The sequence below is a fragment of the Apteryx mantelli genome, chromosome 5 (genome assembly GCF_036417845.1).
Source record: "Apteryx mantelli isolate bAptMan1 chromosome 5, bAptMan1.hap1, whole genome shotgun sequence".
Taxonomy (NCBI): domain Eukaryota; kingdom Metazoa; phylum Chordata; class Aves; order Apterygiformes; family Apterygidae; genus Apteryx; species Apteryx mantelli.
The window spans coordinates 74,080,811-74,136,013 of record NC_089982.1 but is presented as its reverse complement, the minus strand read 5'-3'; the positions used below and the strand labels follow the sequence as shown (position 1 = coordinate 74,136,013).

The following is a 55,203-nucleotide window of genomic DNA, read 5'->3' as shown; positions in this document are numbered from 1 at the left end:
GCCTGTGATGCAGAGAACTTCATGTGAAGCACCTGACAGAGCAAACTCTTGAGTTCCCTCAGCTACAAATGCTCCCGTAAATACGAATCAGTCAGTCAAGGTACAGATCACTACTTGGTTTGCTGAGCAGAGTCAGTCAATGGGCAAGATATTTAAACAAACGATTGCATTAAAGAATTATTTTAAATTACCATGGTGATTATATATATCTTCTTGTTTATCGCATGGCCACTAAAGACCTACAACAGTGGCCCTTCTAAATGAGGCAGGGCGTTTTTCTGGACAGCCGCAGATTGTTTTGAAAGTGATACCTAGGAAGAGGAGTGGACATCTGCTTCATGCTATTAGAACATGTATTTTTAATGCAGCAGCCTGATCCAAGACACCTCATCAGATCCCCAAGCAGATTATCTTTAAATACAGGGCCAAATACTTCAACTGGTAATAAACTGACAGTACTCCAGCGAGAAGGGTACTTAGCTCCGGGAATTCCAGAATTAAAAAACAAAACAAAAACCCCCACCATCACCGTCTTCTCTAGGCAATGGCTTCATCACGGTTTCTTCAACTGAAGGAACAACTACTAGGAAAAAAAAAATCACTGTAAAAAAACTAATAAAAAATTATTCATCCTTGAACTAGGGGGGTGCAGATTGGGGACAAAGGTGTTGGCATTATTCCATGCTCTACTACAAAACAAATGCTGCCCAAGCAGGGCACCAGTGAGCCCCTCCTGTCAATAATTTGTGTCAATACCTCAGCCTGGGCAGGTTACCTTTTTCATTTTAACTTGGCATGGCTTGAGTACCCCCAACAGCTCTGCTAGCTGCCCTGGGCCAAGCTCCTTTTTAATTTAATGGGAAGGTGCAGGAAGAAGCTGTGGTTTCACTCAAATATGAGAGATACTGGATTTGTGATCTGTTTGCAGTACAGGAGACAATGCTCACAGCAAATTTATGCGCATCTCGGATTGTCATGGAAGAGGTGGGGAGGACGGTGCCATTTCAATTATCATCCTCTAACATCTCTGCTAACACCTCTCTGAGATGAACAGCTGCAGTCTGCATTTCTCACAGCTATTGATCCAGGCTTCAGCAACCCCAGATAGATGTTGCTGCAGCAATTGCACTCTGTCAACATTTTAAAAATATTCTCTGCAACCTGAACAGCTAAAGACTTACTTTAGAAGAGAATGAAAGATGAGTCTTACTATTGTATACCACCAGCATCCATGCATTTTGTGAACAAGTAGGGCTCAGCTATGCTTCTTTTCAAAGTGTTTGTCTGTTTGGACCCATTACTGAGATTGTAGATATTGCTAATGAGCTTCCCATTTGCCTAAACTGGCCAGGAATCCAGTACTACCTTTAAATCTAATATCCCCTAATCACTTTGTGGAGCTGCAAGAAATCTCTCTCACTGCACAACTTATCCCCAAGGAAAGTCTGTCCCATCAAACCCATCCGAAAGCCACACAGTCTCCTGAGATCCAGCCTTCGTTATGAGAGAGCAGAAGAGGTGGCTCTGGCTTAAGGAGGACAACAGTAGCCTGGTTAAACTGGCAGAGTGAAAGATTTCCCTTCCTCCCCGTCTTCTCCCACGCCCCCAGTACGCTCCTTTGTGCTTCCTCCCTGCCTGCTCTCCTTTTCTCTCCACCTCATCCTATGACTTTCCCCATTTTCCTGCTAGTCTCTGTCCTGGGGCACATACAGTGACCAGAAGCCACTAAAAGCATGCTGAATCCCACCACGGGACTAAACGCGGCAACCTCTGCATGCTGCAGGAGCAGTTTTCCATAGGCGTAACAGCAAGTGCCCCATAATCTCCCAGTCTCCTGAGCTGTCACAGATGAAAGTCCCATTTGCCAGCGTAGTATATCTCAAGTGGAAGATTTACAGAATCTGAGAGATTGTATCTTAGCAACCACAGATGCATTAAGAAAGCAGTTTATCTGTTTAAATTTTCAATTAAAAAGACCTACCACAAAGAGGTAACTGTCATGAACAATACAAAAACCCACTACAGCAGTTCATAAAGACACGATTGCTTTATACACATCTGCTTGCCAAAGTGATACTGAGTGAATCTTTTCCCTTCCCGACGTAAGTCGGGTGTTGTTACAGCCCACGTCTACATAATTTACTCTCTTGCAGAGAGTGGGGTGGAGAAAAGGCTTTCTTTTTTGCAGAGAAACCCTGAGGTTTTGTATATTGGTCTCATTCCCCACAGGGCCCAAAGCAAGATTTTCAAGTTTCCAAAAGGAAATAAAGAACTCCCACAATGAAAACTCAGAATAAAATAGGTTTGTGGCCATGATCAACCTACAACAGATATGGGGCAGATTTTATTCCCCGATTTGTACAGCTTAGAGAACTGAAATACATTCTTTTACCTTGTAGGTTAAAACCTTAATTATCAGTCTTCAGAGATAGACATCTTTCCCTTAGTTCTCCTCTTCCATGTATTTGGGCCAGATTAGGAACCAGATGTAAACCTCTCTGGCTTTAAGTGAGCACCCTAACCAATAGCCATTGTGAGATTTTTATCTTACCATGCCCAAAACATACCTAAATTTCATCCTTGACCTGGCAAAGTTATAACAAAAACAATAGGCTTCTGCAAAGGTCAGTTTAGATAAATCACCATTTTCTACCTTGAAAATGTTTACTAAAAGAAGTTTTGCCAGCTCTTAGTGCACGTTATACTCCATTTTACATTCTTAGCCACCTGGTCCATGTTGTGTGGGGACACACTACAGCAGCAGGATGAACCCCAGCATCACTGCAGAAGGGAGCTACTAGGACATCCTTATTTTTTGAAAATAAAGGGCTGTCCCTAATCCCCCCAAAGGGAAATGCTCAAGAAAAGCCCTCACTCGGAGCTCTGGAGAGCTCACACCTGCAGACTGTGAATTCTTGCACAGAAGGGTAGGTCTTAGTCCATAACCATTGCTGCAGGCTCTGAGGCAATGAGCAGCACGTCTGGAATTGCAGAGGCAGGTGTTCGCGTAACCCACAGACTTCAACGGGCTGAGAAAGGTGGCAACAGTTCTCTTGCTTGCTCTGCCCTCATAGATGCACTATTTTGGAAAAACTTAATATAATAATTAAAGCAAAGTGAGGTGAGCGGAAGTTCTGCCAGGACAACTACTGGCCCCAACGGCCGGTTTTATATGAGAATCATGATAAAAGGCACATGCACATACCCAATGCATCTATCTGTCTTCAGAGAATATTTTACTGTCTACCTCTGCTACAAATCAAAGCAGCTGCCCTGGGCTAGAGAAACTTCAGGATATAGGACTGAAACATTCCCATGGAGACTCACTTTTTAAAACAACAATTACAGATCAATTGAACTGTTACTAGAAGCAGCATTAGGAGAGATTTATGAATCATCCACTTATAACTCTAGGAAAGAATCTTCTGTAAAGAGAAGACTGAAAAATCCATTTATTGCAAAATCATTTGCTGGGATCATCATCTGTCTCTCATGCTGGTGTAGAGGCACGTTGCACAAACAATCCCCTATCCATTAACTGAATCTGGTGATTGTGAGAAGTTAGTAAATTCCTTGAACACATTTATTGCCATTTTGGCGTTTTTCAACAAAACATAGCACCCAAATAAACTTGTTTGGTATTACATTCTCAAGGAACATGTTTGATGTTTAAAAATACATTTACTGGGAGGAAATTACAAAAGTTCAGAATTTGAAATAATTAAAAATAAACAAATAAATAAAGCAGGTTATACCCTAGAGAGAGGAAAATTTTTAGCTGGCTTTTCTGGAAAAAACATGTCATTCCAGTATTTCGCAAAGTCAGTCCAAGAGCTATAAACTGAGACTTTCACATTTTATTACAAGTTTTACTCAGTCCTGACCACTAAGTTTTCTATTGCCTATTAGCTTATCATTTAAGTCTATTACATGCAGAAAAACTGTAGCTTTCCTGCATTCATCACCTTCACAAATTCTGTTGCATTAAGGTACATTGAGTTACAGCCCCTGCACCTTGGCAGAATGCTTTTCCCTTCTGAAGGCAAGGTAAAACCCAGCTTTAATTACTCCGTTCAAGAAATTCTGACATGATCTGCCATGCCACTGTCCAAGATTCATCTTTCTGACCAAACTGACCATTTTTTAATCAGACAGGGAATAAGGAGACCTGCTCGCTCCAATGGTCTGAGCAGTTGGATGATGCAGAAAGCCTCTTCACAGCTCTTGGGAGGACTGGTGAAACACCTTACTGGACACACTCCCTCCTGCAGTGGATGCCTTGTAAAACAGGACAGTTCAAGCTGAAAAAAACAAATGCTCTGTCCTTCAACATCTATCTCCTGAGAGTATTCCAATGGCGATATTCATCCTGATATTTGAGTGGTAGTTTTAGGTTTGATTCTAGACAGATTCTTGAGCAGAATTCAGGCTGTAGACTACTTTTGAAGGATCTGAACCCTCTTAAAGTAACATTTGCATTACCTAAACAAGTAATTGTTTGACGCTATTTTGAGTGATTATTTACTGAAGTTATAGTTTGTCACCTGAGGCAATCGAATGGCTTGTTGTCGTGGAAACATCTCTGCTGTCACCAGCACTGAATAGAGAGGGAGGAACAGAAGAGGGAACTGAAGAAGAGATGCTTTGTTGAAATGCCTCTCTCTAAAGTGAAGAAATTATTTCAGATAAAGACAGGCCACACTGAGACACAGAACAGGCTTTCAGCATACACAAATTTCTAAGATATTAGGACGTTTGCAGGCTTGGTTCAAGCCCTTTCTAATTTAACATGACACTAGGCTCCTGCTGTCAAGCACTGCCATCTCCCACAGTTAACAGCAACATCTGCAAGGCCCTTTCTGATGCTGAACTTGCTATTGCAGAAAAATCCTGCCATCTTCAAAAATAGAACAAAGACTCTGTAACAACCTGCTGTAAGAAAGCACCTGCTATCACCTCTCTATTTGATTTGTAAAAGATTCAAATTCTGACTCTCAGGGCTTCTTGTCTGAGTCTTTACCTGGTGTGTGATCTTGACATGTAACCTCTCTGCTTTCCCCATGCCAATACTTTAATTCACACTGAATGGAGATTTAAGGTAAGAGTTGCAGCCAGAATTTCCCTTAAAAGAGCATGTCTTCTACCCAAGTTCTAATTAAACTGTCCCACAGATTTTCCTCTCTTTCTTATTGTTCAGGTAACAGAAAGTTCATAAAAACCTTTAAGCTGACTTTTTTGCATCTAACCCATAAAGACACAAGAGAGAATAGAGTTTCCACTGGAAGGGAAATCAGGACTGCACGTTGTCACCATGCAAATTACACAGAAGCAAACAATGCAGATTAACACAATGACACTGAGATTGGAAGGTATTGGAGATAGAAACCTTCTCAGAAAGCAGTTAAACTACAAAACAGCTGGAGAGCACATTTCACAAGATTGCCATGCCCTTTTCCCATAGAATTAGTTTATTATTACACAATATTTTATCACCAGAAAAATATTTTCTCCCATTTTGCTCTCCCATAACGCAGAAACACACTGCAATGACTTTGCTAGTCACTTGGGTAACACTGTTGGAACTGGGGTGGTGGCGGGGGGAGACTGGGTCTACAAAGAGTTATCTATTTTTCATAAAAGATTTTCAAATTGCATTTCCTCTCTGAAACAGAATAAAACTAGAACGCGATTCTTTTGTTCACTGGTAGTGTCCTCTGGAGACAGCATTAGAAAGAGAGAAAGTGCAATGTGAACCTGTAGTGCCATCTGATGGCACAAAATTAAAACCACACAGGTTGTGGGTTTACTAGAGAAAGGACAGGTGCCCAGTGCAAAACTGAAAAGCACCATTTTCCTGCCAGAAATACCGAGTAAGATAAAACACATGGGTGCACAGAGGCTCCAGACGCAGAGGCGCTCTCGCTGGAGGTTAACTGGCGTTAGCTGGGCTCCTCTGGACTATCTTCTCTCACTTTTTAAGAACACATGTTGAAGAAGTATAACTCATCAACAGTTGGGTGACGACTTTTACTCTGGTGCTTTTGGCATCCTACATCTACCTGCAGGTGACAACGAGCTTGCTGCCAATAATTAACAATGGAAACATGAATCGTTAATTACCTTCGTGACTCCACCGACTGACGCCTCGGTAAAGCTGATGCAGATTTCACCAACCCCAGCTAACCCAGCTCCATAGCTAATGAAATGGAAACCAAAACCAAGCTACAAGTTTAGCTGCAAAGTGAAGAGATTTTAAGGCACGCTTAACTTTTTTGGTTTTTAGCCCATAAAGAGCACTTGCTCCTTCTCTCTTAATGCTTAACTTGTTTATTTAAAAAGTACACTGACATGTAATTATGATTCAGGAATCAGGATTGAGAAAATATCACCTGTCGTTAGACAGGGAATAAAATTGTAAGAATTAGCAACACCACAGGTGCATAAGTGGAAATGCAAAAGTCGTGCACGAGCTATAAGTGGCCTCTCTGTGCTGAGGTACAGAGGGTTCGAGAGAAGTGTTTTATGGCAGAAAAGAGGGTGCAGCGCCAGGACTCTGGACTCTGCCATGCGAGAGCCCAAACTAGGATCTAAGCCTGCACTTGAGGCAATTTACACAGGGGTGGTAAAACTCTTTCTCCCAGGCTTAGGCGCTAGGAGCCTCATGCTGCCAGGGGCAGCGCTGCTGTGGAGGTAGAGTGTGCTTAATATTTATCCAAGGAACAGCAACAGATTTGCTGTCCAATGCTGAAATATATATGCTAAAAATTTGTGATTTATACCATTGCAAAAGTTAAAAATTCCACTTCCCAGTCACATTAAGATACTAAATTTTAAGGTGACAACATTCTGACCACCATATGCGCATACAACTAATTATGTGCAAATCTGCTTCAAGTTATTTTTAGTAGAGAGTAAACAAATTCCCTTCCTGGCCAAGTCTAGTGGACTTTGTCATCTGACTACACAAACAGAACATGGCTAAAAGTTGGCAATAAAACATGTGAAATTAGTGGATCAGTATCAAGCAGTAGCTTTCCCAAGAGCAACTTGCTGCAACACTATCTGCTTGTATACTATATTTCTCCTAGTCATGAAGGGTTTTTTTGTTTGTTTTTCAAACACATTCTTTATAGCTCTCGAATGTTTATGGTGCACTGACTCAAGCAGCTTTAGAGGTGAAGTGCTTCTATTTCACAAAGTGGCACGATGCAGCATTCATACCATTCAAGCAAGACAAGTAGTGACGCAGAAGGGCATCCTCATTGAACAATTTTAGGCACCCTACAGAAGCTCTCTGTACAGTCAGTAGAAAAAGGTTGTGTTGGGGAAATTCAAGACCTCTGAGAGTTTACTCTCTGAATGGCCCCTGAAAAAACCTGTTTCACATTATTTAGAGACAACTTGGAAGAGAAGATGCTAACACCTTAGAAAAATGGTGCAATTGATGCAAAAGTTGCCACAGAAAAATTTTGCAAGGAGTCAGTTTCCCACACCATGTGGCAGCATGAATGGCCCTTGCTAACACCCCCATTCCAAACATTGGAGCAGCAGGGTTGTGGGCCAGGATCAAAGACCTGCAAGTGGTGTGACGTGACCCAGAACCATCCCTGGGAGCTCAAAATTCACCCTGAACAATCCAGCACTGTTAAAGCACGTTCCAGCCCTGGGTAGCAGCAGCTGCACAGAGGCTCCACAAAGTGCCTCTTCAGCACTGAGACTTGGACTGTCAGAGCAGCAATCCCACCACAGTGCTAGCAATAAAAGATGTACCTTCTCCAAGCAGAGAACCCCCATCAGCTCTGGACCCAGGTATAACAAAGACACCAGCACTGGAGCAGGAGTTTCTGCATGTGACCTTGCCCAATTTCTATTAGTGGTGGCAGCTGGCAAAATTCAGAACTAATTGAACTCAGCCTCCCTTGTTAAATCCCCCACCACACACACACCTCAGTAGTCACAAACCTGTGGGTAAGGCTCCCTCTCCTCCCTTTTGAACAGGATTTGCAAAAGGGAGGAGATGCAGCAGATTGCAAGTGTGTTGGTGCAGACAATCCATATGGATCCACCCCAGTGGGAATACCTCTGCTGCAGATAGCCTGAAGCCACATGAACTGTCTTTGGCCAAATAGCACCATCAGCCTTCAGGACTATGCATATCAATCTAGACCAGGCTGCGAATGTCTAGGCTGCAAAGTCGTACTTGAATTATTAGTGTTCTCACTGCCCTGGGAACATGTCTTAAATTTTTGTGTGTTTGAAGATAGGAGCCTACTGCCTGCAGTCAACTGTGGGAAAGCCTGCCTGTTTGTCAGGAGCAACAGTGGGAGTGAACGGGAAGACATCAGAATTTCATTGTTTTATTTTTCTTGTTGCAGAGTGATGCAGTTAAGGTGGAATTCACATTCCCACCCACAGGTCATTTGGTAAACTGTTAGTGAGAAGGAGAAAAGAGCTAGGGCTAAAAGAGTCTGCCAGATGGCGGAGGTCCGGCAGGGACGGCCATCATTAGTCCTGAGGGCTTTCAGGTAAACTCTGGGTGCATGTTTACATGGGCGCAGGCAAACTAAAATGTCAGCTGGCTCTGGTGCAAAAGCTATGTGTGTACCCACTATATATGATATACATATATAAATGTGTGTGTGTGTGTATAACTGAGGTGCTGGGCACATGTACCTTGCTTCTTGGCTAAAAGGCTGATTATTAATAACTTTCTCCTGCTATTTTGTTTGCATCATGTTTTGGGAAATGCAACTGCATATATGTATGTTTTTCTGTCAATAAGATTGCAAAGAAACACCTGACTTCATCAACTTCAGATGCTCAATACCGCAAGTCACTCAGCACTCAAATCAAAATGTGTTGTAAGTAATGCTATTCACTGCATGAAGTTATGTGAAAATTTTGGAAGATGAAAATGCAGAAATGAGTGTTATGAAGTTGCAAGCTTATAAAAACTGCTTCTCATAGCTGTCATTAGGAACATATCTGTGCTGTATATTTCTTCACCACTGTAAATATTTTGTAAAGGAAGGCTCCAAGCAGTGTTTTCATGTTCCTGTCCTGCTTCAAAACTAGAAGCAAAGTTCAAGTTAGATAGAGATAATGAAAACAAGTTTTTTCAGTGCTGAATATCCTTCCTTAACAGGAGGATGAATCTCATCTTTTACACATGAGACTTTAACCTACAAGAGGAACTTGAGGATGCTAATTAGCTTTTCCATAATAAAAGATAATGAAAGCCTTTTAGTAATAAAAGGAAAACAAATGAGCTATCTTAAAATAATACAGAGAGACAATCTGAGTGTTTGGTTTCTAACCATTTCTATTCCTATTTAAGTAGCATTTGTACGTATATAGAAAGTTGTTAGAGCAGGTTTAATATCTATTTACAAGTTGGTGAGTTCCGCCTAATTTTTGCTGCACAGATTAGTAGTTTCTTAACTTAATGATTAAGTAGCAGTTATTCCTTAATAAGTACCTGCTGGCTGTTCAAACAGTTTTAACTGGAAAGATGTGATCTTCTTTTAACTGCCTTCATTTAGTACTGAACATGACCCTTACACTGAGTTATTGCAATGAATTAGGAAGGCATTAAGAACACACTTAAAATCCTGAAATTTACTTTGCCTTTTTCAGCAGAAACAGAAAAGCCAGAAGACAAGCCAGACACTGGTGCATTCTGGAAAGGGGCATATTGTTTTGTGTCAAAGGCTCAAGTTCTCCAAAAGTGTAGGAATATAAGGAAGCACAGTGCTACCCTTACAGTAGCATTATTACCATGTATTACCAAAAAAAAAAAAAAAAAGCAAACAAACTTACAATTAATAACTATTTTATGCACTTAAGAGAAGACCAATTTGTGCTAGGAAAGAAAAGTGCACGTAATTCCTACAGATCTACAGATTCCTTTTTTTCCTCTAGAAGAATCAGGCAAAACACAAGTTATAAACTCCTTGCATTCTTGCCTACCACAGGAGGCTGTTAGTCATTACAGAGTGGGCTCTTAAATTATTCAGAATTTCTATATGTGTTTTGCTGTTTTTTCTATGCTTACAGAATAATGTATCAGTTTGGAGAACAGGCAGTACTTTTTCATGTTACTTTGAGGAAGAAATTCAAATAATGAATATTTATTTTATTTGTGTATCTTCTAAATGCTAAATCTGAGCTGAGCAGTACAGCTGTACCTAATTTAGATGTGTCAATAGCCATATAATATCCTCCTCCTCAGTTAATTAATACTAATCCAAAGATTGAATTATCAGCCTTGAAAAAGGGCACCTATCTTTGGAACTGTTTAAAATTCAGCATGTCTTCAAAACTGAGTAAGAAAATAATAAATGTAGAATTAATTGAATAGTTAGCAGCAGCTGCCACATCCTGTGTGTCTCTCCTTTCCAATCTAGAAAATGGACTGTTTTGGAATATAGAACTGTAGAATACATCAGTAGGACAAAGTTATGCTGTGTCTGTTTGCCTGCAAGATTTGAGATAAGTTCAAACAGCCTTTGCAAAAACACCTTGCCTGGGACTGCAATTGCTTGTTAAGTATTAGTGATTTTGTGCTTGTCAGCTGCGATAGGAGTTAGAAAGAAAAAATTTATTTGCCAGGGTTTCAGCATGCTGAACACTAGGCAGACAAATAAATGGAGTACCTATCATCACACTGCTGCTAATGTGTCCTCTTTTTCCATAAAAAAGAAAAAAAAAAAAGCACCAAGAAGGAACACCTGAGAGCTGGACATTAAAAGGCTGCATTTAAACATTCTGAAGTCAAAGTCACCTCTTCTTTTCCTTTCAGATGCACACAAGAGCTGGAAATATCATAAACATGGATGGAAAATGAACTCCTATGTACTAGTATTAAGAACTTTCCATCTCCATTGAAGAGAAGCATCCATCAAATTAAACTGTCCCCATCAAGCAGAGCTGTGCCCCTCTCTCATTGTGTTCTCCCAACAACTCGTAGCAGTCGTGGAGGTTTTGGCCTATTTTTTTTAAAAGCAACGCAAGCTGGAATCCTAATTTACCCTCTAGTGATTGTCACTTTTCCATCCCGTGTCCCTTCTGATAGCACAGTCATGGCATTGGGGTCACAGGCAGTTATTTTACTCGCTCCACTGTGTCACCCCTTACAATAGCTATGTTTTTAGTAAATACCAGTTTTTTGCCTCCTTGTCATAGAAAACATTGCATCAATGAGAATCTAGTTCTCTGGAGCAGCATTCAGATACCTTAACACAGAACTGTTCTTTTTGTTTGTGCAAACCCTCCTCTGCTTTTTGCAACCCAAGGGGGGTATCCCTCCAGCCAGCGGTTTGCTTCATTACAAAACCTGAATTCTCTTTTAAGAAGCTCCTGGCCCAGTACTGAGTGAGGGAATGGCCCTTTGGAGGGGAAAAGTAAAGATTGCAAAATACTTCTGTATTGATCCGTGTCTCTTTCCTACCATATCAAAGTCTTGTGCCAGTCCTACGTTGGCTGAACTGAGCTGGCCTGGGCACGAATAGCACAAGGGAATCACTTCTCAGTACCCCGTTCTCCCTAGGATTCAAAGTCCAGCTCAGCAATTCAGCCTGGACTGGAGCATAAAGACCAAAGACAGACAAAGATTAGAGGAATTACGTGCAGACGAAAGCTTTGAACAGTTCAGCTAATAATCTAACCTATCGCTACTGAACACACAAAAGCCTTTTTTCCAGGATCTGGCTAATTCTTGGTGTGCTTTCCATATAAGCACATGAAGGGAAATTGTATAAATTAAAGTCTGACAGATATCAGTATCATTGATTCAGCCACCACTCCTCCCTGACAAAAAAGTAGGGACTAGAGAGCTTCTTAGCTAATCATTTGAAGTATTTTTACTACAATTATTAACTAATATCCCCCAATATTTTTTCTCAGAAATGGCTGAGCTAAAAATCCCAAAGTTGTCTGTACTAAACCTCACAACAATGTTGTGCTGTAGATGGGAAACTAAGATACCTGGATTAAGCCTTTTGTCTCATCCTACAGATCAACTATTTCCAAAGAAATAAATAGAATTGAGCCTCCCCCTTTTTGCAACACTTTCCACCTCTGACTTCATTCGGTTTTCCCTTTTTGGAGATGTGTAATGACTTCCTCAAAATGCCCCACAGTATGTCAGAAAATTGACGTCCTCATGCAAAGAGTAAAAGCTAAACAGAGAAGAATTTTTAACTTTAGTTCTGAATGCTAAGACTGCCTTCTTCTCCTGACAAACACATGAATAGAAGTTAAACACATAACCGTGTATAAGCAAAAATTCAAAAAAAACAACAACAACAACAACAACAACAACAAAAAACCTTTTGTGCTTAAATTTCAGAGCCAGGAAGGAGGTTTAGGTATTTAAAAGGAGCCCATGGATATTCTAAAAAAGGAGGATAAAAGGTTAAGTTTGGCTTATTGTTTCCAGCCAAAAGGAGATCAGGTAAGCTAACTTATTCAAAGGTACCCTGCTGCCTTATGCTATTTCTTTTCCTCAGACAGAAAGAAGAGATGGTTGAAAGTTTTCATCAAAACTAGAAGCATCCTGCAGACATTCTACTCCAAAGATTTTCTGAAGGGTGCAAGCAAGACTGTGTGTTTTTGGAAGGCAAAGGTTTCTGGTCTGCAACTCAGGAACAGCCAAACCGCCTGGGCTCTGGGAAGCGCACTTCTCAGTGCCTTCAGGTTCTTCCAAACTGCAGCCCCGGGTCAGGTTTGAGGGGGGTCCCAATAGTTGGAGTGCAGCCAGGTGCCTCATTTTTCCAAAAGTTTCCCCCTCTCCATCAAATACATTTTTCACTCATAACTTTTTAAATTAATGACTGATATGCAAAGGCAAAAAGGATATAATGCATTATCAATAGAAGAGTGTTCAGGGAAATAGTGCAGTGTATCTGTGAAATCCTCACCCCCTCAATCCACTGGTTAAAAAAAGGTGGCAAGTCACAATGAAAGCAGGAGTAAGGAGTATCTCCAGATCTCATAGGTACAAGACCTTGGCCTGACATACTCTAATTTTACTGCTAGCTTGAAATAACATGAAGTTCAGTTTCAGGTATCTCATATGAGGAAGTTTAAAACATGAAAAACGCAGTTTAGAAATGAAAGCACCATAAACAACTGCTCACAATATTAAAGCACAATGAAAAAATGCTGTATTCCATTTTAATTCAAATTTATATTTTGTATTTATTTGCACAATACAAATTATTAAACATATTCTATTTCAGTTTCCACTGCAGATTTTTTATGTACTATTTTCAGTTGCTTTGGCTTGTCTGTTACTGGCACCATCACAATACCAGCCTTACAATCTGGTGTTTGTCATTCACACACCAGCATGGATAATAGCTTAGCGTCATATATGTAGCTATCATAACCAATTAGAACAAATAGCGTATTTTGTAAAGAACATTTAAAGCAAAATAGCAACTAGAGAGCTCTTTTTACAACCTTGCTGGGGTGTGAAATGGTGTGCCCTTTCAAAAACTTTAAAATCACTATCTTGCTAAGTAGTGAAACAATGAATTCTGTACACAGATACCACTCATCACCAGGTACTGACTATATGACTATCACCTTTATCTAGAAAACACCAAATAAATACAAGGCATACAACAGCTTATGTTGCATATCAGATATCTATTCTAAATCATACATGTGAAAATACATATAGGCATGTGGGAATAAAGAGTAAAGTGCTTTTAACATCAAGCAAGTGAATGAATCTAGTGTCGTACCACAGGCAAATAACATGTCCATTTCAGACAAAAGTGTCCATGCAAGTAATCAGCAGCGATCCTCCGCATTCACTTATAATAATATTAAACTAGTATATGTCACTTCAGTCATAAGGTGTTTAAAGTCAGGATACCGTGTATACACTTACAAAACTCAACCAGTACTCTACGTCAGCATACATTTTGAGCATTGCTAGAGCAGGATTTTTTTTTCCTTTTTAGAAGCCAAACCTTTGGTAGTGTAAATACAGCGTACATTGAAGATTCTACCGAATCAACATAAGAGCTCATTGTGCAGCTGACAGGAATGGGAAGAAGAAAAAATCAAAAGCAAATTTAATGGCTTTATGCACTGTGCTCCTCCAGTCATGCTCTATTTTCACATGCCTCCCTGCAGGTAAGAGTTTAGACATGCAATTCAAGCAAGTGATTGCTTTCAGTTCAAAGACAGGCCATTTACTGCCAAGACGACCTTCCAGAATTGTGCTGAATTCAATTACACTTCCTTGCCTCAAGTTCAGCAACACTTTCTTAAATTCATTGCTTGCCTTCAGCACAATATCTTTGGTTATATCATCCTCCTCTACAGACTTAGTTCCATTTTTGCTGCTGAAAGGCATGCCCACAGTTATTTCAAATTTGTACCGATCAAACATTTTCATGTGGCAGTTATGCTTTGTCAAATACTTGAGACGACACAACTCTTCCTCCTCCATAGTAACATTTTTGGGGTCGCAAAGAGGGTAGGTTTCACCATACAAGCATCTCATCCAGTCGCCAATAAAGAGCGGAAGCATGTTTATTGCCGATTCTGCGCTATTGTCGATTTCTGTGACCCGCACGTATTTGAACCGCCCAGTCCATGTCACTCTGTGTCCTTCCAGGTGACTACATAAAATCTGAGTACGTGCCATGTTAGTCTCCTTCCATGATCGGGGTCCACAGAGGAAAGCATACTGATTCCATGTCAAGGTAGAGTTGTAAACTTTCATTCCCTCTGATCGATAGACATAGAACCAACAAAACAACACCACGGCTGTAATCCACACCAAAATGAGTTTCACAATTGAGCTTCGAGTGAGGGATTTAACCATTTCAACCACAGAGAAGTTAGCTTTTGTCCACCATCGGAAGAGCAAAGGAACAGTACACAAAGCCAGAGTCACTACAATTTTCATGAGTTCCAGAGACACGAACCACTTCATGAAATGGACAACACACATGAGCGCGATGCCTATGCCTAGCACTGGGAGCGCAAAGAGAAACAGAAAATAACCAATTGACGCACGAATGAGCCCGATGCCAGAAGACTCCCGCAAAATGACCACAGAGAGCTCGCACCACATAAAGCAGACTAGATATGGGACCAAGTAACAGTAGGTGCCTTTAAAATTCCGTAATTGTGCCATTCTGAAGAAAAGATAGAACAAGTACAAAAACAAAAGGCACGGGATGCTTACATTTATCACAAAGAAATGGCCTACAGGAACAGTAAAGAAGGTTTTACCTAAGAATTTCAAGTAGCCCAAATTCACAGGCAATACCTGCAATAGGGATAAGCAACCAGCTGCTATCTCAGTCATTAGTGCTCTTTGCGTGTAGGGTTCTGCGCATGTGCTTAAACTCATGTAACTTGTCACAGTGAAGAAAACAGAGATGGTAGCTAACTCTGAGCATGGCATACAGTCTTTGCTTGCTATAGGGAAGGAAAAAATGACAAAGAATACTGAGAGCAAAAAATAAATGTACGGCTCTAAGTGATTCCATCCAAAGTTCACCTCAGCTTGCTCAACATCTAGGTTTGGCTCAAAACGAAGCAGTAAGTCAGTCAGAGTACGGAAGTTTTCCCAGGCCTTACTATCCTGAAAAACCTTCAGTGTGCAAATCACCATAGAAATGAAGGACAGATAGAATATGACTAATGGAATAATGAAGGCAAAAAAATCAATTGTCAGATTACTGATAATGAAGAAAAAGATGAGAGCATTGATATGGTGTGTTGGAACAATAGTAGACAGCCAGTGCATTCCTGCCTTTGATGCAATATCTATAAGGTACTCCTTAATTTCCATAATGGCATGAAGTGGATATTTTACAACCTGGAAAAGAGAAAGAGACATTTTATTTATGAGTAGTTTTGTACCTGCTACATCACAGATTCTTAGCTGAAGCAGCCGCAGTAAGTTGTGTAACCTCAGTTGACATGAAAAGATTTTCATTTCAGAAGAATGTTGCCAATAAAATGAGATTACTTTGTCTGAGATTATTAGCTCTGTTTTGATTAATTCAGTCAGATGAAGCTCTGAGGCTATTTTGATTTCAGCAAAGAAGATATTTCACTACCTTTGACACATATAATTAAATGGCTTCCTAGTCAAATATTCTGCTCTGCTAGCTTTGTACCGAAGATAAACTGCATGGCTGCAGTCCTGTACTATCTGAAGTTATTACTTGAGCTGTGAGTACTGTAGCTTAAAGCACTTAACTCTGCCACAGTTCTGCAAAGATTATGTTATACATTCTGCATTATTATATGCACTTACAGCAAGTCTTTACAGCTGTGGTTTATTTTTTAAAAAATCCTTCCCAAGTACCTAGGGATGCAGCTGTCAAAAATCTCTACATTTTCTGAATAGCAGAAATACCTTTCCCTGAATATGTGGTAATTTAATTATAGCTATTCTTTTAACCTATAACTATAACCTTAAAATTCTGCCTACGTGGCATTTTCCTGTACAGAAACATGACAACAATGGAACTGTTGGATCAAATCCTCCCCACCACACTGGGGCCGGCCACACTCTTTGTGCAGGATAAAGATTATAATAAAAGACAAACTAGGGGATAGGATTTTTCAAACAGATAAATATTCAAATATTAGCATCTGTACATTAGATGCTGCAAACAACCCTTCTTCTCTCAGAAAAAAGACAGTTTTTACCTTTTCCCAGAACTTATGCTTTTATATATTAATTACTTCAAGGGAGGGGTCAAGACTGCTCCAGCAAAGATCTGTGCACAATAATGAACTGGGGCAACACAGGCAACTTGAGGATAAGGCTATTTATTAGTGGAGGTATCCCTGCTCATCTTCCTAAATGCATCTCTTCGAGAATATTAATTATTCAAAATGCCAGCCAAAGATAACTGTTTTTTTCCCCTTCATATGATAATGGAGTTTAATGGCAATAAAAACTCTGACAGCAGGAGGCAGAAATTCCCTACCTAGCTTGAAATTTATACCAGTATTGAATGTATGTATCTTAAATCTTCCCTTCTTTCACTGCCCAAAAAAATTGATAATTTTCCCCACTTATCCTTCTTACTTAAATAGGAATGGGCATGAAGTATATAATAACATCTGCAATAAAGATATGGCAGTTATGATAGAAACATTTAAAACCTCACTGAAACATAACCAAGTTAGACTGTCCCCTTCCAAGGAAAAACATTATACCTTTCTCCTAAATATGTTCCTCATATATATATAAAAACAGTAAACTGTAGCACAGAGCTCCCAACTTGCACCTAGGCAATCAACTGACTTACAGCCCTGCTGGCTGAAGCAGAGGGTCAGATGTGAAGCAGCAAGGGTTAAACAGTAAGGTTTGCCCAGCCATGTCTACGGGTGAGTCGGGCGGGAGCTGTTGGCAATAAAGAAGAATAAATGGGCTTGGATCCAGCAGTCAGTCTCAAATGCTTCTGAGTCAATTGGCCATTCTCCTGTGCCAGCTCAGGGATTGCAAAACCTATGGGCTGCACAGGATGCGGATGCATGATGGTGCAATTCCCCTTCCAGGCATGATAATACCGTCTCCTTCTGTGGACAACTCCCAGTACCTAGAAAGAGCTCGGGGGAGCTGCTCTTAGCTGTTGATCCTGCTCTGGGTGAGATTTTCAAGGTAATGGCTCTCTGGCACCTCCCTTTTGTTCCCAGGAGAAGCAGCCACCTACCACCCCTGCCTCCAGGCTCAGCCTAGGGTTAACAGCAATCTTTTATTCCCTGCTGGTACTGTACCAATGACAGTTTTTAAACTAAGAGGCCCTTTTGTTAACAAATGTACATCTGAAAAGACTCCATGAGAACTAATGCAAGTTTTTCATTTAAATAGGGGGTCTCTACATAGCTAAAGAGAAAGAGAAGTAGAAGAAAAGAAAGAAAGCAAGCAGGTCCAAACCCCACACCAGAGATGTTCACTCCACTCACCACAAAACTTAAGGACAGATATAATTCTCCTCACTTTATTCGAAGAAAGTGAAGCTCTCTCTCAAAAACACTCTCATACTCTTTCTTTCTCTTTTCCTAAAACTCTCAGACTTTTATCTTTAGTCAGTCATCTTTGCTCTAATTTCTTTAAGTTGTAATTGGATAATCTTTCAGATTCTGGGAGACCCCTTTGCCAGAGGAATTCCTGGGGATATAGTCCCTATTTGATTAAATTGAGAGCTGCTGACTTAACAAAGGACTGACTAAAGATATGATTCTTTGTTTGTAGTAGAAATCCTGTATTACCAGCAACTTGTATTTTTAAGGAACCCTGTAACAAAATATGTACGCTTGTACCTTCCTGTATTTTATTTCTGTGAAATCAGACTCTGAATTTACGAATGTTGAGATCTGTGTGTGTGTGTCACACTGGGAATTTGGACCTTAGCCTGCTCACTTGCTACCCTCGACCTTAGAGATCCCAAATGTGTAGGCACCATTTGAACTAATTTCCCCAAATCAGTTTCATTTTTGCACAGAGCATGCACGTTGTTCCTAGTCAGAGGCAAAAGCCCTATTGGTAAAAAAAAAATATATATAAATGAAGTAAAGTCCAAAAAGAAATTATAGCAACATTTCTTCTAGTGACCTACAGAGACTAAATATTAGCTTTGAGAGTCAAGTGCAAGTCACCTCTGTTTTATCCTAAATGCCTAAGTTAAGACCCTTTCAACATAACATGTTCATTATTGGCTTTTTACCTTCAGTCGCAAGGGTAGCTCTTCAGGAGTCTTCCCTGCCAATTCATCATCTTCCTCTTCCTGCATAATCAGGTTAGACGGGATGATTCCCTTTGCATACTTCTTGGTAATTTCAACAAAGTCATCCAAAGCAATGTATTTTTTAGCTAAAAGATAAAATGAAGACTCCAAGTAAATAGTCTGTATCAGTACTGCACTGTACGGATAATATGAGCTGAAATATTAATTCTTCTTTCTTGGTATTAAAGAAGTTTCACTCTGGGCTTCAAAAACTGAACTAGTGATAGCACAGGCCTACCTTGTGGCTTTTCCAGACACTGGTGCTGAAAACAACAAACTGCTTGTGCCAGCAATGTGGCTACTCTAAACCTTGTTAGACTAGTAGGAAATTGTATTACATTCATAAGTAGAAAAACAAAGCAAGGGAATGTAGTTTATCTGCGAATATTCCTGGGGAAAGAGACTACTGGATTAGGTTACACAGTTTTCAGTGACAAACTATTATACTTCATAATTTCTTTAGAGAAATCTTTAAGTAACAGACTTTGAAAAGAAAGAATTGTGCAGGAAAAGTAATGAATTATCTATACTGAAAAACTGACTTCTGACTTGACGTGCAGAACAGTCATTTTTCTAAGTTCATAAGTAACAAATGAGTTATAATTACATTAAATGCCCAATTATTCATACCTACAAGACTAAATATAATTACTGCTCATGTATTAATTTTATGTGCTATGTGGCTATACAATAAGCCTCCCCAGATGAACTACGATTTAAAATAAATAGTCAACAACAAAATACACTTTGCTCAGTTGTACACAGCAACAAAATTTATCATTCTGCCTATTTGAAAAGTCTCCAGATAGGAAACACACAACTCAGTTATTGGTATAAAGTACCTCTGCCACTGATATTTTGTCACCAACTTGACAATATTGGCCATAATTCAGTAGGTACATGTGGCTCCACAGAAAATAATGGAGAAGAAAAGTTTTGGCTAAGGGCCCTCAGACAAATGCCTCAGACCTCAGGAGTTTCAGAACAGAGTGGGTTAAAATCAAATAAGGGGCTGTCCCGGAAGCCTGAGAGGAATTTCAGATAGGAACCTGTATCAGAAACATCAGTTCAAAATGCTGTTTTTTAACATCATGCCTTTGCCACTCCCTGAACTCCAGCTACCGGGGAAGTCCAAGGAGCAGGGGCACTCCACCAGGCGATAATTGGGAACGCTAGGATAAGGACACTGATGGCCAGTGGCCCTTGGAGATCCTTACCCGCTTTTACTCAGAAGTCTCCTGCTGCAAGACAGGAGATGATTTATACACTGCTTCCAACTTTTTTCCACAGCCAGTTCCTTGCATTAGCACGGATAGCTAGTTTCTATGGTAGATAAGTTTGATGTCGTTTGTAAAGGAGGATAATTAACTGCAACTTTTTCCATACACTAAAGCAACTGACATTGCTGCAGATATGAAAGACTTTTGAATGACAAAAATCTGTAACACACCTCCTACACAGTAAGTTTTGCTAGTCAGCTGACACAAAGATATGAAAGCTGGCTTGTTTAATACTAGTTTAAGCTTTTAAAGAGACAGAAAAATTGAACTGTTTCATTAAGTTTAAAGTTACAGGATTACTGGGTTTGAGCCTATAATTTTTTTAAGCTTATAAAAACACTACATTTATATAAGTTATACATAAATACATTAGCATATTTGTTTTAATATTAAAAACTCCATAGATACAGAACAAAATAAAGTACTTGTGTCAAGATATCTACTACAGGAAAAGGTGTGTTAAAGGGGTTAAACTGAAAAAGCAGCTTACAAAATATCTTTTGCTTCAATCTTACAACTTGGATGTTGACTTCTGCTTGTATCTTTAAATTTAAATTTTTTTCTATTGCATTGCATGTACCCATATGTCATACAAAATATCATCTGGCATTCCTCCCAAGTGACAAGAAATGATTTAACCTTTTGGTAACTATTCTTATCATTCACAGGCTGTGAGGCCACATCGCAAGGCACACAGAAATCAGAGAATCCTTAGCTGTCTTTGGTGGGCTTCAGATCAGGCCTAAAACCAAATATACCATCTAAATCAACTGCCCTACTTGGACAAAAATACAGCAGCAAGATCGTTTTTTGCTGTGGAATCAGCAAGCAGACAGGATTAGAACATGACAACAATTCTTTCACAGGACCATAGGACGTTTTGAGAGGGAAAGAGTTAACAGCTTACTGCGTACAGCTGGCCTGTCAAATGTGATGACATCTATACTCTCAGGCAACTGTCCATCGAGAATGTCACCTATAATACTCTGTTTTTGCCTCCATCAAGTATACCCCAGATCAGACATCTGAAAACAAGCATCTGGCTTAAAAATTACCTTCCAAGTATTGGTGATGTATTAAAGCTGAAAGAAATTCTCCCACTGACAAGATAAACAGCAAAACTCATTGGAGCAAAGCAGTAAATGCCGGATAGTAACAGCTATTCTGTTCATCCATGAGCAGACAAAAGCTCTCTAGAGAAGAGGCAACAGCTTAACTCCTACTTTAAGTGTTTGATGAAAACTTTTCGTTTTTAAATGTTCTTAGTATTTTGTCACCCAAATGTCTCTTAAATTGATAAAAAAAGCGTATGTTGTAGATTCTACTTTATTATTCATAGATTTTTTTTCTTCAATTTGGTTATGACAAATTCCCCTGCCTCCCCCATCTGCCGTAGAAAAATATGCACATCAATTTCTGCCTACGCTTACATGTAGGTTCATTTACTCTCCTGTTATTTCATCTGTCATTTAAGCCTCCAAAAAAAAAGAAATTACCAGCTCCTTTACTGACACTCTATGAATTACTGAAGACTCCAGAACAAAATGACTTGCTTTGCGCTCTTGTTCCACCAGCATGGGCCAATTCAGCTATGGGATGGAAAGAACTTGTGTCATCTGTTAAGTATCAAAGCAACATAGTCCCAGTGAACTCGGATATATCTGCGTTAGGAGAAGATGACAGGACAAAGCAGCACAACAATCTTACCCTTCCTTGAAGTACTCCTTCTAGCTTTCCAGAAGTGGCAAATGAGTCACAAAAACAACTGACCTACTACCACAGAAATTCTGATAGGACCAGCAGCTGGTCTCCAAAATACACTTCTCTGTCACTACTCTCTTGTGCACATACAGGCATGCCTTTTCTACTTCTATGAAAGTTAATATAAAACCAAAATACTCTGTTCCTCTTAGGAATGTTATTTTCCATGAAAAGTTGCACAACTTCATTCAGAAGTTATCTGTGTAACAAATATGATCCTTGAAGCTAAAGGCTGAAGTGACCTGATGAAATGTAAACCTAACGTTTCTAGGAGTTTAGACCTGTCTACACCCAAATTTAGGTTAGTAATCCATGTATAACAATTTAGCTATATGTATTCTAAACTGCAGATGTATTAGTAAGTAATGTGCTGCAGGACATTTAAAAATGCTTTTCAGGAACTGAGCTAGACTCCATCTGAATTATTGCATTTTAAGAAAATGTGATTTTTCTGGTAAGTGATAAACTGAACCTTATGTTAGATAATGTTCTTGAAAAAGTACACATACTGCATTTGTTTGTAATTCACTCTCTTAATTTAAAGCCTTCTTTAATTTTTAACTTGTTTTCCGGTTTTCATTTTTTCATTTATAAAAGTAGTCAGCACATGCCAGTCTGAGCAGCTTTAGCATACTATTAGTACAGAAATGCAGAGTAAGCCAGAGCAATACTCCACACAGTCCGATATCCTGTTTGACATCAATGATACTTAGCACTCAGGAGGAAGATGTATAACAGCAGTCATTTGGCTTCTGGATGAAATCCTTAAAAAGAAAACCAAACTCCTTTATAAGTGTGTTTTGCTTTTCATTTCTAGTGATCATGATCTTTATTTTATTAGCCACTTGAAGCATTAATGATTCAGTCCTCAATATTCTGGTGACAAGCTTAATACTTTGGGCAAAATGTAGATAAGAGTGTCATTCCTATTTATTAAATCAGGTTTTGATTTGCAGCTTTTTCATATTCTTGAATGCCTGTTGTTGGACTGCAAGAAAAATTATGTACAGCTCTTCTTCTGTAGTTTGATGGGATTCTTTTGTTTGACCTTGTCTGCTAAACCAGCAATAATCCCAATTTTAAGAACCAGTTGTGGGCCCAGCCACTCCCCCCAATCTTTTAGACTATCATGACTGGGATGTACAGCTTCAAGCCTGTTCATTTTGTTTTCTGTGCTGCTATCATGAAGAAGAGAATTCTCATTTGCATTCTCATTCACAGACGATATCATTTACATCCACTGGTTCCTTCCCCTTTCCCCAAATGCAAATGAGGCTGCACAAAAGAGCCAATAATAATGATTTGACTTTTCTTCTGAAGGCCCAGCCACACGGCAGCCTCTTAGACACACAGTCTTGCTGGAGGTTTGAATAAAGTTCTCTGCAGCCCTGCATCTCACGAAACTCCTTACAGATTTGAGTCTAGGAATCTGACCCTGTGTATGTTGAGTAGTTTAGTCCTTCCCACTACAAGAACTGAGCTGTCCCTGCACCCTGTCCAAGTGATGAAAAGGATATCTTGGTGCATCTTTCCTGTATCAGTTCTTGAGCAAATATGAAAAGACAAACATTAATTATTAGGGTATTGCAAACAGAAGCAAGGCAAACAGAATGAGGGACCCGTTTACATTAAAAGGTTGCATAAGTGATTACCTTCTGTAATCAAAAAGCTTACTGCAATTTAGAACTAAAACTTATTGAAAGTGCAAAAAAAAGTTTTGGTTGAATAGCCTTGTCAGTTCTGGTAGAGGAAGAAAATAAGTATGACAAATGACATGCAAACTCCTCTTTGCATACCAATCACTGACAAGTTGATTGTGATGACTATGTACTCTATGGCTTAACATGTAGGTCAATTATTTACCTTGTACGTATAAATTGACACGATCAGTTTACAGCAATCTAAACTTGCTCTACATCTTTGCTCTGGCAGCACAAAGTTGCTTAGCAGAACAAAACAGAAAACTAAAACCACAGTCAGAGATTGAAAGAAGCAGCACACACTTACATTCACTGCTCACTAATCGCTCCAGCATTCTTCTCTGCTTCTGCACCGACTTTGGGACTGGGCCAGGCTGCTTCTCACCATCTGGTTCAATAACAGAAATTTATGAAAAGTCAAAGTAGTCAATTAAGTAATCAAACAATAACTGGAACACTATTCAAGCTGCAATATCTGGAGAATGGTATTTCCTCAAACTCAGGAAGAGACAAACATATGTATAAGTAGGTAACAAGTGGCTACATAGAGTTTTTCATATTCCTATTACTATACTAGAAAAGGAAATAGCATTTATATAGCTAACATATATTGCTGTAATGGCAGAATAAGCCAGATGTCTTGAAGACTGAGTTTATAAATTGAAATATCTAGTAGAGTCATCAGGATGATTGTTAAGGAAAAAGGTCAGAGACAACAAAGCCATAAAAGATCATTTTGCAAGGATATCAAGTGCTAAATGAAGATATTTTTAATATTTGGTCACTCATACGAGTGCGTAACTGAATAATAACCTACAGCAAGAACTGGAAGGCCTTATGAAGTACACTGTCTTTTAATAGTGTTCTCTAGACCAACAGAGTTAAAGTCATTAGGAGTTACTTTTTCTTGAGTATATCACACATTTACTTTCATCACATGCCTGCTTATTTATAAAGACCTTCAGGTTTCTAACTGTATTCTACCTTTAAGTTTATATATATAAATTTAAGTTTATATATATCCAATACCATCAGATCAGAACACAAACCTTCATTGTCAACTTGCCCAACATTTTCCAGTAGTTCAGAAACTGCTAATTGCTTCTTCTTCTTTGGGTTTAACTTCCAATACATGACTAAGGCAGCTTTTCTCACAGCTCTCTCCAAGTCAGTCTCAGATGATAATTTTTTCACTTCTTGCTCATTCTCAGAAGTGATGCCTCAAGAAAAGAAAATACATTAGGTACTATTATCCCACACCCAGGCAGAAATGACAGACTTGCCCACAACTACTTCTTCTCAGTTTAGTCTGAAACTTTAAGTTTCATTCACCCTTCTGTGTCCACAGCTTATCAAAATCAAGTTATGTCAATTAAACTGTAATTCAAACACTGTGCAAGACATGCATTATCCTTGTGTCTTGTTCAACCTTTGAAGCACAACAGTTCAGGCAAAAGGTGGTGCAAATATGTATAAGTGATAAGTAAAAGGTAGCAAGAATTTTGTGAAGTTTTTTTTGTTTTTTGTTTTTTGAGAAGAGTTCAGATACGTGGCAGACAAGAGGAGACCATTCCAAGCATGGGAAGCAGTGTGACGGAAGGTGTGAATCAAAGTGGGAGAAGACAGCACAAAAGACCAATTAGGAAAGAGGCTGGAGAGGGGCAAAAGAATGAAATAACAGCAGATATGTAGGTGGTGTGTGGTTATATATGACCTTAATGGTCAAAGTAAGGAAGTTTCAATGAAAGGTGGGGAGGGGAGGGATGAACATGAATTCCATGAAGGAACTGAAGCAAATGATTAGTACAAATGCTTTTCTGAGAAGTATCACTAGAATATTACTTTTTAAATTATCTATTTTAACATGTCAACAACTACTCATGTAATTTTGCTATGAACATTCCCACTGAATTTTAACCCCTTTTCAGTGTTAAAATGAATAGAGTGTTATTTCAAATAAAGTAGAAAGTACAAGCAAAAAAGTCTCAGAGAACCCATACCTCTTCTGTCTGCTAAGCATCTACGCAACAGTTTGACAGCTTCTCTTCGACCTTGCTTAGCAGCAAGGATGAGCCAATCAACTGCACTACAATTGTTAAGTTCTTCATCCTCCTCTTCTGCTAATCTTAAAAAGTGTTTTCCCACCTAGAATAAGTGGCAAACAGAATTCTTTCAATTACTGAAATAAACTCTAGTTGTCTTAGTCTCTCTCCTCCCCACCCCCTCCCTCTGCTAGAGTAAATTCCCGCAAACAAAAGGTCAAAACATTTGCTTCCAGCACCAAGGAACATAGCTGTAAGTTGATCCTCTTGCCACTGTTCCAAAGACAAGGATCAGCTTCCAGAACTGGAGGCAAGAGGGAATTGCAGCACATTTGACGAGATCAGTTAGACCAGTGAGTTAGTTGCATTGTTTTTTGGGCATCTAGCAGGATCAGGTAAAGCTCTTGGTGTTAAAAATAGTACTAAAAATGAGCTTGTCTTGGATTCTTTTCTTCCCATAACACTGGTCAGACAGTATCGCTAAGCTTATTTTAAAAAAGCAAAAATTGAGTGCAATAATCTGGTGCCAGCGACATTCAGAAATTCAGATGGAATGAGCTATCTGTAAAGGACCTTGACATGGATGGAGGTTTCAGGCAGTGAGATGATTTACTCAGCAGTTTAGCCAATGAATGTCAAAGCAAACTCATGATTAATTAGTGAACAGAATAAAACTAATACTGCTTAAGTATCAAGCAAAAGTGATACAGCCTGTAAAAATCCTTCTATTTAGGGTTATAGATATTATGGAACAATTGGCTATATTACTGTTTTACAAATAAAAAACATCACCTTTATTCTTCCTTCTGTGAAACTGAAATATATGGTAAATATACTTATGCAATAGTATGAAACCCTTCTGCTTAGAGTACCCCAGAACACAAAATATTAAATGGGAGAAAGTAGGCAAAACTACTGCACATTTTATTTGTATATCTGGAGAATCTGGGCAACGCTTTTGCTTAACCCACTGTTCTCCCTCTGTTTGTATTGTTACTTCATTTACATTCTAGGGGTGGTTAATGCAATCCCTTAGAACTTCACCTCTACATAAATCCACAGTACTGTGTGCTCCAAAAAACCTGTTTGAAAGCTTCTCTAAAACTTTGCTTATGATATCACCAATAAAGGTGGCTAAAGCAATACCTCTGAAAGATTAATAATCCACAATTCTTACCTGCAGACTAAACATTCTGATCTCATCAAAAAGATCTTTCACTTCCATTAAAAGTCAGGTCTCCAGCCTTTCAACTGAATCCATACACCTAACACGGATGCTCCAACAACTTCTACATATATAGTTACTGGGTAGACATCATAGTGATTAAATACTTAGAACATGCAGTGAAGCTATCCAAAAACATACAGAAATAAAAATAAAACTCAGACTAAGTAAACCAAAAGACAGAAATATACAATCATGAAATCATGCCAGACTTGGACAAAGTAGAATCACACACTGATACAGTGGCAGATGAAGAATAGAGTATATGAGAAGGAATAAAAATTAAAGATTTCAGCCTTGATACTTCAATTCCCCAGTATTTGTCAGCCAACCACAGATGTACCTTTGGCTACTTATTTAAGGAAGGAATTGCTTAAAGAAGTTACATGGCAAATAACATCCTCTGACAAGTACAGCTGCTTCTTCAGCATGTTTATATTTATAGCCATTGAAATTTTGAGCAAAGCTTCAAGAGTAGTAGTACTTAATGACACAGCTCTTTCAAGTTTATAAAAAAACCTCTTGATCACACTCATATTGCAACATAAAACAGCAGATTCTGGAATTAGCCATATTGCAGAAGGCTACTAGATAAGGAAAAAACACAGTGTAACATCTTGGTTTCATGATAGAAATGTTTTTTGGCCTAAGGTTTTGGGGGTTCTCTTTTTGTTTTTTTTTTGTTTTTTTTTTCCTTTTTTTTTTTTTTTTGAAAGTTCAGCAGCAGCATCAAGACTTAATCATCTAAAAAAACACAATAAAGCACCCCACAAAAGCCAGAATGTTGCCCCCAGAATTTGAGCAACTAGAAAATATTTTCCCTTTGATTATAAAAATCACAAACTTTGTGTCTGTCTAAAGTTCTGGTGGGAAAAAACCCTCCAAATCCCAAACATGTAACGAACATGTAAGCTTTCGATGAAACACTGCTGAAAGGTCTATCAGCTCCCTCCGAACGAGCACTGTGCAACAGCAGCCTTGCATTGTCACAGCAAAGCTCCTACATGGACCACCAAAACCAGAGATGGCTGCAAAGTTCTAGTCCACAGTGATCAAATGAGGTGCTAATGGGAAAGAATATTATTCTCAGATTTCTTTAATGATAAATTAGGGATTCTCTGTCTCTGTCTCTCTTTTTTTTTTTTTTGGACTTCTATGAACTAAAACTTGGAAATGAAGTCATAGCCGATAACAACTTACACAGATCTTCACACTGGACTTCTCCAAAGGTTGTTCCCTCCCTCTCACCTTGGGCTTTGCTAAGTGAAACAGTTATCTCGAGCAGTTCCCTTGCAGAGATCCTCTAGTTAAAGACACAGAGCTGCCTTTTCTCCATTATAGATTTCCAGCTGTGGGTGTCTCATTTACATAATTGCTGTGCAGTTATTTCTCAATAAAGAAACTATACAAAGCTACGGTAATACAGGTTGACAGCCACTCAGAGTGCATTTATTTCCATAGTCATTACAAGGTTATTTTTGAATAACCTCATAGTAATAACTACAAGGCACTGAACTGAATGATTTCTTGTGTTTGATTTTGTAATTTTTAGCAAACTATGCAACAATGTCATCTCAACTTCTCATTCTTACTCTCACAGAAGGTAACAAATCAAAAAGTATTTTTCTGGCTGGATTCTAAAGGGAAGTATCCAACAATAGAAAAGGATTTTTTAAGCGTTTTTTTTTTGTTTTTTTTTTTTTTTAAGCCAAAAGACACTTTCCTCTCCACAGGCCATTAAAAATTTGATTCCCTAACAACAAAAACTGTATTGGGTTCCTTTTCAGACAGTCAATTTGTCCTGAATGAACACTGAAGCAAAATTGTATGTTGGATCTCTTTGGCACAAAAATCCTACCATTGTGTGGGAATGGAAAGTGTATGCTGTTAAACACCTAAAAAAAAAAAAAAAAAGGAAGTGAGGGTGGAATGAATTGAGAAGGATAAAGATAAAAAAATTTATTTATATATATATATATATATACAGACACATACATCATAGGCTTAGATTACATAAGGTATTTCTTACTCAACTGGAAATTATATCCTGAAAGAGTATTTGTGGGTTTTGCTCTCTTTTGTGTGGAGGACTAGAGGCAAACTGTGGATCTTCTGGCAGTGACTCCCTCAAGGCTAAAGCTTCATTCTCCCCAAAGCTGTTGGCTCTTTCACATGTGAGGAATTCATCACTGCCTCATGTTACTACTCCAAGGACAGGCTGCCCCTCAAATAGGTTGAGGTATAATGCGGAGTGAGTCTGGCACTGCCGTATTTTTACCAGCTTTTAAAGAATTTCTTTTTCCCCTCCCTTTTTATTAATATTTATCTGCAAGAAGAGATCTCCGGAAAAAAAAATTCCAAGTAATGAACAAGTGGGAGACAACAACAACTTCTTCCTGTCGTCAAAGCTGAAGCTGGAACAGGATGTTTAAGTGATTCACTAACCAAACCAAATGGGAATTAAAACTCCTTTAAACAGTTTTAAGCTCTTTGTACTAAATCCGTTAGACCCACATACCAGCCTAATGAGATGGACGAGGAAACAGTTACAGTTTTTCAAAATATAAGGGAAACCTAAACTGCTAACACATATAGGGACAGAACTGACGTTACTAATTCAAATACATATGCCCATACACAGTCAAATAGTAGTTGATTTCAATAAAGCAGGAGGGGTTTGCTGTCTAAAACGTGTTAATTTGACACAAACAGTAAAATAGCAAAACATCAATCTTGTCAACATCTGATATTTCTGCTTATGCACCTCATAATGTTTTTTTTCTTCCATAGAGTCCAACATAAGAATCCCGATACTTTTTTAAGCAGTGAAGCACTGAACCAAGTGTTGGTTCATCTTTCATTTAGATGAGCAATTAATTTTATTCCAAAGGGAAAATTAAATCTGAGCAGCATTCAATAGTCACTATCTGCACACCTTCACAAGTGTAATGGTCTTTGTCACATAGTTAAAAAAGCAAAGCACCATGCCTTCTCCATGCTTTCAGCCTAAAACCCCCCAGGTTTGATATGCACCCTAAAGGCTTATGCAAGAGTTGGACCTGAAACCAAAAACGTTCCCAAGGAAGCAGCATTTCTCAAGGTAGAGAGGCCATCTGGCATCACCTTTCTTTGACTAGTTTAAGATCAAAAAGATATGGTTCAAATAAATATCTTTGGAAGAGATAATTGTCCTATTAGAAGCAGCAGTACTATTTCTGGAATTAGGAGCAAAATAACACCGACACAGAGCACATAAGATTACCTCAGTTTGCGCTTTTGGTTCTCCAGCTTTGGCCCTCTCAAGCAGTTCCTCAAAGACCACTTCAGGTTCTTCCTTCATGGCCTCTATAAATTAATTTTGGCAGAGAAAACTGTTTACTAGCAACATTTAGAATTATTTTATAAATCGTTGATATATTTGGCTGAAGAATTAGAGGAGCATATACAAAACACACAACACGAGGGTTTTACAAGAACTGCAATGCAAATTAACTAATTGCAATATTTACACTCTACCTTAATTTCCTACTTCAGTGCATTTCCTGCTACTTGTTATTTAGTACCTGCCACAGGGTGATATATACAGTTAGCATTTTCTCATTTACTTCCACAGGATGAATTTCTCAATAGAAGAATTTTCATTGCAGTAAATATGAATACCCATAAAACATGTGGTACGGATCAGCTGTTGTAATATTATTATTCTTATTCCTGGTAATATCTCATTCAAAAAGAGCACTTGAGTCTTCCACCAGGGAGCCTGTTTATTCAGTAATAGAGCCTTTGAAGAGTTTTGAATAACTAACAAATCTTTAAAACATATCCAGTATATTTGAAAGCTCAGCTCTTAATCTCTGGAGTACACAGAAGCCAAACATGATTACATCTTTATAAAACTCATTATTTTGTATCCAGCTCAACACTTGATGCTTCATTTTCTTCCCTTTATTTCTGATCTTATACATACACAGATTTAAACAATTTTATACTTCTTCAAAAGCATCACAGACCTTTATTTGATAACCAGTGTTTGTAAATAAATTCATGCTGTGTGCCATTTTATGAATGAAGACCAGTTTCATGGAAAAGCTGATGAATGCCATAACTGCTACTTTTATGAGAAGACTCTTACACTTCCAAATTATTTGTGAAGAATTTTAGAGAGTAAAACAATAAAACATATATGCTCTAAGTTGGGTAAGTGTAAGAAAGGACAACATACCACTGATTCACAATGACGCTTTTACTAACCAGCCTAGAATTGTAGCTATAAAGGAAGATCCAAACTCAAAAGCAAGCTCCAAAGCTTGACCTTTACCACTTTATTCCACAAGGTCACCAAACACACCATTACACTTGGTAGGCTATGTATTCAGGATGCAAACAGAATGAGAAAGCACAGTTAGGAAGCAGAGTTTCCAGACATAAGAAAGCAACTGAGAGAAGCATGCTGACATCTGCTCAAAGTTACAGACTTTGGTCTCTACCTAATATGGGCAGCAATAATGCAAGAAACTTGGTGAGTAGCCGAGTTAGATGAGGTGCCATTTAATATCAGTTATTTTCCAAAAGGTGGTAGGAGGGAAGAAGTAAACCGGATTCCAAATAATTTCCCAAAGAACAGCACTAGGTACATTCTTTAGTATCCCTGGTACTGGGACTATCTCCAAACAAGAACAGGCTACAAGCCAATGCTTTCATTAAAATGGATGCATTTTAACAAGAGCAAACCATGAAGTAAGTTTTCTCCTTTACCATGCCACGGTTTTGTCTGCCAAGCTGCATTCGGAAAAATACTAACACCAGATTATAACATATTGTCTAGCTAAACAAGGCACATAATGAAAAATAATTTTCATTTAGTACTCCCTCTTTTCAGAAAGCTGTAAAAATATTATTGCAAAATAGGCAAACAGCATCGCAGCAAAATTAACCACTTAATCTCCTTGCCCTGATATATAAGCAACACCATGGGACTCTAAACAAGCCAGAAGCCTGTTTTCCAGACGGCACCGCTCACAGCGGCACACATCACCCAGGGGCTCTCTGCTAACAATAAGCAAGAAGTCACAGAAAGGAGCATACTGTTTGAAAGCAAAATATAATATTCATCCATCTACTCCACCTAAATGAAAAAGGCTTGACAAGGCAGTAGTTTTTTGTTTATTCCTGTGTGTATATTTGTTCATAAACTTTCTCTGAATCAAAATTTCAGCAGCACTAGTCTCGGCTATTTTTTCTTTTTTTTGCTGTTCAGTATTTTCTATGCTTTGAGGAGAACATCACAAACATCAGTGATACTCTTTGGACAAACCAATAGAGAAGGCACCATTCAGAAGCTAAAGTGTTTTATAATTAAGTAGCATTTACATACAAAAAAAAATTAGAGAAAGCAGTTTGCTAAACTGATATAAGCCCTCACAATCAGAATAAACTGAAGAAGCACATCATGAAGCAGTCTCTCCTTGAGGAGATGGAGATGGCTGTACTAGACTGAGGAGCCCAGTCTTACATTTCGTAGGCACAATTCACTGCAACAGCCAGCGAAGGGGCCAGTATACGTAGAAGCAATGGGCACTTTGGCAGAGGTTCACCCTTGCCCAGCAGCTACTCCTCACCTCAGCTACAGCAACAGCTGCAAACCCACTTCTCCAGAGCAGCTCAGCAGCAATCTGCACAGGCAAAGCACCTTCCTCCCTCTCCAGCTCCATTTGCCACCCACAGGAGTAGGGCATGGCTCTGGCCCCTTCCACCTCTTGCTCAGGTAAACGTTTGTTAGATCAGAACATTTATTACAATAGAAAGCTGTAAATCATTCCCATTTTGTTTCTTCAATGCTGGGATATGGGTACTTTATGGCAATTACATCGCAGATCAACATGTAAAATAATTTGCTTAGAGAAGACTGTTAAAAAAAAAAAAAGGCAAAATTAAAACCATGCACTCTTGCGGTCCAACCATCATAAGCCTGGGGGAGCGCAGGCAGCCTTGTTAAAAAGTTTGTTCTAGTGGAGCTGAGCGCCAGTGGAAAGAATTGCTTCATGCTGTTATTTTGAACCTATTACCCACTCCCTCCCACTCATTTATCACTTTTGACTGCCTGTGTGCCATCACATATGACCTATAAATGTAAAAGAAAGATAGCTAATTAAAATTACGTCTGTGGGTTGGTTCTGTAGTCGTAGGGCAGGGGTGAAAGAGCTGATGGTGGTGTGTTTTGGAGATCAAATTTGGAACAGCTTAGTTTCTTAGTGTTCCCATCACTTGCAGTACTTTTCTTTTGCTTACTTTGTAGGCCTGGCTGAAAGGTTGAGCAAAAGGATAACATCAAACTGTGTAGCTAACACATCAATTTATTTCTTCAAAATATTTACAGGAATCTTAGAAGGTAAAATGTGCAGTCAAAAGTATGTTTTAGAACAAGGATGGACAATACAGACACCTTCCTTCAATTCAAGTGAAAACTAGGAGGACAAACACTCTGCAAGAGTAAACAGGCTAAGTGATGATCTATAACCGATCAACCTTGTTCTTTAGCATGTGTTTAGCTAGAAAATCTCTTGATGTGTATTCCTCCCACATAGAACTACTGCAGTTGGAAAAGCTGTCAGTAGAAGCTTTTATTTTCCAGCTTTGCTAAAAATTGATGTCTTTTTAATGTCAAGTTTTACTCTGTCTTGAATATAAAAATTTCCAGAAGAGAGTAACATTCATTTTACAATACTTCATGCATCTTCTATGACAATTAAAATAGACTTCACTAGCTGCTGTGTGTCAGGTGCATTTATGTAAGCCAATGAAGTCTATCAGTTATTCAAGGTTCACAAGCACTACAGTCATTCAAATCAAAGTATGCAAGTGAAAGCACACGAACTGTAGGTGGCCCTTAGCATTCATATATGAAGCAAAATTAGACAGGACGGTGAAGTAGAAGGATAGCTAGGACTTAAGATTTGGCTTTAGTTCTTGCTCTGCCACCAAGACCTTGCGTGAACCTCAGTACATCATCAGGCTTCTATATGCTTCCGTCCCTAATTTACAAAACAAGTTAGTTATACCTTCTCAGAGACAGGACACTCAAAAATCACAAATCATTCAGAGGATACTGGAACAATTACATTATTAATAAAACTCAAGAACTTAAGATATGAGCTGATGTGGTGCCCTTTAATTTTCCCAGTTCCACTTCAAAATTGTAAATATAAAAGTGATGGAAATCAAGCTGGAACATTGTCAATTTATCTACAGAAGCTTCCTTGTTTTTCTGTAAGGCACAGTATCTATTGCAATGAGAAATTAATCACATAAGCCTGCATAATGCTTGTTATCTACAGCATCCACCTCCTCTTATTTTGTGAACAAACTCCTATACAGGCAGAAACTGTAACTCTTGCTCAAAAATGTGCATCTTCTCTAAAAATAAAAGTTTTGCTCAAAATATGAGTTCCTCTATCTATCTAGCTGTGCCCACCAAAGCATATCTTTCCTCATCTCCCTGCATGTGTGCACAATTAGAGACACAAAAAAGTGGAAGCAAATATATAAATGATTTCTGATCTGCCAAGGATGTAGCAGATGTGTATTTTCCAGTCTGCTACTTTTATATTCTCATACTACAGAAAAGTATTTAGGTCTCTGAAAGGCTGCAGAAACATCCAGCGTAGGTATTTAGGCATTTCATTTAAATGTTAAAGCTATCACTTAGAATGCATTTTATTAAAACACTATTATTTAAAAAGACTCAATACAATGAAATCCATGAAGGGCTGTAACCATTTCAAAGTCATATATAGCATTTAAAAGAGTAAGCTAAAGCTGCATATCATTAGCTGATAGATTTTTAAAGGTGCTTTCAAAATATATTACTAGCATAATTTTCATTTACTAGTGAAATGTATGTTTTCCAATTCCAGAAATGACTCAAAACATAGAAGTAAATCTAAACACAGCTGTTTAAATCGTCAGGTTGTGGATAAGCTGATGAATATGAAAGACTACTATTTATCTTCTGAAACTTTATACATTAAGTTTGATATTGACTACCAAAGTAAGATTCCAATCTAGAGAACAGCCTTGCTGCCATAGGCTTAAACAGAAATTTACTATTCATTTCAACAGAGGCAGGCTCTTTTACTGCTTCTATCAGGCTTTTACAGGAAAGAGGAAATGCTGCAAAGGGAAATATTTCAATTTTAAAAGAATACTAAACAACACCATCTTAGAATGCAATTCCTGCCCCTTAACTCTGAAATTTATCAATTAAATTTACAGAAAGGCAGTTAATCCACAGTAGAAAATTAGTCCAGGTGAGATTTTAAGCACTGATATCTCTCATTATTATTTTAGAGTTGCAAAAGGAATACATCATTGATTAACATGCATAAGCCTCTTCTTTGGAACACATCAGGGATTAAAACAAAAACAAAAAAAAAAAACAAACAAGAACCATTCAGCATTCATACAAGATTTTGAAGAATGGGCTTACACAGCCTAGAGAGGAAATCTTTTCAATACAAAAGACTTCAAGGAAGGCAAAAGTTGGCCATGGTTGTCGTATAGCTTCCTTCTCAATGTCCTAGCACAAATCAATGGTGGATGCTATATAGCCTTCCTATTGACCGCTGAAATGCATCATCTGTGAATTGCTGTAGTTGAGTTAACTTGTTGCAAAGTTTCTGATGTTAGACATAGCAGGTGTTTTACACACAGTTTAGACAAACAGGGATTAAAAAAATATTGGTATTTAAAAATACCAGCATCAATACACTGTGTATGACACTTTCATTCATGAATTCTAAAATGTTTAAAGGTACATAAGTAGTAATCCTCACAGGTAAGGAAAGAGATTTTTAGTTATACCTATACACATACATAGTAGATGTCATCCCACTCCCCCCAAAACCACCCCAGTTTTCCGAATTCCCTTCTGACTCCTAGAAAACTCTGTGTTCCCTCAACGAAAGAAGTTTTAAAGTTATTTCATGCAGAAAAAGACAATACAGTGCACAGAGAATAATAAAAATGTTTATTGATGTACTTTCCTACCAACGCAAACATACTTCAGCTCTCAGGAGAGTGGACGTACCCAGAACAAGGGAGTTTTAGCACCTCATTTGCTATTATCACCCACTGGCCAGGTGCACAGAGCCCTTTCTTCTCCCCATTTAGATCACAGCCACATCAGCCCCTGAATTTTCCAGATAAGACAAGAGCAGAGAGCACATGAAGGAGGAATCTCAAAAGCTAGAAACTGATATTTTAAAGTATTATTATTTTTTAAATTATACACACTCTTTGAGCTAAAGGTCTTATTTGTTCACAGTTATATGGGCCAGTCACAAAAGACAGTTATGTTGCTATGCACAATATATCAATTTTTACAAATACACAGGCCAGGCACTTCCAAGTTCTTTGAGCAGTGGAAACTAATGAAGAACAGGATAAAAGGAAAACTGAGAGCAGTTTCTCAGACAGGAAGCAATAATGAAGACAAAGCATTCATTATACATGTATATAAGTATATATGAAGTAAAACTATTGAAATATATAAGTTTAAAAAGAAATTATAGGTTTTACAAGTGAATATTAAAGCTGCATGGAAATGCTACTGAACAAAAGATTAATGCATTAAGCAACACCCACACTAAGTGTATGAAGGAAGTCTGCATGGCATACACACTTTACATGATCACGACTACAAGCATTCATTTGGGCTCAGAAAAGAAAGTGACAAGGACTTGCAGGAGGAGGAGGAAAAAATCCATGTGTTTGGAAGAATAAAGGATTTTAGATGACAAGATACGAAACAAAATTTCTGGATTTGCCTTCCCATTTCATTATTATAGGTAGGAGTTCTGAAGTGACTGAAAATAGTCAGTAAGAATTAGGTGTACGCACAATACATATGCTACATTCAGTCCTAACCAGTGATAACACACTTCCAAGCTTATTGAATACACAGCTAGAAAAGTACGTAAGCATTTTTACCATTTCATGAGAAAATTTGACAGTTGTCAAAGTTGGAAATTGCTACCAAGGTGGCCTAGTAAAATGGCCCAAACAATGATAAATAGTGAGTCTCCTAATATCTGGTATTTGGTTTTGCAAATTTTAGTTTTTTTAGTGTAAGATTTTAAATGCAGTTTCCTAAATGGTTTGTTTGAATAAAAATGACAAAGACATGCTGTGAAAATCAGAGCAGCAACAAGGCCAGAAAACAATGATGACCTCAACTACCCTCACAGACAAAAGATGAATATCACATTCAGGATTGATGTCAAGATCAAATTTTCAGACAAATTTAATAAATGCTTCATGAAGCATCCAGTCAGGGAACCCAGAAAAAACTCCTGCTTCTAACTGAGCAGTGCACAGAACCTACTTCAAAGGTCACTGAGCCACTCTGTAACAGCAGCTTAGACTTAACACCCTCATAGGAGTGTCAGAAGCCAAAAATCCACTATGGTTGTATTTAAAAGAAAACATAAAAACAAGGAAGTTTTATTGAAGAAACATGGGGCAGTCCAAAAGACAAAATGTTTACAGGGAGTGGAAAGTAATGTGTTTTTAGAGACTCAAAGCACATACATGCCTATCAAAATAAAACTTTAGGAAGACCTAAAAGCAAAGCCAGCATGAAAAGAGGAGGAAACAAAACAATAATACACAAACAAAACAAACAAAAGTAAGAATGCATAATTCAAAAAGCTACAGTCATGCCAAAATAAATCAAACCAAAAAAATAGACACCCTCCCCTCACCCAGGTTTAAGGTTAGATTTAAAACATATACCATGACAAACCAAGAGAAAAAGGTTGGAAGAACAACTTAACAACTTGATGCAGGATCTGTTAGAACTTTTTATGCCCTCTTCAAACATTCAAGGAACAAGTAAGCTTACCAGTGAGACTATGAGGCCTATAAATAACTATAGTACGACTGAATACTTCAAAAGGAGAAGACCACAGTAAAAAACCTAAATGATTTAGTAAAAGATATTTTTCTCCTGGCAAGTAGTAGCATGGAGAGGCTCCCATGCAGGAACTCTTTTTCTTTCTTTCTTTGAACGAAAATGTGTTGGAAGAAGAATCTTAAACTTAAACATCATATTTTAAAAAGAAGCTATGGAATGTTTTAACTGTATTTATTAAAGTGTTCTAATGGACTAAAGCCTATTGAACTACATACTACGGTGTCTAAGCTCTCACTTAAAACCTGAGGAATGGAAAGTGGCAAACGTGCCACTGGAGAAACCCATGATAACAGAGACCATTAAGTCTGATCTCCATACAAGGCAAATAGATAAAAGAAAAAATTAAGTCCATGGAGGGGACAAAAAAGATACACCAGGAAAGTCAGCAAAGCTTCTGCATAAGAAGCCTTGGCCTTAGTCCTCTCTGAAGGAGTCAAAAAGTTTGAGGACAGGCAGATCAAGGTTATATTTATATCTCCAACGGTGCTGAGTAAGGCTTCTCACAAAGATCCTCTAAAGAAATTAGAGAAAAGGATGTTACATGGATAAACAAGAGAAAGAATGAGAGTAAAAATACATAGCTCACATTCTCCCTGGGGAGCGATTATCAGTTTAGACCTACAGGGATATGCGATAAAGCCTATATTATTCAACACATAAGCGATGTGGAAAAAGGGGCAAAGACTAAGATGACAATCTGCTGATGATTACATGTTATTCAGAGAAAAAAAAAGAGCAAAGAGCACAAAAAATTGCAGAAGGATTTCATGACTGAGTGATTAAATGATAAAAGGGCAGCTGAAATTCAGCGTTGGTAAACGCAAACAAGAAAAAGCCATCCTATCACTGTGATACACAGTGATAAGCTCTGAACTGACTATTACCATTTGAGGAGTGAAACCTTGGAGTTGTAACAGTTTTATGAAAACAGGAGATCAGTGATAGTAACACACTATTATTCAGGACTTTTTAACCTGGAGAAGAAACTGAGGAGAATTATGCTAGAAGTCCTAAGAACAATGAGGAACACAGAACGTGTTCCTATTCAATATCTTACCAAATACAAAAACCAAAGGGCATCAACCATCACAAGCAGTCAGAAGGTTAGGAGTCTTCCCGAAAGTCAATGCCTTCCCAAAGGTCAATACTGGACAAACCAGCAGTAGAAGAGAAAATCCAGAAAGGGCTATTAAACACAAAGACCTCACCTTTGGGCCAGTAAATCTCTAAGCTACAAAGCACAAAAGAAGAATATTCTGAGAAGGAAACAGCTATCTTTGAGCATCTTTAACATCTCAGTAAAATATGAATATAATGAAATAAGGAGATTGACACCACATTTAAGAAAAGCTCCCCTGCTCTAACAGGCATGCGGTAAACAGCAGTGTATTCCCACAGAAAAGATAACAAGAATTTTATACTGCAAGAAGTTAGCCACGGCTCAGATTCCCTTACAGTAGTAACACCAAGCATTGATACCAGCTCCTGCAATCCTTCACACAGATTTTACAGACAGTAACCAGAATATTATTTGAGGTAGGGGAGAGGAAAAAGCACAACAGCATGCAGAGGAAGGATAACTACACTTTTTATTTTTAATAGCTTTATCCAGAAAGATCTTTCCGCTTGCATAAGTGGATTTTGTATTGATAAGAAATCACAGGATGCCTAGCATTTCCCTCAGTTCCATGCTCTTAACTGACAAGAGTAATTTACATGTTTGATAAAGACTAGTATGGAACAAGCTTTCATCTGCAGATTTTTCCCACCAGCTAAATCACTGAGGGGAGCAGGGAGTCTTCCTTGACATTAGATCTTCTCCCACACTTGTTCAAGTTCTCCAGATACCATGAAGTGTACTGATGTCTGAATTGATCTATGGCACATACTGTGTCGGGCTGCACTTTCTTGAAGCTTAAGGCCTGCATCACTTTACAGCTTGGGGATTCTTTATCAGGAAGGCCTTATTTTAACAGAAGTTGAAAGGAAGTAGAGACCAAGTTACAAAGAAAATTACTGTACTTTTACTTTGATGGGATACCAATATGAATAATCTATGCTCACTGATAAACTCCAATCATCCTCCATAAAAGGAGTCTGAACAAATAAATATGTATGGAAAGACAGATGTAATGTAGAGAAGATAGATATAGGATTAATTACTGTATTTGAAAGAGCCTCTTCCATGACTTCCTCTATGATGAGCTTAAACCTGGATATTTATTTCATCTTTTATGTCTAGAGAGTTCTGCAATAACATGGCTTGGAACTGCAACAGGTAAACCTCATCCCTTAGGTGCCTTTATTATCTTAACACTTACAAACAGAGCCAAACTGTTCTCCTACTATAGTAAGTACTGTAGTTCAGAATCATAAACCCACTGTGTCAGAAGTCTCAACATGGAAACTAGAGTTTAATATAAATTGTAGCCATCTCACTCAGCATTGGGTAGGCTTGAACAAGAAACAGCCAGTAACAACCCAAAAACATGCTATAAATTCTGTCTGCAAGAAGCTAGGCTGGGGCACAGAAACAATGTGTATCACCTTGATCATTTCCACAAACATCTACAAAAAGAGAATCATCTTCCTGGAAGCCAGTCTCTTTTCAACATTAATTTTTCTTGGAGAAGTTGTACTTAAGGGCCTCCAAATACATTCTATCCCCTGGATTTAGGGCTTTCTGCAGAATAAAGCTAAGATAACTAAATGGGAAAAAGCACTGTTTGACTTCTTAAAACCAAGCATCCAGGAGCTAGAACAACCCACCTGCAAAAATGGTGTATTTGCAGACTGCTTTGAAACATTGGATCCTTTGGGCACTGACCAACAGAGTCGTACAGATTCTCAGACTGGTGTTCACAGTAAATTCTGTCTCCTGCCCACCAGGTCTCAGTCTTTTTCTCTGCTCCTCTGATATTCACCTTTGCTAGAGTTATACCCCAAAAGAGAAGCTATTATGTTAAAAAAAAAAAAAAAAATCAATGGAGAACTTGCTACTGAGATCAAAATGATGAGCTGTAGATAATGATCTAGTCTTTTGGGGCTACTAAAAAGAAAGCATGACTGAAATATCAAAAGTAACAGCATGACACTAAACTGAATCAGGTAATTTGTAATGGAAGACTGGGTGAATTTGCTTTAAGTTTACAGATTAAATATATTAGCTATAGAATATCACTTTCTTGCAAATTCCTAGCAATACTCCATTTGCTATTAAAAAGAAAATTTTACTATTTTGAAATCTGAAGACTTTACAGCATTAAATAGGAAACAAGAATGCATACATATAGAGAATAAATAATGTTGGCATATTTGTTCAAGCAATAAAAATATTCAAAGAAAAAGTAGGAAACTAAATGCCTATGGGCATGCCTACACAGGGATATTGACCAAAACAGATATAGCAGAATACACTGGAAGGTATTTCTTTTGGAGTCATGTGCTCTTAATACACTTCCAAAGAAGGTGCAGAGATGGTAGTTATTCTAGAACAGCATCACACAGGATTTTTGGAATAGTGTTCATTTTATAAGCACAATTCTGATAGTTTTATTGTTTTAAACAGCAAATCCAAAAATTTCAGGGAACAGTTCTCAGTTCTTTAATAAAGTTTTTATTTTAGCTACAAAACAAGCTTTCTAGAATCTGGGTGACACTTAAGAGCAAAGACAGACATATTAATAACAAAAAAACCCCTTTTATTTGCTAGAAGATGCTATGTAAACATATCTCCAAAGGCAAAGGTGTTTGATATATTTTTCTTCAGCAATGGGAGATTTAAAACAGTTCATCTAGGGGTAGATTGTCTGTTATTGACGTGCTTTTAGAAGAAGCTGATCTGTACATTTTGTAACAAAGATTAATGTTGTAATAGCTTTTATGTGTCACCGGATTGCACTATTGGGCTTTCAGTGTTGAGAAGAGCCAATCTGAGTCTCTAGAGAAATCCTCCTACTCACTTTCCATAAGCTCCAGAATTTCACTGGTACTGTGTGCAGTACCTATGTAGGAGTAAAGTTTCTAAAAAGACTCATGTTCCACTTTAAGCTTCGCACTAGGCATCATGTCATGAACATGATTTGTTCATATAGAGTATAAGGACACAAAAGAGCTGACTGGAGATGCAGAAATATTTTATAGAGCAAATATCACTGTTTTGTTAGTTGTTTTTTACTAACGTTAGACCATTATTTACTCATCTGAGGGTTAAATCCTTTCATCCATCCAGAAACCTGCTAGCTTATCTTATTGCAAAATAAGGGCTTGATACAATAAAGAATACATTGCACATTGTTCTTCTATGCATTTCAGCTTTCACACTATGACCTTATGATGGTCCTGCTTGCCCCAAGAACAATTAAAAACAATTAATTTATATTAGCATATGTTGTCAGGCATTCTATTTTTAAAGGTGATAACAAGAAAGGGAGAGAAGGGAGTGACATTTGTTTAAAGTGGTGCTGGAGTCTAGGACTCAACCCTGCTTTCTCCAGGAGCAAGAAGGCTTCTGTAGATATGATAGTCTTAGTCACACCACAATCGCAAGTCATCAAATAGCATTAAATTGAAAAGGGAGCAACTTCTGCACCCCCACAAAAGGAAGGCAAATTGTCAGGAAAGCAGTGAAAAAAAGCAGGTAGGTGGAAGGCTAAGAGTGATGATATTATAGACACTATAAATTTTAAAAGTGGAAGGAAAACTATTCTTAAAAGGTATTTCTTTCTAGCCTAGCTATTATTGTACAATGATCATTTAAGTCATTTAAAATAATTTCACACACGCAACTAATGAGACAGCCCTTCTGCATTTTCTACACAGGATTCTTTATGGCAGGAGCACCTCTGATTAACTTCTTTATCAATAAGTGCTGAGATAATTCTTTAATGTGTTCCAAAATCGGAGAGTTAAAAATAAGCAAGCTTCCTGCCATTTCTCAGTTGAAAATCATCATCATTAACCCTCCCTGCAAAACAAAAACTTCCTAAAACAAAAAAACACCCTAAAGAAAAGTAGCATGAGAAAGTTGAAATCATAACTCTCACCAAACCTACATATTTTTTGTAAGTGAAAATTATCATAACATCTGCGCAATGGTCAATGGAATTTCAGTGCAGTGCAGCTCTTCAACACATATATGGTCTATCAGTTCATTAACCTGTTGCCTTAAAAAAAAAAATTTTGCAAGTCCACAGTGCCTTATTACATTGCTTAGTAAGCACTTCAATAGTTAACTGCCTTTGCAGAGAATTGGTGTTATTTCCCAATTTACTTTTCCAGTCTCAACTTCTAATTTTTGCAATGAAGTAGGCCTTCTGCTTTTAAGAATGGCCCTCTAACAGCACAACAGTTTCAAGTCTTTCCTATGTATTGACTTACTGTGGTATAATAGGAACTTGTTGCAGTCATATTTGAAGATAAATATACAGATATTAGGTGCGTTTCTAAACGTTTCCCTCAAAAGCTACTGTGAAAATGTCTGCAGATGTTAGTCATTCTCCAGAAGTTCTTGCTGTTGATGCATTAGGTGCATTACATTAGAAACTTGCTTCAGATGAGGAACGTGCTTTGAACTTCCCAATTGTTCCCATTTATTGGGTTTTGTTTGCACAGTGGAAGGGCACAAGTACTATATTGCTTTTTAAAAAAACTAAATTGAAAGATGGTATTTCAACTGCTAGGTTAAATTTAGACCTGATTAAATTTAGTATAAAGTAGAATCTACAAGATGTAGGAACCTTGGGTCCTTAGCATCAAGGGCTTGACAGATCCACTCCTATTTCATTGCACTATCTACTAATATGAACACTGGTTTTCTCCTCCTACCCTTCTGCTGCTCATTTCTCTTCCCCTAACACCTTGGTACAGGGGTGGCACAAATGTATTTTGATCATGCACTAAACTAGATCAGGAAATATATCCACCTGAAAAATAATGGAGGTAGAGGAAGATTGAACTAGAGCACTTTCCTTAATCTGGTTCATTGCGAAACTACAAAAATTTTTCTGCTGGCCCAGCCCATTGGGCAAGAATGAACGGTGAGGACAACAACTTCACCTACCTATGGAGAAACAGTTTTTCATCCCTAAGCAACACACAAGTACGTGTCCAGCACCAGAACATGTGCCCTGCAGCTTCAAAGATGCAAGACTTATTTCTGATAAAGGAAATACGTTCTGCAAATCTTAGCTATCTGCTGAAGAAAATATTCATATATTTTGAATGGTGAAAAAAGCCATGATGGAGAAATATGTTCTCACATAAGTGGGTGTCCAATCCTACTCCCACAGAAGGTAAAAACACCAGAATGCTACTGACACTGATAGTAGCAGACCTGAAAATGCTAATTCCCATGGTTCTACAGTGAGTATGACTGTCCCAAAATGCTACCTGAGAATACAGTCATTGACTTTTGTTTGGATAGAATCTTTTTTCCACACTAATGTTTGGCAAACGAGCTTTCAAGGAGCCTTAGTAATTACAGGCAAAGTTTGAAGGGACATTAATAAACTGACAGATAAATTGTTAAGCAATTAATACTTCAAGGCACAGTCCTCCCCTTTTAACAATCAAAGATTTTTCTGAATTTTCCTCAAGCTTTGCACATCATTTCACTTTTCCTCAAGAGTTAGTCTGTACTGAGCTGTCAGAAACAGAAGACAAGTTCTAAAACAGAGCTTTGAAACAAAGGTTCTTTGCAACCTTAACTGGAAGAGGCTAAGACTGAGAATATTTGCAAGTTGGAGAGGTTCCCTATTCATTAGCCTTCATTGACCAACGCACTGGAAACACGTAAATTGTTTTGGAGACTTTTTTGTACTATTTATAAATTCCAAGTCTCACAATTTATAAAATAATCCTCTCCTGAGATTAAAAAAAAAATTACCTTCCTAAATACGAAGCAGAACTCCACACATCTACAAACAAAACATAAGAAATTGACTCCTGTCTGCAAAGCTCTCAGTACAAATACCTTCCCCATACGTTCTGGATTCCAGAACAAGAGATTTTTGTGCATAATTCTCTAACAGCAAATACATGGAAAAGGTAAAATTAGTTCTATAACAAATAAGATGCCTCTTCAAGCACCACAACTTAGTCTCACAGTGTTCTCAAAACTATCCAAACTCTCACCTTTGAATTCCTACCTGATTCAGCTTCTCCAACCTTACCGGTCAAGAAGTGTACATGAACGATGTAGAAAACAAATAAACCCCCTTTCACCTGCTTACAAGAAATTATCATCTTCACACTGCTTCCTAGATTTCTCTACTGCTCTAGGATATCCTCTTTTACCTTCCTTTCTGTTGCTGACTGGAAGACATTTCCCTATATATTTTTAAGATGACACTTCACATGCTAGAAAGAAACTACTGAGCCATTACAAGAAGTGGAAACACCTCCTGATAACCTGCAGCACAGTAAATATTCATCTGGGGTGAGAATCAGTCTGGTTCAAGTTACTGTTACAGTTGACTTGGAGCAATGACTTGAATCCAGACATCCCAGGCAAGTATCCAACCATTACTGTATTGTGAGATGTTTCAAACCCACTTTTCTGAGCTGAACTGGGCCACAGAAAGAGCTATTTAGTAGCTCAGCAATACAGAACACTTGGATGTGGATTCATGCCTCTCTTCCAAAAAGGTTACATTAATAGCAGCAGTACCCAGATACCCACATCTCAACTAAGTGAAGATGTTGATGATGCTGTCTTTTTTTCCTATGCATACACAGAGGAAATTATTTCACCAGCAAGAATGATGTTTTTAAGTCTACTTGGGGAATTCAGTGTTGGGGCCTCCAGGGCTCTGCTCTGAGCTATTTCTTTGTGCATTGCTCTAGCTCTGTATATCCGAAGGAAGGAATATGCATACCAGGACTGATGAAATATAGATGCTAAGAAGATGCAAGTTCTTACAGGGCAGGTAGCAGCTGGATAGAAGTTTTGAGCGGCTTGTCCACCCAGGAGGCAGAAAAAGCTTTTTGGGAGATTTGGATCTTAGTCTGCTTCAACAGTCTTCACCAGACTTCATCACCAAGCAAGCACTGATCTTCCTTGCTATAGACCATGTTTCTCTTGGCCCAGACAACTAAACTAATGGCAGAAATTTTTGTTTAAGCAACTGGCAATTCTCCTGTAATTGCCTTACATGAATACTGATGACTCATGGTTTTAAATTTCAGAAGCCTTAATTAGTAGGACTCACTCACTAATAAACTTCCTGTCCAGACACATCCATGAAAGAGTAACAACTCTGATTTTTACATAAAAGTCAACACATTGTTATTCATTACATTTCTAATACATACACAAAACCCAGTAACTTACATAGGCAGAAGCTTTCTAGAGAACATAACAGCTTTGGGTAGGAGTAGGAATAAACCCCCACTTAAAAAATATATATATGTGTATATATACAAACAAAACACTAAGATCTACAAATTATCTTAAGCTTACCAGCTGATTATTGGTGCTTCCACCAAATCCAGATTTGATTTACATATGAAATTCTCAAAGTATTGTTCCTTCCCACTGTGAAATTAATTATATAAGGAATAACAATAAAAAAATTACCTCGTGATAGATTAGCAGAAGGTGGGCTGAAAAATTGCTAATAAAAATTCTTTAGTATAGGCATCTGACCCAAACAAAATACGTACCCAGCTGAGGATAAGCATGTGCTTAAGTGCTTTACTGAGTGAGAGCCAGAGCATTCATTCCTTTCCCGGATTATCCTGCAAGATATGGATAATGCTGTAGGACTAAGAAATGGGTGTTTCCAGGAAACAAATTATTTAATGTTCATATTGATGCTATAGCTTTAAATCCAGTCTATATGAGCAGAGACTGGGAAGAAAAGGTACAGACAGGAAATACAGGTGCTTTTGGCAAGAATATTCCAAGGACATGAGGTAGATAGGCCTTGAGGTAAAACTATTTCAGGACAACGTTTTCAGATGAACACAGTACATCTCCTTATCCCCAAGAAATCATAGCTGTTTACTTAAAAATTAAATTATTTCCAACAAATTTAAGTTTTTCAGATCTTGTACAAAACACAAGTCATAAATAAATAAAGTGTTCTACATCTTTTATATATATTGTAATATCTTTTACAATAATTTGCTTGCTTTTTCTGTCCTTTCTTACATCATTCTTGGTTTCAGTCATCAGAGGATACTAGTGACACATAGTGCCTATTCAAATTAACTGACTCCTTAATCGTCCAAGGAAGAAGTCAGAACTAAGCCTTTCCAAGGGATTTTGTTATATGTAGTGCATTTGTCCTTTCATAAAACCAGAATACACAACAGAACTACACACCACGGCTAAGAGATTGGATCCTCCATTCCTCCTGGAACTATCAGCAGTTTGATCTTTATCTATTGATAAGGGCTCCAGAGATTCTAGGGAATACCTTCTTTGTCAGTTTGAGTATTCTGAAAATTGCCAAAGTGCCAATTTTCTGTTTGGGGGAACACTTTTCCTATTTATGTTTCCATAAGCACATATTTGAGTGTGTGAACTTCTGACGACTTCTAATGCTCCTTCTGGAGTATTACTAAAATCCTTGTTTTTAAGTTTTGATGACCAAGGCTGTAGTGGGTGGAAGAATTATGGTATTATGGCAAATGACATAATTCAAAAATAACAGTAGAAGAAAATAGTAGATGAATAAACATTTTCTCATTGTCACATTTGTTATCTAAATTCACCAAAATCTTGGCTGTAAGAGACTGCCATGACACAAGGGCAATGGCAGATCATTCTGCAGCATTAAATACTTGAATATATTAAAAAGGGGATGGAAAGGGCAATTACAGTGACACCAAGCACTGAAAAGATTTTCACGGAAAGAGACTTAAAGCAATCAGAAATGAGTCATGACTGAAATAGAGAAATACATCAGTGCTCGATATTCCTCTTTTATAAGAGCACAAACAAAAGCACCTACATTAAAAAGAACAGCATAGGGATGCTCAATCATTCACAGGCCTGTAAAGAGACAGGATTGAGACAAAACCATATTTTTAAAAGTCAGATATTTATAAGGAAATCTCCAAATTAGCTAGAGAAGAATACCTGACAATCTCTTTTCAAAATACCACTAGATTGATAGTTTGCATTCATTTTCATAATCTTGCATGAATGTGGGCACAAACAACAGAAACCTAGGCCCTCCTCTTTTAAATGATACTATAACAAAGCCCAAGACATCTCCATGCTGTATTCCTAATATTGTTGCTATACTCTTCTTATTGAAGCATACTGAGGAACTGGAAAATGAAGAAAGGGAGAAAACATACCGTTAGTACTGATCCTAAATTAACGATCATGTAATTAACGTCAAAAGTGTCAATTCTTCAAAAGCTCTGAATTATTTTACTGGTGGGCGAGATGAGAAAGTTGGTAATGATACCGTGAGGCATGTCAGAAATTCAGGTATGCAAAAAATTTATATTTTCTTAGTTTGGAATGCACCCTTTGGTGTCAAAGAACCCATAAGGTTTGAAAATCAATTTTAAATTAGATACAAATAGTAGATGTGCTAACACAGCCACAATATTGGCCTGAGCCATGTGCAGAGCTCACCTGCACCTGACACATCCCAGCTCACCTGCACCTGACATTCTTGCATTCACACAGTTAATAATTTTAAACTCTTGGATAACCTTATTACCTTCAATAAAGCAACTTATATTTACAAATGTAAGGGCAGGCACATAAACTGCTTCAGAATCAAAGGCCCAGTATTAAAGAAAGCTAAAGAGCAGTAATCTTGCTAGACTTGGAATACAAGAGTTCTTGCACAAGTGTTAGATTACAAACTGATTTTAAAACTGTAACTCAGCTGCTGAATACAGGAGCCAGACATTTTTTTTTCTACCTTTCTTTCTACCTAGCATGAGACATTTCTCTCATCCCACCATCGCTATTCATAATCTTCCCCCCCTGCCCCAGTGTCAGCCTATTGAGTTTCAAAGTACCATTCCGACTTTGAAATTGTATCATGATTCTTAATCCGACTTCTTATTTGCCTGCTAATCTTAACTTGATTTCTGTTGCTCTGGTTTCATATATCAGTTTATATATTCATCTACATCAGAATTCACATTAAAGCTATAGTCAGCATGTTGTCTAGCCAACTGAAGAAATTAAATTGAAACCTTTATACTAAATTACATTTAAGTCTTCCTGACAGTTTTACAAACAAACCTCGTTCCTGCTGCTCTGTGCACACAGAAAAAAACGGTGGAAGAAGTGGAAAGCACGCACACAATAAGCGGCATGAGAACAGTCTGTCTTCTACAACAATAGGTTAAAAAACATTAGAGAAATTTATTTATCTGCTTGACATTTTCCCTTTAAACGGGGTTTAAAACACACACACATATATACAGACATATACATAAAAATACATACACACATATATATGCACACACACACACATATATGTAGGTATCTGTCAATCTCCTAATGTTTAGTGCAAGTCTTGCATAAAAATTACTTTCATACTTACCGTTTTTTTCAGCTCTCTCTCTACTATGGGAGTAGCCAGGAACTGAAGAAGAAAAAGTTGCAGCATCTCCTGAAGGTGGTCCAGATTTCTGACTACTCTCACTGTGGTCCACAGCAGCAGCATTCAGTTGGGATCTTCCAAGATGCAGCTGTGAGTGAGAGGGACTTGAGGGGGGATCAGGATTGGAATTCATTTTAGCTGCAAAGGAAGAAAAGAATAAGGATTAATGATTACTTTGTAAAACCAAAAAAATTTAAACATCTGAATGTATGCATACAATTAGTTGAACAAAAAGTCTAGAAAAGGGTAAGAATGCTGGCAACTTCTTCAAGATGTATTTATTCATTCTTGCATAATTCCAAGCATGAACAGTTATTATGAAATAAGACTTATCATATTTAGAATTATTCAAGAATAGAAACTGTCTTTTCTCACAATTAAGTAAGAGTTTTTCTGTACTTGAAAATCAATTCTAAAATTCATGGATCAATCCTGTAAATATTGCATAGTTCCTTTGAATCTAACTTTCTGCTTACCCGCAGAAGAGATAAAGACAAGCAACTATCTTTTATAGAACAGTATTGACATGTCTATACTGACAGTAAAACTCACTCAGTATCAAGGGCCTGGTTTACAGTCACCACCTCACTTAAGCGACAGGGAAAAACAAGAAAGACAAGGCGGCAAAGGAGGAGAAGGTGTCCAACTCAGTCACTGAATTGAGTGGAAGAAAGATGGGGGGAGGGACACCACCAGATCTGCTCTTGTGTAGATATTTGCAACAAAAAGACAGAAAGAATGTACCCAAAGTTCTCTATTTCCCATTCAACTACTATCTGATTTTATGGAATAGAATTTACACAAAACCCACTGAGGCAGAGAGGGAAAGGTCTTCCAATTCCTTACAAAAGGAGGCCTTATAATTCCCACTGTAAACCTTCTCCTAAAAGGATAAGGAAACCTGTGTTCTAGAGGAACAGTTATAAAAATTTACATACTGATTTAAGGAAAAAGTACTGAATGAAAGTTCAGCTTTTACAAGACAGGAAGTATATACAAGACAGGAAGGCATGCATATAATGTCAGAGTATGATGCATACTAACTCCAGCTGCTTAGAAGCAATTCCCTTGAAGGTATCTGCCTACAAGCTACACTTTTAAATTCTGTATATTCAGAACACTGGCCCAGAAATGGTCGCATAAAAATAAAAGTTACATAGCCAACATGAAAGATCAAATACCTAATTTAGCTGAAACTTGAATTCTGCTTAAAGAGAGGACACTAAAAATAATGACAGGATGCTAAAAGTACCAGCAATATTACCACTGTGACACATACGTTTTGCAATTTAGACAACTCGCCTAAAACCGAAGATATTTTGCTGAGCGAAGTAACTGCATTCCTGTATTACTGTTCTGTATGAAGTTATAAATAAACCAACAGAGCTTAATTCAGCCTTCAGACAGGCCTAGGAAAACACAGTGACTGAAATACTTTCCCAGAAAACCAGCAGGATTATTTTTAACCATTATACAGTCGCAAAAGTTACTTTACAGTTTTGGTTTAAGCGTGACCTCGGCGCTTGAGAAGCGAGGCGAGGAGCACGACAAGACCTAAGGAAGCCCGGGGCGGATGCGCCCCGCGGCCGGGAAGGGCCCAGGGCGGCAGCGGCGCCGCCGCGAGGGGCGCGGGACGCGCAGGCAACGCGCACCTCCGGCGCGGCGAGGAAACGCTGCTCCCGCACGGGTTGCTCCGCTCCGCTCCCACCCGCCTGGGAGACCGCGGAGCTGGCTCGCTGTCAGAGGAGGAGCCCTCCCGTTTCAGGCGCGAGCAGAAACTAACTCTTAAGTTTGATTTTAGGGTTTAGTCCGTGGTTTAAAAGAAAAAAGAAGGAAGGAAGGGAAGGAAGGAAGGAAGACAGGGCTTTTCGGGAGCCCAGGACCGCCCGGGAGGCAGAGCCCGGTGGCCCGCGCCGGGCCGGGGCGCAGCGGCGCGGGCCGGAGCCGCGCGGCCCCGCGACGCCCGCGGGACGCCGCAACTCACCGCTGCCGAGCCGCGCTGCGCCGGCGGCGGCGGGACGGGGGAGCCGGCGGCGGGGGAGGGGGCCGCTCCGCCGCGGCCCCGGGCGGGCTGGGGGCGCCGCGGCCCCGGGCGGGAGGTGCTGCCTGCGCCCCGCCCCAGTGCTCCCCGAGCCGGCAGGGCCGAGGCAGCGGCGCGGGCTCCCGGCGCGAAGTTTCTCGGTGGCAGCGGCAGCGGCGGCTGAGCGCGGAGTGGGGCCGCGCCGCGGAGCCCCCGCCCCAGGGGCGGCCCCGGCCCGCCCCGGCTGCCGCCCCCCGCTCCGCGGCGCCTGGCGAGGGGGCAGCGCCGCTGCCACTCACCGCCCGCCGGGGCCGGCAGGAGGCGGGAGCCGGGGCGGGCCGCGGCGGCGCCGAGCGGCCGGGCCAGGCCGGGCCGGGCGGGGCCGCGGCGCGAGGGCTCTTGGCGTGCTGCCGCCGCGGGATGCCGTTGCCCGCGGGGGCCTCGGGGAGGCGGCGCGGCCGGGCCGGGCAGGGGCCGCTCCAAGATGGCAGCGCGGGGCGGCGCCCGCGGGGAGAGGCGGCGGCGCGGCCGGGCCCGGGCCGCGGCCTGCGGGGGCCGCCGAGCCGCCCTGAGCGGCGGCGGAGCGGCGAGGGGCCGAGGCGCCCTCTCGCTTCCGGAGTCAGGCCCTGAAGCCGTCCCGTTTGGGCGCAGAAGGAGGGGTTTTGGGGTAGCTCTCACCACGCGGTTAGGGAAGGGAGCGGCCGTGGCCCTCGCAGCCGGGGCGGGCCCGACCTGCCCCTTCCTGCGGGGAGGCCTCCGCCGCACCTATGAAGTGGCCTCAAGTCGGGGCGGCTTGCGTGGTGCAGCTGTGCTGGGCCGTAGGGAAGAGCAGGGGCAAAGAGACGGGGAAAGTGCGGTAACTAGGCGACTAGTCCTTGCTGAGTGCTCCTGTAAGCGTGCAGGTTACAACGGGCTTCTGTCACGTGCGTGGAAAGCTCCTAGGGGGAGTGGAATGAAAGACGCAAATTTATCCCAAAGTGTTGCTGCTCTTCTGGCAGTAAACTCACTTCTCTCTAGAAATAATACATTATTTCTCTTTTTTTGAGCCACTTAAAAAAGCAAACAAACTATCTCAGTCTCTGTGTAGTGCTGTGAATAGCTCCTAATAAATAAAACTGCAAACTCCAAACAGGAGATTGAATTTAAACTTGAGAGTCATTCAGATGAGTAATTTAATCACTTCAGCTGATTTTCAGAAGTTCCAAGTTTGCAACACATCATGGGGAGCTATAGTATGTCTCATTTTTAAAATGTCAGTTAGATCCTACTGACTGATTTCACTACATGTTTTTTTAATCCCTAAATAAAAATGTGGTCCCCAACGTCCAGGCTTCCTTTACTATTTCGCTTCCTTGGAAGTCATAATTCTTCCTTTTACCCAAAGTAAACATAGAATTAAACTTCCAGTTACCGTAAAGGAAAATAAAATGTGGAATAAAACAGGATTGTTTTTAAGAAGAAGCTTTTGTAGTCTGAATCTAATAGTGTATTACCAGGGGCCTAAATTGCCTGTCTTGTGTTAACTGTTTAGTTGTTTCTTTAGACTGATGGTATGATTTAACTCAGGTATGACAACTTTTACTGCAGCAATCTGCTCCCCCTGCTATTCACGTTTGCCTTAAGACATCGTTCTATACAACTGATTTGATATTTAGTGGGTGTGCTTAACGGATGTGACTGGCATAGTGAACAGGTGGGAATGAGGGTGGTAGCTGGAAAAGCAACAAACAAGGAAGTGCAAAGTAAAGCCTCCCTCTGCTGCTTATGCCCCTTCCTTTGCACCACAAGGCACAGTCACATGTGGCACAAGCCATTCCAGAGGAGTTAAGGTCAAGGTTAAAACTGCCCCCACTGAATACTAACCTAATTAACAGTGAAACGCAGTGTAAAATATATTCTGTGGTTGCTTATGAGCAGTCTTACACTGGATTAATGCTGTTGCTGAACTCGATAGGATCCTTACTTTAGAAAATGCCAGCTAAAGCACTACAGTAAATGGATTGTCGCTTTTTATAGACATACACCTATTATATATAAATACACATAATGTTACTGAAAGGGAATCAAACTCAAACATGGTGGCAGCTTCCATTATCAACCCCACTGTTTTCACCTTGGCTCACCTTTCCCCCAATTGATTAGTTTGCATTTGGCATTATCACAAATTGCCAAGTGTTACAACTAAAGAGAAGAAACGTGGAAATACTGTAATAATTCATTGCAACATCTTTTTAATTTCACTTACATACTATGATTAAAAAAATCCTATTGCAACAGGAACACAATAAAAAGCCTGCAGTTCATCCTGTTTTGTCTTCATTAAATAATCAATAATCCGTTTACAAATGTTTTGTAAGGTTACAGAATGGTGTTAGTTGACTTTAGCTGATTTCTGTAAACATTGTTTACTCAAGATACAATAAAAGGTAGTATGAATGATAGCCTGAACATCTTATGGGCAGTACTCAGATATATGCTGAAATTAATTACTTATTCATATACTCATCAGTGAATTCTAGAAATATAAGTGAACAGGGACATCTAATGATCCAAGTAACTCATAAAGCCTCTGTTAAGCTGCAGTGACTCTGGAATGTGCTACAAGCTCTGAAGTTTTCACTGAAGTTCTATTGTAAAATTTCTATTCCAGCATTTAAGTATGCGTGTAGTATTGAAATGGTTAAAACGGTCTGTCTCTTAGAAAATTAAATAACAGTAAGGATCATGCTGAGCAACATCTTGTTATTAAATCAATCAATGCAAACTGATTTACCTATCATATTGCTGAAATGAAATCACATTTGTAGCATTGCTTGCATACAAGCAGCTTCTTACTGGCCCAGAGAAGGAACTATTCAAACAGTTCCTAAAAGGCAGAGAGAAAGCAGTGAGAATCCAAGAGAATAGATCTGAGTGAGTCACTAGTGATTAGCCTTGAACTCTGTATGCTTGTCACAATACCTTTGAATAGGAGTCCATTTCTTTAGTCTATTTTACAGTCAGAAACAGATCTGAGGTAGTTAGCCTGGATGTTTCTGGAATATGATAATCCTAGCAAAAAATTGCTGGCAGTACTCTTGTTATGAGAGAAGGACTGAAAAATTCATAGAAATGTCAGGTGCATCTTCAGTAATTACATATTATGAAAGGAAGGCATAATTCCGTGACAAAGAGAAGACAAAGACAAAAAAGGAAGTAATTCTGTATTATGAAAACTGAAATATCTAAGTGATGTTAAATAACCTATACTAAAAGTTGTCTTAAAATTATCTTTTTTGCCCCACCTTTCCAATTAAGAGAACAGCTGTTATTTCAAAATAATAGGCTTAGTTGTTTACTCTGTTACACCCATTTTAACAGTATAATTTAATTGACTGAGGAATTACATCAGCATAAAATTAGTGCAATAAAAGCTCTAGCATGCCTCATGAGCAGCTGGGACACTATTTTTTCATTAGACTAAGGACCAACTTAAACCAGACCTTTTTTTTTTCCAGACAGCATGTAAGCCTCAAGCAGTAAGCATCCTGAGACGATAGGCGTAGAATCGAGAGAAGGGTCGACACAACATGATGTCAGTGGCTAGGGTGTTAATGCCATTTGGGATGGACGTTTGGGAGGAAGAACTAATAAAGGCAAAGGTGGGAGAAAATGGAAAGAAAAACATGAGAGGAAGAAAGTGAACACAAAAAGGAGATAGAAATAGGAATTGAGGAGTTACGTGAAGACTGGGGATGAAGAATCTTCTTCTCCGGTCTGTGTGTTAAATACCACTAGCACCCCAGCGCTGGGGTTAGGATAGCCTGTGGATAGCCTGTGGTTTTCTCTGCGCAGGCAAA

The 55,203-nt window shown here is 39.0% G+C and overlaps 1 protein-coding gene across 3 annotated transcripts; it reads right to left on the bottom strand.

Annotated features, from left to right (window-relative positions):
* Positions 1-13,174: 13,174 nt before the first annotated feature.
* Positions 13,175-51,406, bottom strand: WFS1 (wolframin ER transmembrane glycoprotein). 3 transcript variants are annotated; one of them, XM_067298246.1, is made up of 8 exons: positions 51,329-51,406; positions 49,285-49,482; positions 30,050-30,132; positions 25,521-25,665; positions 24,570-24,740; positions 23,828-23,908; positions 18,720-18,865; positions 13,175-15,850 (listed from the first exon to the last, which is right to left on the bottom strand). In XM_067298246.1, exons 2-8 carry the CDS (start codon positions 49,475-49,477, stop codon positions 14,039-14,041), a joined length of 2,631 nt encoding a protein of 876 aa, XP_067154347.1. In that variant the 5' UTR covers positions 49,478-49,482; positions 51,329-51,406; the 3' UTR covers positions 13,175-14,038. The 3 variants fall into 3 exon arrangements, with proteins under 3 accessions (XP_067154347.1, XP_067154349.1, XP_067154350.1); XM_067298248.1 differs by lacking the exon at positions 51,329-51,406 and adding an exon at positions 46,424-46,498 and having other exon boundaries at positions 49,285-49,324; XM_067298249.1 differs by lacking the exons at positions 49,285-49,482; positions 51,329-51,406 and adding an exon at positions 38,817-38,914.
* Between the last annotated feature and the right edge of the window lie 3,797 nt (positions 51,407-55,203).

Coding starts and splice junctions, on each gene's coding strand:
- WFS1 (XM_067298246.1), bottom strand. CDS start 49,477: ATGAATTCCAATCCTGATCCCCCCTCAAGTCCCTCTCACTCACAGCTG. Junction 24,741..25,520: donor ATGCTTAGCAGACAGAAGAG/GTATGGGTTCTC, acceptor TCTTTTCTTGAG/GCATCACTTCTGAGAATGAG. Junction 18,866..23,827: donor GCGATTAGTGAGCAGTGAAT/GTAAGTGTGTGC, acceptor TTTATCTTTTAG/CTAAAAAATACATTGCTTTG.